At 42.4% G+C, this 72,089-nt stretch overlaps 1 protein-coding gene and 1 long non-coding RNA gene across 2 annotated transcripts; both read left to right on the top strand.

Annotated features, from left to right (window-relative positions):
- Positions 1 to 16,415: 16,415 nt before the first annotated feature.
- LOC142775100 (uncharacterized) lies at positions 16,416 to 48,690 on the top strand. The gene is made up of 5 exons (XM_075876425.1): positions 16,416 to 16,441; positions 17,703 to 17,919; positions 26,118 to 26,277; positions 47,553 to 47,761; positions 48,664 to 48,690. The coding sequence occupies exons 1-5, from the start codon at positions 16,416 to 16,418 to the stop codon at positions 48,688 to 48,690; spliced, it is 639 nt and encodes a 212-aa protein (XP_075732540.1).
- A 13,203-nt stretch (positions 48,691 to 61,893) lies between these two features.
- Positions 61,894 to 65,228, top strand: LOC142776975 (uncharacterized). The gene is made up of 3 exons (XR_012887887.1): positions 61,894 to 61,971; positions 64,756 to 64,792; positions 64,895 to 65,228. It is a non-coding gene; the product is annotated as an uncharacterized LOC142776975 (long non-coding RNA).
- The last annotated feature ends 6,861 nt before the right edge of the window (positions 65,229 to 72,089 follow it).

The raw sequence follows: 72,089 nt of genomic DNA, 5'->3' as shown, positions 1-72,089 counted from the left end.
AGGCGAGAAGCTCGCGAACGCGAAGAAGCTGAAAGGCGAGAAGTTCGTGAAGAAGCTGAAAGGCGAGAACGCCACGAGTAAGCCGAGAAACAGGAGCGCCTCGAGTTGAAACAAATAAAATTGGCAATCCTACAGTGTTCGCAGGCGCCTAGCATAGCTTCTCCGACGATTCAGGTGAGCGGTTTTAGAATTCGGGGCCAACTGCCACCGTTCGTAGTTGTCACGGACGGCCATTTTTGGCGACACCGCGTCACGGCAATTAACGGGCGCTGTACTCCCCCACTGACCATGAGAGCGGCGGGCGCATGAATGGGAGCCGAGAAGTGCAGAATGGGGGATCTTCTTAGAACGTCGCCGCCGACGGTTAATCCTTTTGTAACTGTGGCGGCGTCTGCAAGGTCGTAGAAGGCCGCGGTATACCCCGAACAAGGATTAGACTACGAGACGCACCGGCTGAGAGCCAAACGGTTGACCGTTCCCACGGAGAAAAGCGTGGGAAACGCCCTGGTGGCCAAGCCGTATGACAACAACCCAACAGGTTGTCACTCTCGCTAGTTGAGGGCCCTCTCCCAATTGAAAAGGGGTGGGGTCAAAATATTTAGGGGCGGAGTTTCCATCAATTAAACGCACATGATTGGATCCATGTAGATGTTTCTTGTCCCCAAGGAAGAGAGCGAGGAGACACGAGGGGGATTTAAGCGCAGGATTTTGCCCTGCTAGGCAGACTAGTCGCTGACCAACATGGTGTAGAAACAGATCAACAAGCATCTCTTCTAGAAGTTTTTAGTGTGGCTCTGTATCGGCTCGCCACCTAAACTTAGCCGTTCGTCTAGTTGTGACGCGATATTAACGTCTGCAACGTAGACATCGGGACTTCGCCTCGAGTTAGCTCAACCTGCTCGAAGTCATCTGCAAGCACTAGCCTCCCGGAGCCACCAGCGTTGCAACACCGCCGACATCGCAGTCGTGCCAGAACTCTCTTCGACTTCTCGCATCCGATCGTTGGGGACGCAACGCTGCCGGTCCTCACACGTATGCCTTCACCTGTTTATATCTTCGAAGTTTCTACTCCTTAGTTCTATTGTTGTTAGTTTGTGTAGCTTGTAATAGTTCTCTCTCGTAAGCTGGTTTATTGTTTTGGTTTTATATATTTTTTAGTTGTATCAAGTGTTGATGTATTTTGTTAGTTGTATTGAAGTGTTGTATTAGATCCCGTGTGCTGCAATATCACTAGTGTAAAGTTGTTTTGTTTTCTCACGTCTCTGATCTCTTCACTGTCTCTGCTTGCGTACGGAACGAACCAACCTGCTGTCATTCCCGTCGCCGACTTCGCGCTGGCGACGTTAGAGTGGCAGTTTGTAACAAAACTGGCGTCCGCGAGACAGGACGTTCCGTACAAGAGTAAGACAGTGAGGGGTGAACGAGAACCATGCGGACAGCGTGGTGATAGAGCCGCACAGTTGAAGCGGTTGCATCCTGCATTGATTGCGCTGTTTTTATAGTGGCATTATAGTGACAGTTGCAGTATGGAGTGTATGGATTTTGATAAGTGGATCGCGTACTGTAAACAGTTAGGCCTCGAGGGCGCCGAACTGAGACAATGGGTTAAGGAGCAGCAGGAACAGGCGCAGGCGTTAGCCAGAGAAAAGCGGGCACTGGCCCGGGAGGAAAAAGAAAGAAAAAGGGAGAGAGAACGCGAAAGAAGGGAGAGAGAACGCGCAGAAAAGGAGAGAGAGCGCAAAGAAAGGGCGAAAGAACGAGAAGCGGCAAGGCAAGCGGCAAGGGAAGCCGGAAAACGGGAAGTGCAGTTACTGCAATCAAAGATTCGCCTCAGTGAGGGTAGCAGGGTGAGCTGATCCAGCAGTGAGCACGGCGATGCCGGCGAGGAACTGTCATTTGAGCGAGACACAGGGTGTCAAGGGCTACTCACGGTTCTGCCTTGCGAGGCAAATGAAGCTGTTGCGCGACTCAGGCAGCAGAACGCGAACAACTACGAAGTAGTTAAGCCAGAGATGTTCCTGACATTCGAAACTTCTGTCTGGACAAAAAAAGAGCAGCTCAGACAAGAGTCTGAAAGAAAGCGCGAAACAGAAAGACAACAGTCTGAAAGTGAGGGGCGTCGGAAAGCGCTGGACGTTAAAGTGTGGCAGGAAGCGCTAGAACCAGAGATCGCGCCAGAAAAGGGCCCGCGTAATCTAGAATGCATCAAGGTAGAGTATGCTGAGAACGAGGCCTTGGCCGGTCTGGAGGTAGAGACGATGTCGAAAGACGCTCCTTGCGTGGATGAGGAGAGTGCCAGCAGCTCTAATGGGCCCAGTAAGTTGCTGAAAACCTCCTTCGTGCCTCAAGAGTACGTTTCGACATCGTCAAATGTAGGCATGATTAGCACAGTGGCGAATCAGAGCGAGGGCGCGACGCTTCAGGAATGCAGCGATGCCGTCGGAGAGGGCCCAGTTAATGGCTTCATCAGTGTTGACAAAGCTAATTTGGCCCGACTGTCCGTCGTGACGCGGAGTTCAAAAAGCGTTATCGGGACGGAAGACCTAGCACCAGCTCCAACGAGCTTCCCAACTTTTGAGGTCCCGAAGCGACATGATGATGACATCGAGGGAAAGGAGGTACGCAAACATCGTCGAAAAAGAAAGAAGAGGAAGCGTACCACACTGCGTGAGCCTAGGGCTGGTCCCACTCCGTCCCGACAGAGACGAAAGGCTAGGCCGTGAATCCGTATCAAGAAACGTCAATGGTGGCGTTCATGGAGGCACAAGCGGCGAGCCAGGTGTGGAGGGAGAAAGGGAGGTGCGTCACCCGAACGAAACGCCCGGTTCATTTCAACGACTTCGGGAAAGCGGCCTTGCCCGAAGGTTCAAAGTCGAAAAGGCACAGCGGCTAAGTACTGCGTGGGGGGCGACCACAAAGACACTATTACCCAGGCTTCCCCCCTGTTTCTGGCGTCCCTTGCACATTACTGAGGGGAGCCGGCCGAAATGCAGAATGAGGCGTGACAGCAGGACACAGCCTGGCGTTCGTGCTTTTTGTAACCTCTGGCGTGCTCGAAAGCCGCCGGGAAAGCGACCCCATCGTGTGCGATTCAAGCGAATCTAATTGAGAAAAGGGGAGCCGATTACTTGAGCCGGATATAGTTCTTGAGGTCTATGAGCATGTTTTTTTTCCTTTCGTCGGTTGGTTTATTTTTATTATTTTATTTATTTGACAATACTGCTAACTCCTGGTGGAGTCGCCGCAGAGTGGGGTTACAATAAAAATGAAGACAATACAAAGCAAAGAACCAACACAATTAGTTAAAACAAAACAGGCGCACAATGTGTAATGTACAGGCGCACAATGTAAACAGGCGCACAATGTATAAAGAAAAAACCAGAAACAAAAACGGACACCCATTCAGGCCGAAATATGAGGCGAAAGGCAAGCAATGCATAAGAAAGGAACTCCACACAATCAACCGGCAAGCAATGAATCGAACAATTCCACACTGTTGGCCTCAACGGTGGGTGCATCCAGGGCGTTCCACTCATCGATCGTTCGCGGAAAAAAAGAATACTTAAAAATATTATTAGCCGATTGATATGGAGTGATTGAAAAACAATGTCGCATTCTGGTATCATAACCTGTTGAAAAATGCACATAATTGGATATACTGCCGTTGAGATGACCTTTAACTATTTTAAACATAAAACGTAATCGTGCGATTTTATTCCTCGCCGAAGTATGCTTCAGATTAGCCTTAGCCACTAAGCCTGAGACCGAGACCCTATCGTAGCGATTGAAAATAAATCTTACGGCTTTGTTTTGGACTCTTTCTAGCTTATTAATATTAGATTGTGTAAAGGGGTCCCAAACAATATTAGCGTATTCTAGAATAGGTAAGACAAGTGTTTTAAATGCTATAAGCTTAGTATCACAAGAAGAATGACGAAGGGAGCGTTTTAAGTAATGCAGTTTCGATATTCCTTTGTTAGTGATCTCTGTTATATGATCATTCCAGCGCAGGTCGCTACGAATGTGAAGACCAAGGTACTTGTAGTGCTCGACGCGAGATAGGATGGTACCGTCAATTGTGTAGTCAAATGAGTGTATATGTGTTTTATTTGCGATAGACATGACAACACTTTTCTTAAGATTTACTGACATTTGCCATGTATTGCACCATTGAAAAAGCTGATGAAGTTCCCTGTTCAGTTGCAGTTGATCATTAATAGAGTTAATAACGGAGTAAATTACACAGTCGTCCGCGTACAACCTAATTTTTACATTACAATTGTCAGCAATATCATTGATGTAGAGTAAGAATAATAATGGTCCTAACACCGATCCTTGGGGTACTCCCGAAGAAACCGGAAGCATGGTTGAAGTAGCTTGATTAAACGAGACACACTGTTTTCTAGAAGTTAAGTAAGACTCTATCCAGTTACAAATTGTACTATTCTTTAAGATGTGCGAAACTTTAAGTAGTAGTTTTGGGTGCGACAGTTTATCGAACGCCTTGGTGAAATCTAGAAAAATAGCGTCAATTTGAGTATGATTGTTGATCGCCGAAGCAAAGTCATGAATTACCTCAACTAGTTGCGTGACGGTGGAGAACCCATGCCTGAAACCATGCTGTGCAGGTGATAAAACTGAGTTGGCTTCCAAGAATTTCATAACATGCTTGTAAATTACGTGCTCCAATAGTTTACAGCATGTACAGGTGAGGGCTATTGGTCTGTAATTGGCTATCAGGTGTTTATCGCCTTGCTTATGTAGGGGTTTAACTATCGACGTCTTCCAGTCATCAGGTAAAAGACCAGTGGACAGAGATAAGTTATAAATTAATGTAAGATACTTGGCGCACCATAACGCGTACCGCTTTAAAAACGCATTGGGTATTTCATCTGGACCAGGACTTTTTTTTATATTCAGGTCTAACAATAAATTAAGTACCCCAGATTCTGATACATCTAAATTTTCTATAGGGGGCAGATCACTAAATTTTTTATAAAAAGGGGAGCTTCCATCATCTGTGACAAATACAGATTTGAAGTAATCATTAAATTCACTGGCAATTACAGTAGCATCAGAGGTAGAAGCATTATTTACAATGAAGGTATCACAGTTTGAGATCACCGGTTTAATGAACCTCCAAAAAGAGGCAGGGGACTCTTTTATCATTTTACTCAGCCTAACATTGTAAAAATTATGTTTCTCTTCTCGCATCTTAATTTTAAGTTCTTTAGATACGCTTAAGATTTGATTATGAATATTTGTGTTATGGTGGAGCTTTTTTTTAGCTTTCTTCAAGCGCTTAACCTTCCTTTTTAAATGAATAATGTCCCGTGTAATCCAAGGATTGGATACGTTAGTTTTTTTAGTTCTAAGGGGTACAAAAAGTTGTATGCAAGCATGGACCATGTTTCTAAATTTTACCCACAAAGCGTTAACATCACATGTGTGAACACTGCGAAAGAAATCGTCGTAAGATGATTCCAACATTTCCAAAATAGATACATCATCAGCTCTTGCAAAGTCCTGAAAACTTATAACCTTAACATGTTTCGTCGCCTTTAAAGAAGGAAACTGTACAAGCACCGCATGATGGTCGGAGATGCCATCAACTACATCACACTCAATAGTTCCCGGAATGTTGCTTCGAACAAAAACGAGATCCAGAATGGATTTAGACTCACCGTGAACACGTGTACAATCCTTAACTATTTGTCTTAGATCAAAGCGAAACGCAATGTCGATAAGTTCTTCACCACACACTATATCATTATTAGTAGCTGAAAATGTATTCCAGTCGATTCCCGGCAAATTAAAATCACCGCAAAGAATGAGCTTTGTGTTTTGCGATATAAGGGAAGCTATAAATGCTTTCAGCTCTTCCAGGACTTTTACATCTTCGCCGGGTGGTCTGTAAACTACTCCAATTACTAGGCATTCGTTTTCAAAAAACAATTTGCAGAACATAGCTTCAGCTCCAGGTGGCTCGGACAAGCGTACTACTTTTAAGCCTTTTCGAAACAGAAGTGCCACTCCCCCACCCCTGAAATTCCTATCTCTCCTATGAGCGCAGAACTGAGGGGGCGTGAATTCGCTATCGAAGACACCGTTGTGAAGCCATGTTTCGGTTAAGGCGATTACGTCAGGATCGTGAATTGAAGTTAAGTGCTCTAAATCGAGGCCCTTGCGCACAATACTTCGACAGTTTGCGTTGAGCAGTTTCAACGAAAAGGGAGGGTGCTGGGGTCATTGTTTTGCGTTTCTAGAAACTGCAACCTTATCGTTAGATGCTTCATCCCAGGTATACAGAGTTCCATTGACAGACACCTTGTCGTAGGAAAGTTTAACCCGATCCCCGCGTTCTCTGTGTACACTGGTACAATCCCACAACCTTTTTCTTATGTTCCGTACTTTTTCTGAGTAATCTTCGGTCACATACATACCAGAATTTTTTAGTTTGCCACAGTTCTTTAGAATTGATTGTTTTTCTCTATAATCAAGTAATTTAATAACGATTGGTCTCGTTTTGTTTGGGCGTTTTGATCCAATCCGGTGACATCTTTCCATACCATTTATAGAAAGCTGAAGCTTTTCTTGAAAAAAATCCCTAGAAACACATTCACACAGAGATGACAATGTTTCATCTGCGGGTTCACGAAAACCGTGAATAATAATGTTATTGCGCCTGCTGCGATTTTCGAGATCGTCAACTTTATCAGCAATAGAGGCAATGCTTTTATCTATGCTCTGCATGTGGGATTTCATAGAAGCAAATTGCTCCTGAGCATTGGCAATCGGTATGACCGATGCCTCCAAGGAATCTAGCCTGTCTTTGAGCTGAACTAAGGTGTCCTGTAAAGAAGTCTGCGCCGTGCTATAATCGTTCATACGGCGAATTATTTCCTTTTGGCCTTCAAGAACGTGAAGTAGTAATTCATGATCACTTTCAGAGTCTACTTTTGAGCTGCGCAGTTGGCGTGATACCTTATCATCATTAGGCCCTGGGTTTTGCTCAACGTCACCGCACAGTAATAGCACATCAAAAAAGAAAGAACTTAATGAACATAGTAGACTACAAAATGCACATTTTCGCTTCTGTGGGCAAGGCAGCAGGACAAGAAAAGGATCATTGCTTCGAAAACATTTAGCACCGCTAAGGTAACTGACCTGCACAAGGAAAAAGACGTGCTTGTTCAGCATAGTTGCAGGCACGCTGCCGCCTCGCCCACTGAAGATGCGCAGGGGTGGCGGCGAGTATATAAGTCCTGGGCCGGATGACGTCACGTGAAAGGAGGAGAAGGCATGGCTCGCAAGTGCACACGAGGCGCCTGGTTGTTCGATGAAACTGCAGTAGTTCATGAATGTTGAATTTCCGTGTACTTCGCCAGATAGGGCACGAGAAACGTCGGCTGAGCAGAAATCCTGATCGGATGCCGGCATAGGGCTGGACGAAATGGCGACCAGCATCTGCACAAGGAAAAAGACGTGCTTGTTCAGCATAGTTGCAGGCACGCTGCCGCCTCGCCCACTGAAGATGCGCAGGGGTGGCGGCGAGTATATAAGTCCTGGGCCGGATGACGTCACGTGAAAGGAGGAGAAGGCATGGCTCGCAAGTGCACACGAGGCGCCTGGTTGTTCGATGAAACTGCAGTAGTTCATGAATGTTGAATTTCCGTGTACTTCGCCAGATAGGGCACGAGAAACGTCGGCTGAGCAGAAATCCTGATCGGATGCCGGCATAGGGCTGGACGAAATGGCGACCAGCATCTGCACAAGGAAAAAGACGTGCTTGTTCAGCATAGTTGCAGGCACGCTGCCGCCTCGCCCACTGAAGATGCGCAGGGGTGGCGGCGAGTATATAAGTCCTGGGCCGGATGACGTCACGTGAAAGGAGGAGAAGGCATGGCTCGCAAGTGCACACGAGGCGCCTGGTTGTTCGATGAAACTGCAGTAGTTCATGAATGTTGAATTTCCGTGTACTTCGCCAGATAGGGCACGAGAAACGTCGGCTGAGCAGAAATCCTGATCGGATGCCGGCATAGGGCTGGACGAAATGGCGACCAGCATCTGCACAAGGAAAAAGACGTGCTTGTTCAGCATAGTTGCAGGCACGCTGCCGCCTCGCCCACTGAAGATGCGCAGGGGTGGCGGCGAGTATATAAGTCCTGGGCCGGATGACGTCACGTGAAAGGAGGAGAAGGCATGGCTCGCAAGTGCACACGAGGCGCCTGGTTGTTCGATGAAACTGCAGTAGTTCATGAATGTTGAATTTCCGTGTACTTCGCCAGATAGGGCACGAGAAACGTCGGCTGAGCAGAAATCCTGATCGGATGCCGGCATAGGGCTGGACGAAATGGCGACCAGCATCTGCACAAGGAAAAAGACGTGCTTGTTCAGCATAGTTGCAGGCACGCTGCCGCCTCGCCCACTGAAGATGCGCAGGGGTGGCGGCGAGTATATAAGTCCTGGGCCGGATGACGTCACGTGAAAGGAGGAGAAGGCATGGCTCGCAAGTGCACACGAGGCGCCTGGTTGTTCGATGAAACTGCAGTAGTTCATGAATGTTGAATTTCCGTGTACTTCGCCAGATAGGGCACGAGAAACGTCGGCTGAGCAGAAATCCTGATCGGATGCCGGCATAGGGCTGGACGAAATGGCGACCAGCATCTGCACAAGGAAAAAGACGTGCTTGTTCAGCATAGTTGCAGGCACGCTGCCGCCTCGCCCACTGGTTTCTGTGTGTATGTGCGTATTTCATTGTATAAGAAGTGTGTTTTGAGTTATTTTCTTTTTGCTTGGTGCATTGGTTGTTTTTACTTGTTGTAATGTACATTGAAGGATTGCACTACAGTAGAGGAGCGCACCTGTTCCGTTTTGTTTCGTAGTATACATTCGTGCAGTGTATTCTGTATTGCTGGCTGCCCTACACGGCTATTTCCTCTTCTTGTTTGTATGGCGCATTGATATTGTTGCGTGTAACTGAAGCTGGTACTCTAACAATTGTTTGTTTTCCCTTTTGCTGTTACTTTGATGCACTCTGCCTATTTATGTTGTGTATGAGAGGGACAGTCCTCATGTCTCCCATGTTGGTGGTGTTTTGTTCCTTGTTGTCGAAAAATTCCCCTCCGTGTGAACAAATGTTATGAATAACATTCTGAAAGTGGGGGGCAATATCACGGACGGCCATTTTTGGCGACACCGCGTCACGGCAATTAACGGGCGCCGTACTCCCCCACTGACCTTGAGAGCGGCGGGCGCATGAAAGGGAGCCGAGAAGTGCAGAATGGGGGCTCTTCTTAGAACGTCGCCGCCGACGTTTGATCCTTTTGTAACTGCGGCGGCGTCTGCAAGGTCGTAGAAGGCCGCGGTATACCCCGAACAAGGATTAGACTACGAGACGCACGGGCTGAGAGCCAAACGGTTGACCATTCCCACGGAGAAAAGCGTGGGAAACGCTCTGGTGGCCAAGCCGTATGACAACCCGACAGGTTGTCACTCTCGCTAGTTGAGGGCCCTCTCCCAATTAAAAAGGGGTGGGGTCAAAATATTTTTGGGGCGGAGTTTCCATCAATTAAACGCACATGATTGGACCCATGTAGATGTCTCTTGTCCCCAAGGAAGAGAGCGAGGAGACACGAGGGGGATTTAAGCGCAGGATTTTGCCCTGCTAGGCAGACTAGTCGCTGACCAACATGGTGTAGAAACAGATCAACAAGCATCTCTTCTAGAAGTTTTTAGTGTGGCTCTGTATCGGCTGGCCACCTACACTTAGCCGTTCGTCTAGTTGTGACGCGATATTAACGTCTGAAACGTAGACATCGGGACTTCGCCTCGAGTTAGCTCAACCTGCTTGAAGTCACCTGCAAGCACTAGCCTCCCGGAGCCACCAGCGTTGCAACACCGCTGACATCGCAGTCGTGCCAGAACTCTCTTCGACTTCTCGCATCCGATCGTCGGGGACGCAACGCTGCCGGTACTCACACGTATGCCTTCACCTGTTTATATCTTCGAACTTTCTACTCCGTAGTTCTATTGTTGTTAGTTTGTGTAGCTTGTAATAGTTCTCTCTCGTAAGCTGGTTTATTGTTTTGGTTTTATATATTTTTTAGTTGTATCAAGTGTTGATGTATTTTGTTAGTTGTATTGAAGTGTTGTATTAGATCCCGTGTGCTGCAATATCACTAGAGTAAAGTTGTTTTGTTTTCTCACGTCTCTGATCTCTTCACTGTCTCTGCTTGCGTACGGAACGAACCAACCTGCTGTCATTCCCGTCGCCGACTTCGCGCTGGCGACGCTAGAGTGGCAGCTTGTAACAGCAGTAGGCGAGGACACGGCGAAGTATCTCGTCAAGTTTGAACACGTCTGTGAGCGAAACGCTTTGAAGCGGTCTCTTTGGGCGCAGATCCTGTTAGCTCTTCTTCCCGGCGAAGTGTCTGACGTGATAACTTGCTTGTCGAGGGAAGCGTTTGAGAGCTATGACGAGGTTAAGGAAGTGCTCTTGAGACGTTATAAGTTGTCACCCGAGGCTTTCAGGCAAAGGTTCAGGTATGCTAAAAAGGGGAATGAGTCACACGTTGACTTCGCGTTTCGTCTTAAAGCCGATTTAATAGAATGGCTCAAGGGCGAAGGTGTTTATGACGACCGCGATAAAGTGGTGGAATGCGTTGCATTGGAGCAATTCTACTGCTGCATCGAGGAGGATGTCAAACTTTGGCAGCAGGACAAACTTGGTGAAGTACAGCTAAACAAGGCAGCAGAGTTAGCTGAGGAGTATTATACTCGCCGAAAGTTACATAGCAGGGCAGTGCGCGTTAAAAAGTATGAAAGAAAAGAGGGCTTTTCAAAGAATCCTTATCAACGGAAACCCGCTCCACACCGTAATTTCAAGAAGGACCCGTCTCTTACGAAGGACAGTGTAGGGGAAGGGCAAACAGAAGCGGAGAAATCGAGTGAGGTTTCTAAACAACGCACTGATACCACACGGGCGTTTGAATCACTGAAGCCGCTAATCTGCTACAACTGCAAAAAGGAAGGGCACATCGCGATAAACTGTAAGCAAAAGTTTGCTTTTGCAACAATCCGAGAATCGGAAAAGAACATCCGGTTGTTGGAGCCGTATATCCAAGAAATTAGTGTGAATGGGCAAACGTGTCGAGCACTTCGTGACTTAGTGGCAACCATGGATGTTGTCCATTCTTCATTGGTGTCTCCGGATGACTTTACAGGAGAATGCGCGTGGATCAGGCAAGTCGCCGAGAAGCAGAGTACTTGCTTACCAATCGCCACGGTTGTCATTGAAGGCCCGTTCGGTAAGCTTCGCACCGAAGCGGCTGTGTCTGCCGCGCTTCCCGATCGTTTTCCTTATCTTTTCTCCAACAACTCAGAGCAGCTTCTCAAAGAGCAGGGTAAATCGTTCTTCCCCAACTTAGCATACATGGCCCTCACTTGATTGCAAGCGCAGAAGCTTTCGCAGGAGCTTGATCTTGTTCAATGCGGTGAACTCTCAAGTGACCTTGTCGGTGGGTCGACTGAACCTCAGAGAGGAAATTTTCCGCGTGAGTCATGTGAGCAGTCATGCGAGCGGTCCGTCGCCGAAGCGACCGGCGCAGTTTCCGTAGCAGGGGGAGACGACATGGCACCATTGAATCAGAGCGAGAGGGCTGCAACGCTCTCGCCTGTAGCGGAAAGTCGGAGTGAGCTGTCGAGGGTTGATCGAGAAATGCTCATTCGAGAGCAGCGTGAGGACCTCTCAATTAAAGCGCCAGTAGAAAGCCACATGAAAGCTGCACAAGTGTTGTCGAAAGAGTACTACGACAAATCGGCGAAGAAGCGTGCTTTTGAAGTAGGAAGTCAAGTAATGCTGCTGCGGCCGTCTAAAAGGAACAAGCTTGAGGTTCATTGGGAAGGGCCCCCAAAGTAATATCGAAGCTTTCTGATATCATTTATAAAGTGAAATTAGGAAGGCGGCCGAACAAAATTTACCACAGTGATTGTTTGAAACCATACGTTCAACGTCAAACGGTCGTAAATCTGCTGTTGAATGCTTCAGAGGAAGAGTTAGCAGGAATTTTGAGTTCAAGTGATATAATCGAAAGGGGATCGGAGGTGGCCTTGGAGCAGTTGAACCTAGAGCCTAGCTTAAGTGAAGTCCAGAAGGAGGACCTGAGAAAGATTGTTTCCGAGTTTGGAGATGTGTTTTCGGACCGCCCCGGAAACACGAGGGTGATCGTACACGATATCGAGCTAAGCGGTGAGGAGTCAATCCGTAGCAAGCCGTATCGTTGTTCCCCTGTTCAACGTCGCAAGTGTGAGCCGCTCTTGGTACCGCATAGGTATCGTCGCCTAAAAGTGCACGGTTACTGAGATGGAGCATGATACCCCAATTGCACAACTTTGACGTTCGCTAAAAAAAAGGGAAACTAAATGCTAATGCAGGTGCATTGAGCCGTGCGTTCTAACTAGTACCTTCTCCACCTTTCGGTTTCTCGCTGGCGATTCGGGGCAAAACTTTGACCTCATCACGACCTTTGCTGAGTGCTCTCGTCCAGAATGAGCTCAAGGAGCCAACTTTATGTTGTATTCTAATTCGTTACGTTGTTGTACGTGTAAAAAAAAGGTTTGAGCTGCATTTTAAGAGTCTTGTGTCCCACATATGCCTCTTGATGTAGAGGGAACGAAATTCCGATAGACACGTAGATAGGTATATGTTGTACTATACTTTGTCTGGTGTTCTGTCGGGTGACCGAGGGCACTTGCTTGTGTCGTGTGTTGTCTGTTGTCGAAACGTTCTTGACAAGCTGCAGAACCATCGACAAATGCTGAAACCAAGGATCGTCAGAGACGAGTGAAGGTGGCCGGCAAGTTGTGGCGACAAGCCAGTGGAGCTGGGATCCGTCCTCAAGAATGGGATGTGTTTCCCGAACGGAGTCTGGAGCTTTATTCTCCCCAAGGCCCTGGAGGCGAACCTGGAGGGACCTGGCGAACGAGCACACCTGACATCCGAGCCACGTGGAAGCAGCTCGTCTTTCCGGCGCATTGTCTGGCGGCGGGGGTGCTGTTATGCCAGCGAGTCCCCAGCGAACGTCCATGCCGCGGAAAAAGGAAATCTGTGTCAAGGCCAGCACGCGGGCCTGCGTGACGCGAACAGCTCAACGGTTGACGCCGGCGCCTTTCTGGCGCGCACGTGCAGTGAGTCATCTCAACCCGCGAGCCCGTCGAGTAAACAACCGGCGTCTTCCTGTCTGGCGGCTGACGCAATGCCTAGTGACGTCACTCGTCCTTGGGTGCAGCCACCTGCAGCGCAGCCTCTTCAGATTCGATGAGAAAGAATGACGTGGCTCAGCGGCGACCCCATTGGATGAGTCTGACCTCATGACCAGCGGCGCTTCTGGTTTGGACATTTGGGTTGGACCCGGTGCATATAAAAGAAGCCCTGCGGCGCGTCGAGCGCAGACCCATTTGAGAGTAGGGCTATGTGTTAGAGAGAAGAGCTCGGCTCTTCGCGTCTCTGTCGGCCCTAGTGCCGAATTTGTAACGCCTCTGTATATATGCTGTACATAAACCTTGTTTAACTCACCGTCGTCTCGTCCGCTCGTCTATCAGCTCTGCGCAGAAGCAGTCGCGAGCTGAGAAACCTACGCTAGCAAACGGCTGGTGACCTTCCCGGCGGAGTTCGAAGCAGTGGCGCCTTCGGGACCGTGTTGGCGTCGCCGTCTTTCGAAACAGTGGTTGCAGCGGTGAAATTTCGAGGCGCCCTTCGTAACGTCGTCGGAGGCGCGTGTCGCAACAGCACGCTGTTCGTGAACTCAAAGTACCCGCGATGAGAACGGTGATAATGCAAGGAAAGACACGTGAGATAGATGTCAATTTTCGTTGTGGGTCAGAAAGAAGCCCCAAATAGACCATTTATTTTTGAAATGCTTGTGTATATACCGCACGATAACTTGGGTGGGTGCTAGTAAATTAAGGTATCCCAACTAATAGCAGTCACAGCGCAAGAATCGCTTAACCTAAAGCACGAGAAGCGGCCTTACCCATCCAGTAACAAACATAGTGCATAGTACACACAGTAAACCAAATAAAACAGGTATATAATTATGAACGTACAGAAAGTTTTATTCACCTCTAACGTTGTAAACAGCGTCGTCTTTCACTTGCGAAACGTACTTCGCTCTGACGAGGACGGCGTCGTCTGTTACAACTTGCTTCCCTGCCCTTTTAACAAATTGCTGCCACGAAAAAAAAAATCCTCAATTGCGGCACCCTGTTGGATGCGGACAGAGCGTATACATCATAGCCGCGCACGACTCTCAAAAACACGTGCAGAACGCGTGCAGCGTACGAGCAAAGCAACGCGTTTTCAAGCAGGTTGGATGGGACAGCGGAGCCAACGCTTCTAGACCAGGTCTAGAAACGTTGAGCGGAGGGGCCAGCACTCGAGTAACCAGTTTTGACGTTTTTACGCTCCGCTTAGCAGCTAAGCGGAGCGGGAACGCGAGTGCGCATGCGCCCTCCGCTAAGGCCTTAAGCGGGTTACCGGAGCGGGGAATACGGTCCGCTTACGAGCAGCCTAAGCGGAGCGTGTTGCGTCGCTGCCGTTTTTGCAAGCGGAAGGGGGATAACGCGCGCGCCCTCTCTCGTGCGTGCAGCAACTTTGCTCATTTCAAGATGGCTTCCTCCAGAGATGGCACGCTTTCCGCGAGTGCTGCAGCTTCGCCGTCAACTGCCCAGCGCAAGCCTCGAAAACGCAGTTTCAACGGTGAAAAATAAAAACGCCGCCACCACGCACGCGTCAAAAGCGCAAACAACACACAGTGAATGCTTGCAATGGATCTGGAACGGAACCTTGCTGGCTTTTGAGCGGCTACTATCAAATCAGAGCTTGCTTCTTTGTCAAAAAAATAGACGATTAATATATTGAAAGTAGATTTCTAAATACTTCTTGAAAAGATAATTTATACGTTATTGTTTTGCTTTGTATACGTGAAAAAAAATGTTTTTTTTTTTTTGTTTACCGGCGATGAAAACGACCAGAGGGCGCTGCAACTGCGAAAGGTCCGCTTCGCTGCCGGCAACGAACAACTAAAAGAGGAAAATCAGCCGCCGCTCCGCTGCGGCTTCGCGGGTGCTCCCGGAGCGGAGCGGACCACGAAAACGTCAAACTAAAAACCTCTAATAACTAAAAACGAAAAATCAGCCGCCGCTCCACTGCGGCTTCGTAGGTGCTCCCGGAGCGGGGCGGACCACAAAAACGTCAAACTAAAAACCTCTCTTGATTGACAGCGCCACGCTCCGCAGCGCCTCCCTCGGCAGCGCCACCCACGCCGAGGGAGGCGCTGCAATGCATTCTATTACATGTATGCATCTCACTGCTTAGTATGCAAACTTTGAATGTCCTGAGAAAGAGGACGTTTGTGAATCCGCATCCCTCCGCCCCCTTCTTGGTTCCGCCCCTGACCACGCCTCTAGCATAGTTTAGTAAGCTCACACTCAAACCTTTATGCCATTTAGCAGGATGCCTCGCCACTGACCTCGAGCAAGAGCGAATGATCTTTAGAATTCCCTCTAATCCACCCCCTCCAAACCATGTTATGGGAGACAGAATGAACATCTTTTTTCTCGCCTCTAATAAAGAAACACTTATACATCAACGAAAGGGTCCATGGTTCGGTACGGTACAAAACAGTATATATGGTGATTCTTGAAGGTAAAGAAAAAGACACAATTTCTGTCTACCCGTTGGCGACACGGGTAAGTGCCTTTGAAGGGGGGGGGGGGGGGGGACAAAAATAATAGAAGAAAATAGAAGAAGAAATTGAGAAAGCAACTGACAGCAAATAGAAGGAGACGAGAGAGTTGGGAGCCGGTCGAAGCAGTCCAAGGACACAACAGCGAGAGCTTCACGGTGTCAGGTGGTGGTGGTAGAGGTTAGAAGATGAGAAAAGGCACCTAATTACTGCAACCCGGTCGGGAGCACGGTGCAGTGCCTATCAGGAGACCATGGAGGGCGACGTATCAGTCGGCGGGATCTGCGCTGTCGACGGAGATATGGGGGGGGGGGGGGGCACCACCATTCAGCTTGAAATCCTCCGAGCATCTCCCAAAACAGCTGATACCTTTCGAGTTAACAGGCGCCAAAGAGAGACAGGGAAAGTGAAATCAATCAGAGCTTGACCAATGAGCGTCGGGCGCGATACTTGTTGAGCACGCGCGGGTCACAACCGACGTGCCGTCAGCGGCCGATCCCCCTTAGTGGGCGAGTGCCAGCAAAGGTGAAGGTTCATCATCATCATCATCGTCAGCGGCGGCGTAGAGTGACAGAGGTAACGCGTATGTGCGCCGCTTGTGTGGTGTTATTTAAACGTGGACCGAATCGTCCTTTAGTTAGCGTTTCCTCACCGGTGATCTTGTGAGCCATGCGCGCTGAGGAGTTCTGCGAGGTGTAAGTGTAACGATTGAATGTTGGTTGTTCTCTCGCTTGCAGCATTAGCTTTGTTGTTGTTCTCGAAAGTGTGGTTTCCACGCGTTGCTGCGACTGCTTCACGGGTGTCGCATGGTGCCATTGTGATCGCGGTTGGCTTACTTACGCCTGATGTGGTCGGGATATTCCAGCCTGATCGCGGCCCGCTCGCGATTGATTGCGATTTTTTGGAGTGCTAGTCGAGCATGCACGTGAATTTATAAAGTAGGCTTGTCGCAGTGTGGACCGAACCCACCACTGGCACAGTGAGCTTCTTGATCATCCCGCCATTTTCTTTGTACAATCGGTGCTTTCCCAATTCCTCGATCAGCTTGCGTGGGATGGGGGCATGGCATTCCCGAAGTTTATTTTTAAAATTTTTCGTCGCATTCCCTGTTTACTATTCTGGGCGTTACAACCCACAAAGGTTTTCCGTCATCACACAAAACCATTCGAGCAAGTCGCAACGTAATGTCATTCAACCGATTTTATATAACTGAATTTGATGTTGCGTAGTGCACTGTAAAAAATCACGAATTTTAATAAATTTAGTGCGCACAATGCAGTTGTGCATACAGCTGAAGCGATCGAGCCGATTGATGATGATCAGGTGCGCGGATGTCAATTAAGGGGAATACGTGTCACTTGGAGCAGTGATATTTTTAGGGTAAGTAGTATAGGATCGGCCACATCTAGTAGACCATTGCCTCAGTATTCCGAAAATCACGAATCAGTTGCAGCATAATATAACTCCTTTTCTTCCTCTTTCGTTTGTCGACGTTATCGTAACGTAAGGTACGCTTCTTTCGTCAAGAATAGTAAATTTTGAAGTCGTATACGCGTTTCTACTAAATGTGGTACCATTTCCTCCTGTTCGTCGAATTCGCTTTCTTGGCGGTTATGACTGGCCCTGGAAGCTTCTGTGGCCTCTCCGATCGACTAAAAGTACCACCATCACAAACTTTAATGCTATGTATGGCGGAATTGTGCTTCCTCATATCTGTAGCCCTGGTACAGTTCAAAAGATGTGCAGAATTCTCGTTTACGCATACGTTCTGTCGACCGGCCGCGGTGATAATTAGAAGCAAATGGAGATTAGGCGGTGTGACGAGTTTCACTGTGGTCAGCTGGTCCCACCAATCAACAAGCAGGAGTTATAGCTATCGTTACTCGCTCGTGGAAATCGGAGGTGATACTTCTGCGCAGCGGCTGATTCAGTTGGTCACCTTTCTTGCTTCTGCAGGGATGAGGATGGTGTCGAAAAACAGCTTGACCCGCCTCCAGCTGTTGCGCCGAAGTCGAAGAAATCTATCACTCGCTTTCTTCTGAGACGCCTCTGCGACCGTCGTTATGGCGAGGACTTAGAATGGACTGACGAGGAGAGGGGAATCTTCCGTATTCGCTGGAGTGCGCATCCATGGATTTCTCAGCGGAAACCTGAGCCTGTGGAACTATTTAAGGTGAGCGTAGAGCGAGCGAGAATTCCCTTGATTGTATAGCATACGCTTGCGTCACGTCGGATGTTCTCAAGTACTTCTTGTTTGAGTGTAGACGTGCTGAGTCCTTCGGCGGTAAAAATCACTTAGGCCAAATCTGCAGTAAATGGGCCACTAAAGCGAGTATAAGAAGTCGTTAGGTCCTGTTGGCAATTGTTGAAATAACTGCCATAGTAAAGTAAAACTCGGCGATTTCTAGATGATGCTTGCACCCTCGTGGTTGGCGTAATAATAGCTCCCCCCCCCCCCCCAGCACGCCGTCTCCGAGACCTTCACGGTCGGGGGCGTCACGTCCAACGAACGGTACCGGGGAACTTGTTTTTTTTTTTAGAGGATAAACGGCCATTTTTGCGAGCTTTTCGTGATGTTCTCACTGGTACATATGTTTCAAACATAAAATTTCTCATAAGGCCTTTGATCCACCTCGGTGGGACAGTGGCTATATATGGTGCTGGGCTGCTGACCCAAAGGTCGCGGGTGTGATCCCGGCCGCGGTGGTCGCATTTCGATGGAGGCGAAATGGTAGAGGACTGTATACTGTGCGATGTCAGTGCACATCAAGAATACCAGATGGTAAAAACTCCCCGAGCCCACTACTATGCCATCTCTTATAATAATCGTTCTGGGGCCTAAAAACCCAGGTATTATGCATGGGGCCCTTCTTTACAGCTACACTACTTCATCCTCAACGAATAGAAAAAAAACGCCAGGAATCATGCATGTGAACTATTCTATTGGTAATACAAATTAATAAAAGGCAGAAAACTGAGCTTGCAAAAAAAAGATATTTTTAGGCTGGACGAAAGAAGGGACTTCAATAACACGCCATCATTGTCTGTTGCCAGACTTAAATTACTTGCATTGCAATAATTATCGACCAGAAGAAGGAAAGAAGGAAGGAAGCAAACAAAGGGAGAAGGCAGAGAGGTTAATCATTAAGACATCCGGTCGGCTGCCCTACAGTGGCAGATCAGTGGAGGGGACAAGAAAAATGAGAAACAGGAAGGAGGGAAGAGAAGGAAAAGAAAAAAAGGGAGAGACAGACATTAAATGCACTGCAGCGTGTAGAACTCCACCGCAAGTCAGCGGACTTTCAATGGAGGCGAAAAGGTAGAGGCCCGTGTACTGTGTGATGTCGATGCATATCAAAGAATACCAGATGGTCAAAATTTCCAGAGCCCGCTACTATGGCATCTCTCATTATAATCCTTTGGGACGTAAAACCCCAGGTAGTGTGCATGGGGCCCTTTTTAACAGCTGCACTACCTCATCCTCTGAGAATACTTGAAAACTCCAGGAATTATGCATGTGAACTATTCTGATCAAAGTATAAATTAATAAAAGGCAGAAAAATGAGCTTTACTGAAAAAAAAAAAAGATATTTTTAGACTGGAGCAGTGAAGGGATTTCAATAACACACCATCATTGTCTGTTGCCAGGCTCAAATTAGTCACATTGTAATAATTAGAGAGCAGGAGGAGGAAGGAAAGAAAGGAGCAGACAAAGAGAGAAAGCAGAGAGGTTAACCAGAAAAATATCCGGTTGGCTGCCCTACAGTGGGAGATTAGGGAAGGGGACAAAAAATGAGAAAGAGAGAGGAGGGAAGAAAAGAAGAAGAAAAAAGGGAGCGACAGACAGTAAATTTACTGCAGCGTGTAGAACTCCACCACAAGTCAGAGGCATTCACACACACCTGTTGTCCTTAAAAAACACAAAAGGACTTTCAATTCCTTGTGGGCTGTCAAGAGATGTGGACGGTGCTGAAATAGCACATGCTCAGAAACTGGCCAATCATCAAGTTGCTGCATTGCGTTTGTCTCTCTGAGGCAAATCGAGGACAGTGGGGGAGCAGGTGGTCGATATTTTCATCAGTGCCACAAACATATCGCATGCCGCACTGTCAGTCATTCCGAGTAACGAGATATATGCTTTCGGGAAAGTGACTCCCAGCCAAAGACAATAGAGAAGCGAAGCTTAACATTGATGTATGCCGGGTGGCAGGGGCTTAGCCAGGGGGTGGCACACTGGGCATGTGCTCCCCCCCCTCCCCCGAATTTTTTTTTTTCCATGGAATAGAGAGCCAAATATGACCCTTTCAAGGAGGTGCCTCTTCTGAAATCAAGGTGGAAGCCCCCTTTCTAAAAACAATTCTGGCTATGTGCTTGCCAGGTGGAGGCCAGAGCTGTAGAGAAGGGTCAAGTTCATGTAGTCTGATACGTCGTATGCAAAAGTATGAAAAAGACTGGATTATAGGCAAATGCCTATTTTAATACTTGCGTTTCTTTCATGCCACTTTGATATATGAGCACGAATTAAAGGTTAAGAAGAGCTTTTACAGAATTCCTATAAGTGTCTATACATGCCTATAATGAAAATCAGTGCCTATATGAACACTATTTAATCTGAACTTTTGCATTCGTGTACAGTAGGATTCTGGTATTCTAGTTGCCAGGCAAAATGGAGGTTTCAGAACCCTATGGGGTGTAACCTATACTCCATCTCAGAACTTTCTTTCAGCACTGTGAAGGCTACAAAGCCCTTTAGCCAATAGGAAGGCCGATTAGTCTCAACACATGTATTCATCCGTGTCGCGTCGTCTGCTCGGCATCTCACCGCGTCTGCTCGCACGTGTATACATAGGGCACAGGAAGTGCCTCTGCGCTAAAACAGGATGATGGAAAACGAATACGAAACCATGGAGTGTCATCAGGGGAAAGTAGAGTGTAGGTAAAAAAAACGTTAATGTGGTTCATGTTTTGTTTTTCATTTACGTTTTAAGGGCACTTCACCAGGTCACATTAAAATTTTAGTTAGACACTGGAAGTTGTTGTATGCCCAGTGAAAAGCTTGGTACCACAAGAAGTTGTAAATCTGTTCATTTTGACCTGCAAAAGCATGATGCAAAGGAGGTAAGCTTGAAACGTCTGCCACTGTCCACGTGTAGACTTCGCAAACTAAATTATGCACCTGTCCTCTTCGGTATCGGAGCAACTCGGAGCCAGAACGCGTGACGCAAATGCATCAACACCCAATGCACACGCAAGGTTACTTTCGAATGTCATGCCATAGCCAGGCTGTGCATGCAAGCAGTGTTGTGTCATTTCAGCGTTCTCTCTATTGTACTGCCTGTTTCTGAGGAATGGATTCCTCTATGTGCGCACATTTGAAAAGGCTAGCATGAATCACTTATCTTTACTATGATATGCAACATTGCACCACTGAAACTACTCTACGAAATGATGCATCAAAACACCGGTATTAAGGGATAACGCCGAGGACAGCAGTGCAAACAAAATGGGCGCAGCATAGTTTTACCCTTAGCCTGACATCAAGTAAAATAAATAAATGATGTTTACAGATTTTGTTTGTATGTTCTAATATTTCTATCAACTTTCATACTTCTATTCAAGCAACAGATTGCAGAAATTACACACGTTGTCTTGAATTATTCTCGCGGTGTCACGTTGCATGCCAGACTACTCATTGTAGTACATCACCTCCACCATGTTGGGGCCCGCGCCCGTGAGATGAAGGCTAAGCAGCATTCAATTTGATATTTCACCTCTTTTCGAAGCACGTAACGTAGTGCATATCTTGGCAGATGAGATCATGAGCACCCAGTGCAGGCATTTATCTTGCCTGCTGAAAATGCTTAAACCTGATGAAGGGCCCATTAAGGTGTTCACAGACGGAGGAGAAATGGACCCTCTTTGATTAGACCCAGTTAATACAAGTATTAAAAGCCCTTCGACCTATTTGTTGTCTGGCTATTTGCTCTAGTGCTGCGGCACTCGGCTATGCCAAAAATAGACCCAGGAGTATGTTTATTCGATGGCACAGTGGACACTTAATTGCTGAACAATAAAACAAGAGACCATATTCTGCAAACTCTATGGAAAGAAATCACATGGCTATGTTAAATCATTGGTGCTTTTGCAACATCACAAACTAAACATTTCTTTTTCTTTTCCTGTCATAGACACAGGGCACGCACGTATTTCTTTGAAAATTCGAATTTTTGTAAAAATTTTTTGTGTCTACGTTTATAATTTTGGGGGCCTAAAACTGTATTTTGCCTGCCAATATTTAGTGCCTAAAACCTGATTTTTTAGAGCATATAAATCCGGCCTTTAGTAATAATCGCCACGTTTTGTGTGCTGTCAGCTCGTAAAATGTACTGTGCTTTGTGACACATCTGACAAGCAGTGAGACACATGCCAATGCATAAATCAAGCATATTGCTAACTTAAATGTAAAAAAATAATAAAATAAATCAATCATTCACATCTAAGACTGCTCTGGTGTTCCATGGATACTGCATATTGAAAGTTCACAATTCTGTGATACAATTAATGTAGTGTACGTGCCAGTCATTTTGTAATTTAAGAAATAACTGATGAGGAAATGTTAATCTTTTGAGAGGGGCAGTCACAAGTACAATATTCCTTCTGTTATAGCACTTATTCCATTCAAGTAGAGAGTATGCAGCCAGACTTGGTGCCTTTCAGCAGAAGACAATGGCACCAGCTCATATTTAACGTTTGCACACTTCGCGAGCATAATGTCACATCTCTTTGCGAGTGCAGTCATGCTACCTTAGTGAGCCATCGGTTAGCAAAAAATTTTGCACAGTATAGTTCGACAAGGCTGTGTCATCAACCTGGCTTGGCTAGGCTTTTACCCTCTTACCATTCTCGTTCTTGTCCCTTGCTATACTATGCTGTGCTATACTTGCCATACTATGCTGTACTAGGATGTATTTGCTATACATAGCTCTGCTTGCTCTATTCTTTTTTATATAATTATGTTAGTTTCTTTCTATCATTTTCTCCCTCTGTCTTTCTCTTCTTTTGTTCTTTTTCTTTCTCTCTATTTTCTCTTTATATTTTTTCTATGTGTCTCTCTCCCTCTCTATGTAGGCAGTCGTTCTCTTGCTTGTTATCTTTTTCTTTTTCTTTATTTCTCTTTTTCTCATATTTAATGCTATCTCTTTCTTTCTTACTCTATATCTTTTCTTCCTTCCCCTTTCCTGCTTCACGGTCACTTTCTTTTCCTACCACCTTACGAACTATACTACACATGCCTGCGTTATGCTTTGCCAAGGCCTCTATAGCTGAGTGGTTACAATGCCCTCCTTCAGATCGTGGGAATGCGAGCTCAGAGTTTCACCTAGCCAAGAAAATTTTTTTTGGCAAAAATTTATTTTTTGCAACCAATCGTTCTTTTTCTTTCCCTCTTTTCATATGTATTCCATCACCTGTCAGAGTTATTACATCTCGGGGCAGATGAATCGGCACACAGGTTCTCAGAGCAAAGTAGAAATGAACGAATATAGCTTGTGTCTGTTCATGATGATAATTTTCTGTCTATCACACATGGAAAACCCCAAGCATAACAGCCCTGCTGTAAAAAGACAGCATGCTTCAGCTTGTCTATAAATGGCTTGTAAGCAGATGAAAGGCGTCTGTGATATAGTTCAGGTAATGTAAACCAGTGCTTTACAGAAAGGACCCTATCCATGGTCATGACAGTTCAGAAAGTAGTGCTGTACTGCTAGGCAACACAAGCTTGCTGTGCTTTTATGCAAATGTTACTGAATACTTTGCCAGAAATTAGTTTAACCTGGAAATCTCTATGATACTTGAATGTGCTAATGGTGCAGCCATGGGGTGGTTTGAAGGTAAGCCCCCCTCCCCCCATTTTTACATTTGTATTTTATATATGTGCACATATACAAACACATGACACCCCATATTCAAGAATTTTTCATTCAATTAAGTTTTCATCTTCCCCTGAACTTCTGCCTTTTTTGATAAACACTCTCAAAAGGGTACCTTCCACCTGATAAAAACTTCTGGCTGTGCCTCTGTATGTTGCCATAGTATGTGTCATTGGTCTGCTTAAATGTAGCTGGAATCGCAGCTCCTCAAAAAGACTTATAATATATTGTGTGCATATTTAGAGGCCAGTTAGTACTTATTATTCAAAAATAAATGTTCTTTGCAAAAACACTGTTGCCATGTATTCAGATAGGCTGTATGTTTGAGGTGTCAGTATAACGATGCCACTCACATTTTACATGTTTCAAGCAGCGATCTTTCTTTTACAATGTGCTTGAGTTTCATCTACAGTTGAAACTCAATTTATTGAAGGGTTGACTAGGCTCAAATTTTTTTTGCTAGATAGGGAAGTTTGTAAAATTGACAGACAAATAACATTATTTATGTCCTGAGAGGCTAAGCAGCCGGCCTACGAGGTAGGCTTGCCCAGCCGTCGGCTAGTCCCATGTCAGAACAGCGAGGCTGTACCTTTCCACTCATTCACATGTTCTCTGAACAGAGAGCCTGGAGTCTTGTCTTGGGTCTTTGATGGCTGTCATTATGTCCTGCAACGCAGGGCACTGCCAGGGCATGTGTCCTGAGGAGCAAAATTTAGCATTAATCTGGGCATAGTGGTCCAATATCGAGGTGGAGCATGCTCAGAAAGCCCCTAGAGAGGTGGGACCTCATTTGGAGCATCCAGAGTATGCAGTCTGGAGCAAGCTCCCCCAAAGTTATTCGAGACACCATCTCGTTGCGGTATATAAAACCTCACGCTAGGTCCTGGGCTATCTCATTGGGATTCAGGTGACCTAGAAGTATGTCTCGTTTCATGTGTGCTGGAGACTATGTGATGAATAATATCTGATGGATGTTTGCAGTGAAAAATCCTGTCTGCCACTTTGGCTATCAATTCTGATGCGAATGCTCTAGCGGCCGCCCGGGAGTCAGTGTATACGATATTGCATTTTGTGTCTAGTAATGCCAGAGCAATAGCAGCCTGTTCTGCAACTTCGACCGAGGAGGTCTTTACTGAAGCTACTGAGAGGAGTTTTCCTTTGTCATGGATGACTGCTACGGGATACTTGTTGCCGCTGGCGTGTTGTGCCGCGTGAACGAAGGTCTCTGTTCCTGATATGTTCTTTAGAAAAGCCTTTTTGTGCCAAGATTGATTAGTTGGTTAGTTAGATAGTAAAGTTTGGTTTAGTGGTGCCATTGTGACAGGAATGATTTTTACAAGTAAGCTCGATATGGCTCATATCCTGGGATTTATTTGTCTCTGCGAACAGAAAACATACCATGAATTGAAGCAAAAGGTGGCTATCTCCATCAAAGTTATACAGGAAATATTCTATGATTTTGCCCAGTTCTTTTAAATGCAATGGATAAAAATGAAAGGGGCATATTCCTTATGAATGTGCAAGTTTTTGCTTAGTGTTGTTTAAGTTATCTTAGCTGTAATTAGCTATAATATTCAAGGTTTTATTCCAAAACAATGAACAGAAAAATGTGTCTTCCGGTGTCTGTATTCTGAATCTCATGAAACACATGCAGAGAGGACCCATTTAATGATCAGTCTAATTTGTGTTCTGATAGCACTATGGGAAAGCCACATGTAGAGAGGACGTTTGAGGAGCTGCAGTTGATTACCTTGCTGTCAGTCATTTGCACTGCATTGTTCAATTGTTCAATTGCTATGTAACATTGGTTGATCGAATCAGGTGACACTGCAGTTTTGCTGACACCACAATTCACAGCATGAATCGAAGTACTTTTTATTTTTGTCTACTGGGCAATCACCTCAAAAAATTGCAATGAGCATGATAAATAAAATTGTTATGTTTTGTGTTAGTCAATTTTCCCATTGGCTAATAATGTTAAAAAGCTTCATTTTTGGATCTTTCAAGTTATTGTTTGTAGCATAAACAAAGGCAATTGCAAAAGAAACCCTCACAGCGATACAGCTTGCATCCACAAAACTTGTCTTCTCTCCAAAAAGTTTTGGCCTTCATGACATTTTCTATTATTGAGCACATTCCTGTGACACACCATAAAGCATGAATGTTTCGCTATCTTGCCTTAGCGTATCACTACTGTGTTTGCTGTCTGGCAGAAGTTGATGTGCAAGTTGGAAGATGTTTACACTTTATAATTGATTGACCTTTCAACAGTATGCAGAAGCCATATTGATTATTCTTTAGTGTACTTGTTTGACCATGCTTGTCTTGAAACCAGTGGCTTTTTTATTTTTTCCTGCAGCCTGACATCACAGTTTTTAAACATAACAATAATAAATCGTAAAGACAATACAGTTTATCATTTGTGTGTACTGCTTGATTTCAGGATTGGTCTATAAAATTAAAAAGGTGGACTGAAGAGGACCGCCTGAACCTTACTAAAGCAAAGACCCGAGTTCGTCTTGATTTATTGTCTGCCGAGCATGTGGAAAAATTGAAAAGGGATGACAAAAGCTACAGGTGGTTTAAAATAGACAACCGTCCATGTGAGTTTTGACATTTATTTAATTTTATAAAGAGGTGGCAATGTTTAAAAGAAAGGACAGTGCATACTATGATACATGTGATTGCTTTGTAAGCCTGGAGGTGTGAAGTCAAGAGAGATGAAGCGGATCAAGCAGCTATAGAGTCTCTAAACTTCAATGTGAAATTCAAGTGAAATTGTATTAGTGTCAACCCTGAAAAAAATATAAATATGCAACTGAGAATGTAACTGGTCCCAACAGATTCCAGTTTAAATGGTTTATAGAATATTTCCCAGTTGGGTCCCCACTGCAACTGGTTGCAGTTGTTTCCCCATTGTTCTCTTCTCAGCTCGTCATTGTAGCTGTACCTGCACCAGCCTATCAGAACTATATTGGTGTATTCGTTCTGTATTAGCCAGTTGAAACTATGAACTATTGGAATTAGCCTCGCATAAGTGCTTCATCAGTGTCACGAGCGAAAGGCCCAATACATCTAGCAGCACTCCTGCATTGATAATATCAGTGATTGAATGAGGCATATCTTCAGATATATTATCATATAGTATTATCATCAAAACTACAGATGCTCCTTTTGGTGCTTCATGATGGTGGCAACCTTGCAGGCGACTACTAAAGCTGTGGCATTGGCACTCGAGGAAGTGCACGAAAAATCCTGAAAAATAAACAAAGCCATGAAATCAGGAAAACTAACATTTTTCAATAATGTTTATTTTTTATTGCAATGTGTGCAATGTTGAGGGCACAGTGAGAAATTATTGAGACCTTTCATTCACTGCATTTTCACAATGTTGCAGGAGATGAACTATAGCAAAAGACTGAGTGAAGTATTAAAACACTCACCAACAGCGGCTTATTGCATTTATGAAAACGGTACATAGTCAAAGTTTTACAATAGTGAAGGAAGAAAAAGAAGAGAGGTCAAATTGAAAACAAATGAGTAGTGGCTTGTACCGTTTACATGCTTGTGTCCTGCACTTGAGCTGTGCCCAACTATAAACTGCAATCTCGCCCAAGCTTACGCCTGGTGGAAGTTCTACCAATAGAAACTTACAATATATAAAGGGCTCTTTTTTAGAATGTTGGTATGCATACCATGCCATGCCACTAATTCTCAACTTGAAAATGATATGAAGTAAATTAAGCCTGGGTATATTTATGATGAGGCAATTAGAAAGATATAACCCTGTAGAAGGCAACCTCGATTCGATATCATTGTAAACCATAATCACAGCTAGGAGTTGGGCAGGGACGTAGCCAGATATTTTTTTCAGGGGAGGGGGTTCACACCTACCAAACGGGGGGAGGGGTAGTGGTAGAGGCATCAGATTTCTTCTGTGACGTGACTATCCATGGTAGTTTGAGCAGATTGTGTACATGTATATCAAAGTCATGAGACCCCCCCTCCCCCTCCTCGTGTGTATAGGTATGCTTGTGAAGAGAGTAAGTAAAAGTAAAGTAAGAACAGTAAAATACCGTAAATGACAGGTACATTAGTCGTTTGGAGCAACGGCCTCCCGTCGCACCATTGATTGGACTAGTCTTCGAAAACGCATTATTGCAACGAACCACCCGATAGGAGAAGACATCATTAATCGTTAATATCTGTTAAGCGTAAATGACATAGTCCTGATCGGGGCAAAGTGCGTTTCATAAGTCAAGGACGGCTCAACGTACAACATAGAATGAGAGTGACTGCATGGCTATGGGAAAGATTTTTCATGTTCAGCTTCATATGTCAAGCAGCCCTGACGCTGTGATAGCTTTTGGTCAACGTTTCTTAGTTTACTGTGTGCATCCACACATGCTTGCGATATGCAATAAGCGATTTCTTTTTTGTAAATTAGGCTGCCCGGTGGCTTTTGGTCAACGTTTCTTAGTTTACTTTGTGCATCCACACATGCTTGCGATATGCAATAAGTGATTTTTTTTTTGTAAATTAGGCTGCCCGGTGGCAACACAATTTCTCACGCATTATTTTTCGGGCAGACTTTCTTGCAACCTTGGCTGACCTTACAGTTGCAATATGACTTTTGATATCAGTGAAGTACTCTAATCTCAAAGGCTTTATCGTGCATTCTGCGAAGGCAAGGCAATCATTGTTAAAAAATGTTCAGTTGGTCTCAATCGGAAATTCACTCGGGACCAGACTATACCTACTCACTTATAAATTGCTTGTTTGCTTGGTATATACGCTAGAAAACTTAAATACATGCAAAAAGGCGTAATGTTGTAGTTTTTTTTTTTTTCGTAACTTTCGCTGCTCTGCTCCCTGAAACGATAGCGTTGCGGCAAGGTGTCGTTCGTTGTTTGCAAGCATGTAGCCGTCATTTCCCATTATGTGAACATATTCAAACCCATACAGAATATTTCACCGCACCGCGCAGCCTCAAGATGTTATACGCCATGTATACACTGCTCTTGCACTCATGTTTGCAGCTTACGCCAGTGTGAACAGGAGCAGCTTCAAACCACACAAAATATCGAGTGATAGATTCACTAGTGTTGAAAGTATAAACTCTGGTCTTGTTCAGAGCATAGTACAACATAATCGATTCCATAGAATGCGTGAACTCTGACGAGAGCTGCCAGCGCATGCCACACGAGCTTACTTATGCTGTACTGTGCACCATGCATGCCTGGCGGTTGTTTGTTTCGGTTTTCTCATGCGAATCACGGGAATTTCGCTGCTGGAATCAACTGCTTTGCGTTAATTCATATTTGCGACGTGGCATCACAATGCAAAAGAAACTACCAGCTTTCCATAGGGGTGCAATCATAAACGTGAGACGTTTTGCCCGCAGAGTAAAATACTGAGTGAGCGTGATTTTACCAGCAGCTGAAGAAAAGAGGAGGAAATATATATCCACGAATTTTTCCGCCAGGGGAGAAACAAGCGCTAGTGTTTAAGAGGGAACTTTACCAGCCGACATGTATCGTTGCTAAATTCTCATTTCTCGCATTCAGTTCCACTGCCCAAACTTTTCGGAGGGCGCTGCCTTCTAGCAATGCGAAGTCACCCCATTGAAACATGCTGTCCACACGTATTGCTGGGTAGTTTGTGTTTTGTGTCAAACAGGGCCCTTCTTTGAGACTTGATGGTCGCGCCAAAACGCTGTGAGATAACCTTTGATGATCATTTCTTGAACTCTCAGTGCATACTTGACAATTTGCTTTCAAAAAAGCTACAGCAGCCGAATAAATGGTTCCCAGCTGTAGTTTTGCAATGCCTGAATATGTCTCATGTGCCGAAAGAGCTCCTGAAAACCGATCAGAGCATATATAATGCATGCACGGAAACCACAATTCCTGTCAATGACATTGGTATTTGCGTGTTTAACAGGCCAAGACGCCTGGAGTTACAGCACGATGAGACTAGACTATGTTTGCTAATGATGACATGAAACCAGGTACTAACTGCAGCTTTCCCTCACCTAGTAAGCACAAACTGAAGTTCGAGCCTCATTGGCAAGAATTTTTTTCTTGGCTGCTGGTGTATTCCAAATATCATTAGAGAAAAAGGCATGTGTGCTTTTTGGAAAAGAAAGTTCAAGTAAGGAGGCGCACCAAGTTCTTCGTGCAAGCTTGGTTCCTTCTCCTTTCTCACTTTAGAAGAATGCGCTCGAAAGTTTCAGCAGCCTCAACGATTGTGACTACCACAAGACGTACCGTTGCTCTATAGGTAACAAATTTTCTAGAAGTACTCAAAGGTGATTCAATCACTAAAAAGATGGAGTCATCAGTGGAAGCACACAATAAATTAAATAGGAAAAAACTTATCTCCACCATAGACACTGATCTTCTGTGAGCTACAAGGTGATTATGTGACACTATTATGAGAACCACAATATAAGAATGAGAACCGCTATAGTGGGGTACTCCTGAAATTTTACTACTTTGGGTCTTTAATGTGCATCTAAATGGAAGTGTACGGACCTTAAGCAGTTTTGCCAACATCGAAAATACGACAAGGATTTGATTCCACGACCTGTGGGTCAACAAAGGAGCACCATAACTACTGGACCATTGTGGCGGGTAGTAAAAAAAGACGGTTTAGGTAAAATCACTATGTGCAACTTTTCATCCAGCTGTAAGGGTACAAGTTAAACCGATTGAGATATATTGCTTAAAATCACCGTGGCAGAGTGATTCTGTTGTCTCCTGTTGCCTACTCCTTGCTTTCTGGTAGAAAACCTTTCACTTACAGACATGGTTCACGGATACGAAAGGTGTTAACGACAATGCAACAACCCATGTTTGGATGTAACGATTCTCGTAAATTTGAGGTAACATATGTGGCATATAATATGACTTGTAATGGGCAGGATAATCTTCTTGTCAATTGAAAAAGATAATCAACAGTATTCTGCTGTGTTAAACATTCGTGCATAGATTATATTTCATTTCTTCAAAATATATGATTACTAGTATGTATGTTGTTTTCAATTTTACATAATTACATGTTTACGGCCTGGCATGTTTCTTCCTTCTGTGCATTTCTTGTTGTGTGTTATGTCGCTAGTTGCGAAAATTTTTCAATGTGCCCTTATAGTCGTGTTAATGGAAAGGGATGAACAGATGAAGCGAATCAATATAAATATTTTTAATTTGTCGTATATTTTTGCAGCTTTATGCTCCTTATATTCTTACTCTGTTTGCCTCATCGCTGAACAATAAAACTTGTGCTCACTACAACTGCCCGTGTACTAAATTTCTCATTAGGCTGCTTTAAATTTATGACAATCATCTCTTTATTTATCAGCTTAAAATATATGATGAGTATTTCAGTTGGCCTTTCTAAGTTTGTGATTGGCCTGCGAATTTGCCTGTGTTGCACCTTCTCCCTGGACAACAATTCGGAGTGCTCTAGCAGTTAGAGCATAATAAACATATGTATAAATATATTGTACACTCGCATACATGTTCACTCGATAAACCAAATATTCTGTCGAGCACGCGTGTGTGCGAGTGCCTGCGTTTACATGTGTGTGTGTGTGTGTGTATGTGTAGATGTTAGCAGCACGTGCAAAGGTTCAACAGAAATGTTAGTCTCCGACTTGAGTATAACTTAGAACATGTTCGAGGAGTCACAATGTAATATCTTTGAATGTGGCCTATCAGATTTTTGAACTGTCTCTGGCTTTTGCCATTAAAACAAACCTCTGTCTAGTAAAAATTATCTTAGTAATTGACTTCGGCGAAATATGTTTCGGCGGGTACAAGTATGACCACTGCTGCAGCATTAATCCCGTCGCCAAGTCAACCTTAAAGGGGGGGAGACACCAAATTTGTGGAATTCGTGTTCTTTGCTGTAAGCATTTCCTTTAGCTCCAGGAAGCATGATACACACACCAAGATTCGTGTATTTTCACTAGATAGTTTAATATTACTCTACTTATGTGGACCATTTTCGGTTTCGGTTTCACGGAGCAGAGTTGGGCAGTGACATATCAATCTATAGGTGGCTTGGCCACGTCACCACACAAAGCTGCAACGCACATCGTGCTGAGTTTCGTCTGCTCTCACATGCACGTGCCACACAAGTGCTAGAAAAACAAATGCGCTGACAGTTGCCATAGCCAGCTGCAGTAGCATCCAGGCAGTGGCAAGGCAAAAGGCAGCCAGAAAGAAACAAGGCGTTTATATTTACATCGTATGTACAGAATGTGGACGAAAAAGCCGCCTTTTATTGGCGCCGATACGCTGAAAGAGCATGGGGCAGCCCCGCTATTGGACGCGTGCGGTGTCTCTGATGGACAAGGACGCGTCAAGTGTCTCTTCGAAAGCACCCAGTGTCCTTCACGGACGCACAGTTTATTTCTCTGCAAAGGACGCCAACACACTTGTCACTACAAATCTGGTGTGACATCACGACAACTGGCGTTGCTTCTCATGTTCTTAAATGTCAGTGTTGCTGCGCAAGCGATGGGTCGAAATCATGAGAGTGGGAATTAAGCTACACTTTTAAAAGTAAATTAAAATATATTCTACGCATTTGTTTTGTCCGCCCCTTCGTGTGAAAAGTGCTTGCATACAGAGGAAACCTACAACAGGCTTGGGATAGCCTCAGAATTTGGTGGCACCACACCTTTATAACGCTCCTGGCTGAGATTCCTGCCCAAAATCTCAGAGTTTCAAAGCCTTGACAAACACCATGGCATTTCTTCTGCTATGCTCGGGAGGTGTTGAAACAAACCCTGGTCCTAACACCCACTCTGAATTTCCGTTGGACATTGATTATTTACCAGCTGATCCCGCTGCGCCGACGAACCTTATCCTCAAGTTCATGAAATATATATACTTGCATACGCGTTTTCTTCAAATGTCTAAATTCCAAACTGAAATCACTGCTGATGTTAAGGCTATAAGATCTGAATAACAATCACTTAAATTAAGGATATCTGGTATTACGAAAAGTCTGGACACACTAAAGGAAAAGTCGCTAAATGTGGAAGTGGTCACATTTAAAGTTTCTAGCCTGGCAAAAACTGTCGAAAAAGTTTGCGCTCAGAACAGCCTTTTTGAAGCCGTCTAAACGAGCTGGAACATCAATTGCAGCGCAACAACTTAATTTTCATAGTCTCCCTGATAGCAGTGAAACAGTGGCATGAAACTGAAGCGCATGTAGTCTGAGTAATCAAAAACATTACCGACACATTGCCATCAGACGCAATACAACGTGCACATTGCCTTGGCTCTTTCACGTCTAATAAATCTCATCCTGTTATTGTAAAGCTTAGTAACTTCAAAATCAAAGAAAAACTACTGTCTCTGTGCGGTTAACTGAATAAAAAAAACCTTAGTATAAGCGAGGATTTCTCTGCTGCTATTCGTACCGCTCGAAGAAAATTGATAGCCTATGCTAAGAGCCAAGCCTCTTCCAAACCTTTTAAGCTACGTTATGACAAGCTAGTACTGAACAAAAATGATGTGTGCACAATGCCATTACTGATCAAATTCATTAAGAAACTTGGAAACGCAGCGATAATCTTGGGTGTTCATTCCCTCTTCCATCACGTCCATCTATGTAGCGGTGTAAGAGAGCTAGTGGCTGACCTGTTTTTTCGCAAGTTCCAGTTTTTTACTCAAACGTAAGGAGTGCCTCTAACAAACACGATTTCTTATTGGCCATGATTGATACATGCTCAGCGAAAATGATTGCTCTCACTGAAATATGGTTATCTGCACATGTCATCGATGCTGAAGTGTTTAATGATGCCGTGCAGTTTCGCGTTTACCGTTTTTGACGTACTTCACGTAGAGAAGGTGGCATCTTTTCAGCTATTTCAAATGATATTCCATCTTCTGTTATTTGTACAGACGACGATCTAAAGCTCGTGTGGGCTTCTTTCATTCTGATTTCATACTGGTTATGACTGTGTGCCTAGCGAACAGTCAACAAACTCTGTCCTGTGCCTTATCATGCACTGCTTTCCATTTCTTTTTATGGGGCAGGTCCTGTTTGTCTACTGGGACAACTCGTCAGGGGCACTAAAGACCACCTTCATTTTGATGCATTGTCCTATTTTCTTTAGGTGATGTGACACAGAGTGCATATACGGAATGACTGCCATCTTTTCCCGCTTTTCCACTGTGGTGACCTCTGTTACCATTAATGTTACTCTGTTACCCTTCTCTTTCTAGGCGCTTTGATTGTGCCAGGATACTAGCTTCCAATACGTGGTAACAGGACCTCTCTAAGGCATTTTAGAAACATGACTGGAAGTCAGTGCTTGTCCCATCCTTTTTCTGTCCACCGTGTATTTTTCTTGTGCTGTTAAACCTTAAGCATGCCAAACTAACTAGCTTAGTCAGCCACTTTGTTAACTTACAGATTAAGCTGGCATATCAATGTCAGTTACAAGTCCTATACAAGTGCAAAACCGCCATTTTTTCCTCACCTCATCTTAGTGCACCAAAAACACAACAGCTACCCCAATGCTTTGGTGGCGAATGTCATGTTGCGAAGGAAGAATTGGCCATGCCCACCTCTGAAATTACACTTTCTTGACACGCTTGGGACAGCCAGGAAGAAACCTGCCGGTGCCCAATCTCCAAGGACATGCTCATGATGCTCGAATCACTCAACGGCCTTGCACTTTGCGTATATGGCGTAGTAATTTTAGTACATGGCACCATTTGTAAAGAGAAGAGGGACTGATTTCTGGCTGACTTTAAAAATTACTTAAAAATTCCAGGTGGCAGGCTGCACTATAATGTTTTGCTCGCATGTTCTCAAGAGCCTCGAATAACTGGCAGCATTTTCTTACCGTATGCTGAAAGAGTTTTGCTGTGCCCGTTTAAAGATAATAAAAGGCAAATCTGTTTGTATTTCTCGTGACACGTTGCAATTAAGGGGGCGATTAAATTGTCTGAAAGCGAAAAGAAGTACATGCTGCAAGCGATCTGGGTGCTTCATTTATTAAATTTTTGGAGCTAAACTCCAATGTTTCTGTAAACAAGGCGACACTGATTAGAAACTTCCAAAATTTATTTCAACATCTCCTGAAAAGTTCTAGAGCCCTATTTCTCTTAGTAAATAAATTAACGATGCTCTCATGATAAATGGTGTTTTGGGTTTTAATAATGCAGTCATAGCAGATTCATTCAACTTACTCTTTAGGACTTTGTTTACACATGACAATGTTTCAGTGTCATAGCTTCATGCTTCGTACTCTCTAAGTGGGACATTGCTAATTATGAGAATGGATTGCTTATGCTTTTTAACCTTGATATCAAGAAATAACTTGGTCCTGATGGTTCACCAAATGAGTTCTTAAAGCAATATCACCGTGGGTCTCTAAATATCTGCATGTGGGACTGTTTTGTAAATCGCTAACTGAAGGCAAGATACTGATCGACTAGAAAATGGCACAAGTGGAACTTAAATAGAGAATTGTAATAAGCAGCACAGCTTGACTATTGTCTTATCTCTTCCATTTCATCAAGCAAAATTCTCGAGCAAATATTACACAAGCACATCACTGAGTTCCTTTCAAAAATAAGATTTCATGCAATCAGTATTGTTTCACAAAAGGATTTTCTGTATGCATTCGTTGAGTATAACTACTGCACAAAATTTTGCTAAGGCAATAAATTCATGTAGATGGGCTGGTACGATTTTCAGGGACATTGCAAAATCATTTGACAAGGTTTCCCACTGAAAGCCGCTCCTCACTTATGATGTCACTCTGTGTATTGGTAGAATTGTTACTTAGCTTTGTGTATATCATTTAAACTGACAACATTATGTTTCATTCAGGAACCATTGCTCTAGAAAGCTTCCCATTGACTCTCACATTCCTTATGATTCAGATCATTTTTGTGTCTTCTCTTTATCAGCGACATTGTTCATGACATTCCTGCGCAAACTCAAGAATATGTCGATGATTGCATAATGTATTCAGAAATAAATAGCATCAGCGACCAGCTATGTCTAAATGATGGCTTTAGAAGAATTGTAAAATGGTGTAGTGATTGGCAGATGGCTATCAACTTTGACAAAACAATTTTTAGAAAAATTTTGTGCAAATGTACCAATCTGCTCTTCCAGTATTCAACACGCAATGTCTTACTCTCTGACGTTAAGCCTATAAAATATTTTGGTCTTAATATTTCTGACGATCTTAGATGGAACACATCAATATTATGTGTAATTTTGCCAATGAAAGGCTTTTCTTCCACTGACGGGCTTTGTGTCTGACAATTCCTGAGGTTCGTTTTGTTGTATTTGATGTGATTGTGCAGCTTCTATTTAATTACACTTCTGTAATCTCGTGTACTTCTATTTGTATCCTTCTAAATAAAACATTGATATATAGAAGATAGTCAAAAATGAATTGGTCGATATATATATGCAAAAAAGTAATTAATTGGGATTTTACAGGACCCCAAAAAACGCGTGATTTAACCAAATGCTGACTTACCGAAAGTGTCAAGAAAACAATAGACACTGTCTATTATACCAATACACCTCCATTTTTTTCATGAATATGTAAATACTTTTCTTATTTTGCATAAGAGCACTGTAGAAAGCACAATTTTCCTCATCTTGCAATTTTATTTTTCAATAATGCTACCACAGTATGAAACTTCTGTGTTTAATTAGCCTGAAACATGCTCTACACTGCTATACATTATCAAGTATCTCCAGCAATATCACACATGCATACCGATATTAGAGGTTAAAGTAATTGGCAACTGATATCTAGTAAATCGCGATGTAACACACAAGTTTTGTGCCAGCATACTGACCGCGGCTGAAAACTCGTTTTCAACATGTTCCACCATGTTCGAGTTTTTGTAACATTGGGCATGCATTGCGTCAAGTTAAATTGAAGCTGCTCAGTGCCGTATAACCACTTGTGGGCAAAATCATTGTGTCTAACTGAAGAAGATAGTAATGCAGATAGCACCGCCTCATTTCTGTTGGCTGCAAGTGCCGTTTTGCTGTTTTGTCATGTGTCTATTTTATCATCTGAATGCCTTCCTCAAGCATTCACAGGACAGAGCAGAAAGAGAAATAATAGGAGCTTTACATATTCTCAAATTTGGTGACAAATGTACTAGTGTGATTTCTATCATGTTTTGTGACCAGGTTGTCTCCTTGTTACGATGTTATCTGTAGGCTTTATTATTTGACATGGCAAGCTTGCACTTCGAGCTGTGGTTCTCATGGTGGTGCGGTTTTTGTTTATACGATGCATGCCCGTTTCTGTACACTGATGCAGCTCTTTATTGTTTAAGCATTGTTAATAACTTGCTGTAGTTCTCAAGTAAAGTGTCCCCCCCCCACTCCCTGCCCCGTTTACTGACGCGGTGCATTGATAATCAAGACTTGTTTTCGTTTTCTGTGCTGCTTCTCAAAAACGTTCTTTTTTCTTTGATCACGTGGCTTCTTGGTTAAGCACTCCGTTGAAGTTCTGTTCAGTACCCTTAGTAGTGTTCTAGTCAGATTGTATTCACTGGTGGGTTTATTTGTTTTCTACAAATTAGGCAGTTCTCTTTGATGGCTTGTTTAGCCTCGGTGGGACTTACTTCCTTTTGTGTTATCGATATTTCGGTTTTAGTGAATTGGTGCATGTGTCACTCTAAGCATGCTTAATGCAAGAGTCAAGTGGTATGATAATATTGCACATTTCTATTGCTTTGGGTGCTAGACAGCTGAGTCGGCAGAAGTGTGTGGCCATGATGGAGTGTTTGTGGTGAGGTCTTCTCACTTTTGTTACTGAGTGGATGCACCACTGATGTTATCCCGCTTACTGGCTGCTGTTATCAATTTTCATGTTTCAGGAGCTTGCTCGCCAAGCTTTTTATGCTCTGGTCATGTCCGTTGACGTGTACGCTAGAGGTGCAGCTGAGAAATATACCCACTATACACCCACCGTAACTTTTATGAAGTAGAGAAGCACCCACTATATAATTCATCATTCTGCTGATAAGCGAGGTACCCACTACATATCTGTAAAGCATTATGTGTACTTTGTGCTGCGAATAAGGCTCGTCGACAGGCAGACCCCGAAGTCAGAGCTTGCCACATACTTCACCGACCACAAAATTCTAATCTTTTAAGGAAAATGCATCCCATAGCTTTGTAATCAGTAATGTTATCGTTTTATGTAATTGCATCAATATGTAATTCAGTACATCTTGAGTATATACATATAAGTGTATATGCATACAATAACCCCTTTAACAATGCGTCATGCCTTTTTATGATGGTAGATGACATGTATGGAGGATTCACGGGTTCTCCCGATCAGTTCTGAGAAAGCTCCTTCATCATCATTCACTTCATGGAGATGGTGGGATTTTTTTCCTACTAAATCTCAGTTGAAAGTTGAGTGTGTGTACTGTGAGCTCCTTGTTTATGTTCTTGTTTCTGATCGCTCCCTTGTTTAACAATGAGAAACAAGCTTATAGTAATAACCAAAACACCTACTCATCAGGATAAGCAAGTCCCACTTGCTTTAAATATTCACACACCAAATGACTACTTCTGTGTTACCCACCAGGGCAGTCTATAGTGGTTATCATGCTCAACTGCTGACTTACAGGTAACAGGACTAAATTCTGGTTGCCACGGCCTCATTTTCAATAGAGAAAAAAATGCTGGAGGCCCATTTATTTAGGTTTAGATGCCTGTTAAGGAACACTAGATGGTGCTAAAGGACACTAGATGATGTTCTTTAACACTGTGGAATTATCGGTAATGAACGGGCTGATCAAGGTGCCCGTTCAGTCCATTCGGAAGACAACGACCAGCCAATACCGCTCTCTAGGATGGACACTGCTAGACAGCTCTGCATGCTTGCTCACCTATGCTCCATGTCACATTAAAATGAGCCTCTTTTTACGCATGCAAGATTACGATCTCTTGATCCTATGTTAAGCTTACAACTTCCAACAAAAATTCGACGAGGTGACGCTACTGATTTGTGCAGACTACGGTTGGGCGTTTATCTGTGCGTACGTGTACGTTCCGCATAGGGATGGCCGCCACCGCCACCTTTGAACACTGCGGAGATGAATAGACAATTCGGCACATCCTGTATGACTGCCTGAAAAATAACCTAGAAAGACAATACCTTTCTAATACACTAAACAAGTTAGATGATTAGCCGCTGTCAGAAGAAAGTATACTGCGCCATCGTCATGACTCATCATCACAGAAGAAAGCCGTGCAAGCGGCGAACTACTGGCCTGTCAGAACGCCTCTGAGAGTGGATTGATTTTGTTCGTGCATGTGTGCCCATGTTTTGCTCTTATTTATTTTTGAACTCTATTTCTCTTTCAACCCTCTCTTCCCCAACTCCAGTGTGGGGTAGCATACCTGATGCTAGCATCTGGTTAACCTCCCTGCCTTCCTTTTTTCTCAGTTCTCTCTCTCTCTCTCTTTAGATGGTACGAATTCCTGTAGCCCTCCACTATGGCATTTGTCATATTCATATCATGGTTTTGGGGCATTAGGCCCCACAACTATGTATTTTTATTACCTCCTCTGTGCTACTTCTGAACATAAGCTCCTTAGAGGGATTCCGATTTTAAACTAGTTAGCCACTCCTTGCCTTGGTGGCAGGTAGCAAATGATTCTGATTCCAATTTGGCATTTGAGTAGTAGCTCCAATTGAAAAAATTACCACTTAACTTGCTCACTGTAGGAACACTAGTGTGCACACTCATGTTGTCATCACTGTGTATGTGTGCAAATACATTAAAATCATAGTTATGTGCCCGTAAACCCAAACAATTGATGAACTGCTGCCAATGATTACTCATTGTGCTATCACCACCAAGAGCCTATCAGTTTTTGTGATTCTTGAGGCAGAAATTGTGCAGGAATAGTGGCATTGTTTTTTCCCTAGCAAAAATCACCTATTGAAAAACAATTATCCTATTAAATTATTGAATATATTGGTCTATTTGTATTCTATGGGTCTATAGATGGCATTGTGGTCTATTAGACCTCTATTTGTCTATTGGTGTACTTGTCTATTGGCACTTTATTAGCCTATTGCATATTGGTTGTGTATATGTCTATTGGCATTCTACATTTCTATTAGTACTGTATTTGTGTATTGGAACTCTATCACCCTATTTCTCAGTAGAGAACTCTTGGCTTTGGAATGAAAATATTAGGCATTTGAAGACTGCAACATAGCAGCGCCTCAGTGAAACAAAAAAAATCCATTCGAAGTGAGGCCTGTATTGTGTTTATAAATTAAACAGGATCATTTCATAAAATTGGCAATTTTCCCCAAAACAAGCTTTCCAAGCATTCTGTTCTTCCTTGGGAAATGTATGCCACTGAACCACTTATCCAGATAGTGCCTGAAAATGAAAAGTGATAGAAAATACCGGGAAGTAGGAAGGAAGTTTTTTGGAAGAGCTACAGAAGAAAATGAAGCATTACAGTAATAAAAAAAAGCAGGACTAGTATGAGGAAAATTCCAGTGAGCTGGCAGTAGGTAACAGCTTAACGCAGAAGGGACAAATATTTGTCCCAGCTGTGCAGCAAATTTGATTATGCTTGTATCCAGAAACAAAACCTCAGTCACTTGAGTGGACTTCGGACACTTGTGGGCAAGGCGAAATCGCACTAGCTCTAAACAAATCCCAGTGTCTGAGCTTTGGGAGTCACACAAGAAGCTTCACTATATAAGCGCCGCTCTACTGACTGCAGCCATGTATGCAACAGATTGGGGCTCAGTGAGCATGAATGCTAATTAATGATGGGACAGCCACACATGATTTTCGTTGGCAATAAGCTTCTTTCCTCTCCCCAAAGTACACTATTATGACTCAACGAAGACATTAAATATTTTAGTCTTTTTGAGTTATCATGAAAACAATGCGCTAGTCAATAACGTGTCACCAATAACCTGTCGCCAGTGTCTGTATATGCACCCATACAATGTTCAAATGTCTTGTACTGTAGAGTGGAAAAACTACTGGAACAAATAAAGCGGCCAAACAGTTTTAATGGTGATGCACTTTGATTGCTGGAAAATGCACGAATTATCAGCACAAGAAAAGCAACTTTTACTAACTAACAAATATATAAAACAGTTCACTTACCTAACAGTGACAGGGTATACGCTCTGAAGAAATCACCTTGGTGGGCATCTTGTTGGCACCGGTACCACTTGATGTTTAAGTCCGAGACGCTGCTTTTAGCATAACTCCTTTGACATATATGACTATGTTAGCATCGTCGTTGTGATTCCATTTGTGCAAATTTAACTTTAAAACACTTTTAAACCTCATCACGATCAGCACACAAAAAAGCACAAAAAACACAAGTGCCCAGCACAAAGATTGTCTAAGTGTGCACTGATCGTGATGAGCGTGTTCCAACTAGCCTAATTTGCTACTTTACTTCTAAACCTATACAAACACAAAGCATGATCCCGCCGCATCACACTCGATGTGTGGCCGCATCACGATGACCCTCCCCTCGCGGGGCTAGTATAGTCATCCACCGGATAATTAAATAAAGTCTTCTCTTTCTCTCTGACCACGCCAGCTGAGCTTGTGGCTGTAGCCGCTTGCAAGCACGCTTGCTGTCTTTAGCACTTGTGTCGTGGTCATGACACAAAATTAAGCGTTTGTCTTGTAATGAAGAAGTAGTGGGTCATGCTAAGCTCGGCAGTCACATCGTCACCGCTGAGCACGAGGCGCTTGAGCTGGACGTCCTCGCTGTTTTTGCTGGCTAGACCTACGCACCTGTCCTGTCTAATGTAACAGTTCTACTTTTCAGACTGTCTCAGTTCTTTTATCATTTTTTTCTCACTTTTTATGGCAATATTTTTATCTCGTCAGATATACTCAGCTGCAGACACTATAAAAGCTTATAAAAAGTGTAGCAAACTGAAATAGCAGTGGTACAAATAAAAATAAAATGTAAAACATAGAGCACCTTCATGCGACATTATAGTCTTTTTTTTAATTGTTTATTCCAGCCTGTGTCACACTGCAGCATCTCTCGAACCTTTTTCGTTTTAATTTGTGCTAATGGTGCTCAATAAGGCACATTTTACAGCCTATGGGTACCAATACGCACCAATAGCTGCCCATACACATTTATTAGTCCAATAGGAGACAAATAACTATATCCTACTGAACCCTAATCATGATAACACGTGTCTATTGGTTCTATAGTTGAGAAATAGCTACAATCTATAGGCACCCTATTGGTCTTATCGATGACAAATAAGTGTAGTCAATTGCTTTTATTGGTGCTAATAGAATTCAAATAAGACCAATAAAGTTCCTATACAGCTCATATAGAACCAAAAATATTTCTCTATAGAATCAATAGATTTCTCTATCATCATTTTTGCTAGCATATATGGCGGCATCGCTTGTGTACACTAACCTCAATGTGTGAACAGTTGAAATCACACCCTTTGGGCAATAAACCAGCTAGGACCAAGGTGTTACTTTTTGAGAGTTTATGAATCAAACAGAAGTTGGTTCATACAAGCACATCAATTGGAAACTATGTGCATTAGGAAACCAAAATTACTGCCCCACGCCGATGCACGCATGGATGTGCGAGCGATGCTCAATACACCTGCGAAAGCCATGCCAGATTTTTCCCTGTGTTAGATTGGGAATTAACCAGAATTCCCCAGTCAGTTTCAGTCACCGAGCAGTTTTTTTAGATCACTGTGGTGCCACCTTTAGGCCCACTGGTACTCCAATTCAAGACGTGCTCTGGTGGCACTTTTGATCTTGCGGCCTACACCTGTTTGATGGTATGAAAATGGAATGCTAGCAAAATCCAAAGGGGTTTTTTTTTCTTTTTTTCTAGCGTATCTTTAAAATCAAAAGTTGCAAAGTCAATCCAGTAGTTCTCTACTGTGGTGGATCAGTAGTTACAGTGCTCAGCGGCTGAACTTCAGGTCGTGAGTTCCAGCCACTGCAGTCGCATATTCATTGGAGGTGAAATGGTAGAGGTCTATGCACCGTGGGATGTCAGTGCACATTAAAGAACACCAAATAATTGAAATTTCTAGAGCCTTCTACTATGGCCTCATAATTATGTAGTGGTTTTAGCACGTAAAGCCCGAAATATTACAACTCAAGTAGTCCCACAGCTGACAAGATGCATTACATGCATGTAATGGGCATACATGTATTATGCAGTCAATGTTCTTAGCTCATCACAATGAAAAGAAACAAGGCTCACTTGAGTTGTTTTTTTTTTTTTTCAACAATAATCATTGATCGTCAGCTCCCAACTCAATGTCTGTGCCAGTGCAGGCCGCAATGATGCAAGAAAGTGCCGCATGATAAAATTTTTGAACTTGCCAGTGTTCTACTTACAGTCGGTAAACATCTCTAAGATCATTGGAGACAATGTTTTAATGAAAGCTCTGCATAATTTCTCATGCCTATGTAGGGATGGTGTGACCTAATTGCCTTTTTTTTTGGTATTTCAGATCGGAGCAGTTCGACTAAGGGGATTTGGTCTTTTTTTTTTAATGACACGCTTATAGAATTTTTTAGTCGCTTGCTGCTTGTATAAGGTTATTTGGGTTTTCCTGCAAACATATTTACTTTAGTGCTTGTCCTGTTCACTAACATAGTGAATTCCTCAATGATATTATATTATGCAGTTGAGTGTTTAAATCAGACATACATATGATGGGGAAAGAAACAAGAAACATTATTCATGCACCGGCAAATCTGCAACAAACAAAGTGGGGAAGGCTGTTAAAAAATCAATATGTGCTCTAGCTAGCTCCATTTGTTTTATCATTCAAAATAATGAAAGTAATTTTTTTATATCTTTTTTACATTTCACAGACTTTTGTTTAATTTTAAAATATTTTCAAGAATGAGAAAATTTATTACATTCTCACTCCTTTGGGCTTCTTTGCAACATTCGCACCACTTGGAGGTTTTCGTGGGTAGGGTTATTTGCTTCTTAGCTTGGAGGCATCTGGCAACTTGCCCCAACTGCACTCTTTCATACTTATTGTGACTGTCTTATGATTGAACAAATATGGGATGAAACTGGAGAACAATAATTTGTGTGCGTGTGTGTGTGTGTGCATACATAGATTTGTCTGTTTGTGGACACACACTCAGGGTTTGTATGAAAGATGTTAGGAATAGTTTTGGAAAAACATGTGGCTACAATGCCTCAGTCTTCAAAGCAAGTCTCTTGAGCAGCGACACACTTTTGTAACTGGCTTTCTCGACTTAGGGGCTTCTAGTTGGCGAATTCCATGAGGCTCTTAAGGACACACATTCAAGCTTCTTTGACAGCACTTAGGGTCTCCTTGTGGTGTCTTTAAAGGGGCCCTGCAACACTTTTTGAGGATGGTCAGAAAACGCTGCCGATCGGTAGTAGAGGCTTCCGACAACATGCGAGTCAAATATTATAGTGCAACACGCGGCCTGGAATTCAAAATAAGATATCAAAGTCAGTTAAAAATTGCTTTCTCTTCTCTCGACAAATGACGGATTATTTTTTAAAAAATCACACGTAGCAAGCCCATCTATCAGCCATTCAGTGATTTGAACATGGTGTGCTCGCTCGTTACAGAGATCGCCGCGGCAGGCCGCTACTTGTCCACACGTGTGTGTGTGATCACACTAAAAAAGTCACGCATTCGAAAAAAAAAAGTGCTCAAGGTAACAAGGCACGCGTGACAATTTTTTGTGGCCCTGGCATTTCTCTTTCTGCTTAGCTTCCAGTGCTTTCGTCAGGATAGAAGAAGAGAGAATGCAATTGCAGCATGCGACAAACCTTTAAAACTCCACTCCCATTGGAAGGATTTTTAAAACTTTTGCGGCGTTGAATTCGTGAAGCAGTAAGCTCTTCCAGTGAATTCATTCCATGGTTATTTGAAAAAGTGTTTCAGGGCCCCTTTAAGGAAGGATTTCACTTTGGTGGGATACAAAATAGGCGCCAAATCAGGGGTGTAAAGGGGTTGAGGAATCGCCGCAATGTTGTTTATCATTAGGTATCATTGGGCTGACCCAAAGTTTGATGTTGTACTGCTGTTAAATTGTTCACTGCATTTTGCCTTCGAACCAAGTTACTCAATAGTGGCCCACTAAAAGCATGATCTGGCTTATGAGTGATCACACATGTACATCTGGCACTTGGCACATCTTGAAGATATGCCCACCATTGTGCATACACATTGTGGGCATATTGCGACACATACTGTTATGTCGGCAAAAGATTATTTCTGATACTTTTTATACAGATCCTGTGCAGCCGGCTTTTACTTAAAAAAGCCGGCTGGTGTCACTCTTTATTGCACTCTATGGGGCCGTGTTGACGTGTGTACCTTAAGGTGCAGATCATATCTCGGTAAAACAAGATTCTCTTCAGAATCTGGTGAAGCCTTGCACACTTTATTGTTTGTTTCTTAACTCTTTCGTTACCATGTTTATTCAAATTGGTCACCAGTGATCAGTGCTTTGAATAGTCTATTTTGGCTTGTTCAATTTGTTTCTCATGCTCCTAGCACTTCTTGGTAGCTAGTCTATTCACTGAACTTGATTGAATTTGGACGTTTTGGTAACATAGTGATTTTTCATCGTCCTTTGTCCAAACGAATTTGCATGTGTTGTTGGGAAAATGTGCTTGGCTGATAATTAAGCTTGTGAGGATTCCATGTCACTCGTGATTGTGCTTCAGTTACATTAAAGCTCTGCAATAAAAAGAACCCCTGCAAGTCAAATACCAAATCACGGTGTCAGCTTCACAAATTTTCAGTGTTGAGCGGTAATAATTGCTAGAAATTAATGCCAACTTTTCACTAGAAAGCTGTTGTTTGGATATGGTGAAAATTAATTCTACCTAAAGGTAATTATGAAGGTCCATCGCATGTATAATATGTGGAGGTGGCCTTTTCAGCCAGTTTCCAGCAGCTTTGATTATGCTTCTATAGTTATATCAGACACAAAGCTGCATCCATTGTTGTCACGTGTGCCGCAAGAAATGCACGCTATCAGAAACTATCTTGCTGGTGCTCTTGAACTGATTGACGATGAGCTTTGTCTCCACAGATGACAGTACCTCAGCTTGAAGTTCTGACGGCGATGATGTTTTGCATACGTTTGGGACGTCTGTAGCCATTCAGTGGTTGGTTTTGTTTTTGCTCAAGTGGTCTCCTCGGCTATGCCTGTATAGCTGCTGACCTTTGTGTTTAATTCTAGAGCTACTTTAGTCATGTGCCAAGTCCGTATGCCACTCAGGTACTCTGTGCTGGCGCCACCTGCAAAGGTTGTCTTCACGACAAGAAGACCGCCTAGAGCACATTTGATCCCGCACAATGGAGCGGCACGAGACGTTTTAAGACTGTGCGTGATTTTGTTCCCCCCTTTTTTTATATATAATCAGCGAAAATGCAAATAGATATGCTCGGGTGCATAGTTTAGAACGCCAACGTATGTGGAGACAGGTGGCTCATGGAAATAACTGACACAAAACAAACTGGTAAAGTTCAATGGACAACTGATTTATATAGGCATTGTCAAAATTGCAGGGATCCATCTATGTTAGAGCACCTGCAGGCTCTTCTCTTAAAGAAAAAATGTGGAAAAAGTGCACAAGTGCACCTTTGTCTCACAAAAAAAGAAGAAAAAACAGGACATGGTTTACCGCATGGCTGGAGCAATGAAGCACTACCTCGGTTCACATTTTTTTGTGCATATGTTACTGGCAACACCATGTCGAAGATTTTAGTTTCTGTACTGTTACATTGGCAGCAGATAGTTGGCGTCCCCAGACAGAAGACAAGCATTTATTGTCTGCCTGAAACTTATCATGAAAGGGGGGAAAGGAGGCAGAGAAGGAACAAAGAGAGAGAAACGAAGAATGCATGTTCTGTCTTGCGTCTACTTCGGCAACCACTGGCATTGCAACACATACCATTTCTGGGTCGTTTATCTCCAAAATGTATACTCTGAATTGTTTTGATTCTGACTATTTTTGAGTTCTTTATTGCTCTGTTTGTCAGCTTGCAACAAAATATTACACACTTTCAAGTTTTTCTACGTTCTGCGATATTTTTGTTGCATTACAACTCATGCTTTTTTGGAAAGAGCCTTTTGTTATGCATAATTCGGTGTGTGGCATTGTGTGCTAATGTACTTTTCAAACTTACTTTCAAACCTGATTTCCAAGGCTTACGAAAAATGACTAATTTGTCACAATAATAAAAGAATAGGTAATGGTAGGATTCGGTGCTCCGGTTGTGTCTATTGAAAAAGTTTATGGTAGAATTCTGTGCACAAGTTGTGTCTACTATACTAAGAGCATATAATGAGATGCAGAGTACTGTATCATAAAATGTCATTATGGAAGGTCAGTTTTACAGAATCTCATTAGGTGTACAAGGGGTTATAGAAAAGGAAAATTGCTGTCCATTTATTTGTTGAGCTGAGCTACAAGAAAACCTCTATGTATATGTCTGAAAGAAAAGCTTCTTATTTCTGGTCCAGAATTTGAAGCCGGGACTTGTGCTATCCTCCCAGAAAATTATTTCTATAACGAAGGGGGGGGGGGGGGGATGGACTTGATGTGCCGCTTCTTGGCTATACCACTGCCTTTTAGGGGTGTCACTGTACTAGGTCAGCTGAATAGTTTTTCGTCCAACATTTTTTTATTTGAGTAATCTGTAGAAATTTTCTTGTAGCTTTGCATTACAAACAAGTATATAATGATTTTTACCTGTCATAAGTTATGATGCACTGACGAAAATTGCCCTGGGCTTGCAAAGTGTGATAAATATTATTGTTTCTTGCAGTGCTGGATGAGATGAAACACAAAGTTAATTGGAAGCAGCAAAAGAAAAATGGGAATCCAAGTAGAGTTAAGTACTGTGCTGTGCACAAAACTGACTACGCACCTTGCTGCTGCCAGTGCAGTACATGGTCTGAACCATTGGCAGCTGTATTTGAAGACCAGAAAGATGGTACATACGCATGTGAAGAGTTCGAGCTGTTCTCCACACAGGTAATTCTATAACGTTACTGGTACTAAATGCCATTTGAAAGCATGCCGTGTGCTTTTTCATTATTTTTTATAGTCAATGCAGGTTTATGAAAAAAAATGTGAGCATACTGTGAGTGGTAGATTTTTTTAGAGTAGCTGCAGCATTAAAAGCAAACCACTTTCCATCACGGTCACCAAGGTGTGCCACTAATCTCAAGGAAGTGGGTTTGGCTCATGGCAACAGCAGCCACCTTTCAATAGAAGAAAAAAAATGTAACAATACCCGTGTAGCCTAGAATGAAATGGGTACTGCGACATTTTTCCAAGTAGTCACCTAATGGCTCCGTTGAAAGAACTGATTGCCCCATGAATCAACATTTGCAAAAGATTCTAAAATAAGTCAAGTACAAGTGGAGGTATAGGTATCAATCACGCGCTTTCTCTCTATGTATACCAGCCAGTGGACTGAAAGCTACACAGGGAAGGAGATGACAAAAAATCAAGAAGATGAGTGCCTTCGTCAGTGCACGTTATTGTCTTGAGCACTTTTTTTTTTTTCCTTAAACACGCGTTTTACTTTCAGTGATTATGGGCACATGGTGGCATTTCATGGTGTCCATGGCAACTATACAGCTTGCGATGCTCAAATCAGTCAGGGGTCATGAAATTTGAGTTTATTGCATGGCCATCTAAGTTTATGGCATCATTTGTCAAGATAAGAGAGAACGATTTCTAGTTGACATTGAGAATTAATTGTAAATTCCACAAAATATGCAGTGCTAAAATGTTTGCCTCGCATGTGCTCAGGAGCCTTGACTACAGTTAAGCAGTGTTTACTCACCATGCGAATTGTTGCAGGGCCCCTATAGGTGCACATTAATGAACTGCAAGTGGTTAATTTAATCTGTAGTCTTTCTCTACAGCAATCAGTGGTGATCCAACTGTGCTAATTGCATCATTTTGCTACAATTCCTTATCCCTGCTCCTTGCTGCACATATTCGAGTACAGCTTGTGCCAACTGCGCCAATGTTCACTAGTCCAAGTTTTTACCAGCATCGAACTGTTTATGGTTCAGAACTATTTTTGGTTGCAACAAACACTGGAGCTTTTTTTATAGTGCCGCTGCCAATCTACCTAAGTATCTGCGCTGCTGCATGTGTCTTCATTGTCTAAAGTTTAGCATGCCATCAATATCCTCTCATATTTATTATGGAACTGTTGATAACGCATATAAAATTGACTTTTTTTTGTTCGCGAGTCACTCCGGGTATCCTAATGTAGTCGATGTGGCCAATGGGCAGCAGGTATCGATACTGCATGCTAGAAACGACCTATACACGCAAATTAAGATTTGGTCGTGAAACGTTTTGTTTGATATTTCACAAAAAAGCATATGCCTCCAAATAGCACTGCACAATGTTCTTCATTATGCCTATTGTAAAGTTAAGCCTAAATATCCATGTAGAGCGCGTCTGGCACAATGTGGTGCAACTGCTGTTCGCGAATGTCCAAGGGTTCGTCGCGCATCTTGATTGCCAAACCAACGGATCACGGGGGCTAGCTAGTGCACACAGAAATTGAGCCGCGAAGTTGGCCACAAATAAAGAACAAGTGTTCTCACACCTCCTTAATGCCATCAGAACAATCGGTGTTGTCGTCAGTAGACCCTCCCCCCCATAAAAAAAGTCAGGTTCACCGCAAGGGTGAAGCAATGAGTGCATTAGAAACAAATTGGCTGGCGGCTCACTTTTTGGGATCTGATCTCACGCAAATCTACAAACGCTGGTTTAAGAGAGTATGGCCAATCTAGGAAGACTGTTCACACATTTTCTGACGGCTGCTAATATAGCGAGGTACCACATGCGCCAGCAACAATCTGGCTCGTAAAATCATAGATTGCAGTTGCTGCTGGAAGGACCCCCCCCCCCCCCCCCCCCCCTCGTGTCTTTTGGGGCTAGTGAAAGACCAGCAGCGCATTTCCTCTCTGTTCAGCATTTGACGACTGGTCTAAAAAACTCTCATGCACCTTGGAGTGAAGGAAATGCAGCGACATAGCAGCGACGGTAGAAACCCTGTCGATACTGCCAGTATAATTTCTATCACAATAATAGGCAAAATAAGCCTCCCCGACTAATCTTATCAAGTGATTCCCTCACACTTGTTGAGAACTATGCTTGCGAGCAGTCTCAATGATGCCGCTGTTTTTTCGAAAATCGCACAATGACTCCCTCTTCTCTCAATTAAAAGAAAAAATGGTAGTACTCCTCTTACCTAACCAGTCGGTCACCATCTGTTGTCTTGCCTGTTTGCAGAATGCCATAATTGTTCCCCAACTGTGTCAGTAGCATGAAGCTCATACCCACCCATCGCACCTTGACAGCATATTTAGGTGCTAAATTCGTGAACACGTGGTGTCTCAAAAGCCAAGATTTCGACAAATGGACTCTTCTCCTTCATGGCTGCCTTGAATAAATTCACCCCTGCCCCCCCCTATGTAAACATTGATGACTGACTTGGCTGAGTGACCCCAGTGTCGGGAACCACCACCTACACAAATTAGACCCATCGAGAAAGCTTCAAGTTCTATCTGACCTCTCCCATCAGGATGCATGTTTACTGTGCCGCCTGTGGTTAGGAGTAGCTTTTACGAAGGTGTACTCCTTTCGCATAGGAATGGTGGATAGCTCTTGATGTGAATCCTGCGACACTGACGAGACAATAGAGCATCTACTGTGTTCATGTGAAGGTTTTGCGAGTGAACCCAACTTGCTACACGAAACGTTAGAGACACTAGACAGTAGACCGTTTTCCAAAGAGAAGATCCTTGGTTCATGGCTCTATGTGTCGCAGGCCAGCAAAGCGACGCGGGCATTGCTAAGTTTGCTTAAGACGACCGGACTACGCAACCGCTTATAAGCGTGCAATGGACAAGGTCACAGCTACACACACGTTGCCCTTCACTTCTCTCTCTCTTCTCCTTTAATCCCCTCATTCCTTCCCCCAGTGCAGGGCAGCAAACCGGATGTGCATCTGGTTGACCTGCCTGCCTTTCATTTCTTCCCTTCCTTCTCCTTCCCTCCTTGATCACTGACCCCACCCCCTTTGTGCCAGCTGTTTAAATCTATGCCAGTTTCATATTTTAAAATACATTTTTTTTCTGAACCTCGAAAATGGTAAGTGCTGAACCCAAAGTCCTCTAAATTAAAGGAAAATGTCACTTTCTGCTTACACCTCTAGCAATTATTGAGTAGGGCGGAGCATCATAGAGTGAGTTGCGGCGATTATTTAATTTGCTATGTAAAAAAATTTAAGACAGTATAGTTCTCACTTGCAGTGATAGAATTTTTTTCTTCATTCTCTAATTGTTAGAATGCTGGTTTCCTAATAGGTTCTCTTCGTATGAGCTTATGACATTTATTATACCACAAATATTGTGCGCCATGCCTACTTGGTCACTAGCACATCTAACTGGCCTTGTCACTAATGTTTGACTTTTGCACGTCAGGCACATCTTGGGCAGTGCAGTGAAACAAAAATGTGACACTTTGGTGCTAAAAACTTGATGAATGGCTGCTCTCTGGATGTTTTTTTGTCTCCTTGTTTGCATTGCAGCAGCATTTCTAGTGTGCACACTAATAAGAATATTAACTGAAAATTTATACATTGTTTGCACCAAAATAATTATGAATTTCTTTTTTTTCTGCTCGAAAACAGGCTTTTTTCTGCTCCGAAAATTGTTTCAAATGGTAAACTGGCTTGATCATCACTGGGCATGCCTCATCATCATATCGTGGTTGTGGAAAGCAAATCCCCACAACTTAATTGAAAAGCTAACGGAAATAAAATGTAGCTTTCACCTGTAGTATGTATACGTTGGATGCAAAGGAGACAGAGACTGCTTTGAAATACATGTACCACTAGACAGCTGATGCTTATTTTTCTTGTGACTTCTCTTTGAGACCCCTTACCATTCTTTCCCGCTCTCAGTAAAACATCAGGGAAAAATCAGTTCCAGGCAATGCTAGCTGAACGCTCACTTCCGCAGTGAGACTTGAGAAGTAGATGATCATCTCTCAATGCCCTGGGCAACCAGAGTTATGAAAATCAGTCAACAACTTTCATTCGTCTTTTTCTCTCTTGTAAATCTAACTTCCATGTTACTCAGTCCGATAATCCACATTTGCGGTCTTAGAATTGTGTAAAACAAAAGTATGATATAGTGTAGCCACAGTAGTTCTGTCATCATTACAGTTTGCAGCTGCTAATCCAAAAAATAGGGTTTTAATCTTGGCTGCTGCAGCTGCAATTCAATTGTGGTGAAATGCGAGGGGCTCTTATACTATGCCATGTCAGAGCACATTGCTGAATCTCAGGTGGTCTAAATTCTTCGGTTCACTATGGTATGCTTTATAGTTGTTTCGTCATTTTGGCAGGGAAAAATTTGCAATTTTTTTGTTATTAAAATTAGGATAAAAATTATCACAAAGGTTATACCGAATGTCAAAAAACGCTCTCCCCCCATTTATCGAAAAAAAAAACTGCAACCCATTTTATTTTGTGAAGTTCGTTGTAGAGATAGTAATATTGATGAACGTTTAATCAATGAACCTATTTTAATTCACATCCTTTATTTAATCATCACTTTGATTGATTAAATCTTTTCAATTAAGTGTCAGGAACACATGCTACGCAAAAATTCTGAATTTGTGCCAAAATTATAAGCAATACTGTAGACTATGATGTGATCTCAAGTCCATGGTGGGCAAGTTGGAGTGGCTGTATAGTGTACACTGATGACCACTGGAGTAGCAAGGCTGCAGTTGTCTAAGTCAAGCGCTTACCCTCTCATTTCACACTGCAGATGCATTATTTCACACAGCCAGCCTTGTCATGTAAACTCTCCACGAATGCATTTTCTGCATACTTTTGTTTGGACTGACCCAAAGCATATTGGTAAAAAATATTTATTTTGGGCTAGGTTTCAACTGGTATGCACTTGTTCGCTTTTGCTGCCGTAACTTTTCATGCAGAGTGGCAGTGCTAAAAATCTATGGCACACTCTGATGCAGAGATTGTGTATGTGCTGGGATGTCTATTTCAAGCTTCAGTTATGCCCGACAGTTCTTTCTGATGGTTAGTTTGCTATAATTGCACTGGTTTATTACAGATCATGGGTTGGAAAGTCATAGATGCTTTTGCAGTTCAAGGGATACCATGCCTAATCTATTGAATGTCTCATTGACCTGTCATGAGTAAGAGGGCACGAAACACGTGTCGTGCTCTGGAATGTGGCTCGCATGCGCCAGACCCCCGATGGCGCGCATATGAGCCACGTGACCCGAGCCGTACTAGGAAATCCCGAAGGATGAGCTGTCACTGTGTTACGGCATCAAACTGTGAAGACTAGGAAGGTCAGCGTCGCTACAGCAATAAAAGTAGAGCCGCCCGGTTCTGAAGGATATTAGTGACGAGAGGCCCGTGAGGTGGTCATCGACCTCGGAGGCCCCGAGTGAGGCTGTCCGGACTTGCCGCAACCTTGCGCAGCAGTTTCTTTGGGACTACAGCTCTTCCATCCCGCGCCAGAACGAATGCGGCCCACACCAGATCATCGGAGTGCGACGTCAATGAGGCCATGAACGAGTTGGGTTTCACCAATTGGGCTGAAGATGACGAATAAGACCGGGACATTGGCATTAAAGACAAGTGGATCCTCAAGCAAACGCGCGCTGATGACAATGACGGCGAGACAGTACCACTTCCTCGTAGTTCTGAGGGTGGCATCTGAACATTAGGAATGTTCAACTATTATGGGAGCACAGAATGGTAGCCACCAAGCAGTCATCTTAGGTAAAAAGATTAAGCTTGGTACTGAACTTGACATGGATAATGGTTAGTTATGGTATCGCTGTATAGCCGATTATTGTGTGCATGTTTCTTTTTCGAGTCAAGTTTCAAGTTAGATTACTGTTTGCCATTTTGTGTAGTATTAAATTTAGTTTGCCGTATTACCTCGGACTCGCGTCTCTTTCTCAATCCAACCCTTCGCAAGCACTCCTGTGGTAAATTGTGACATGACCACAGAATGCTGGAGAGACTCTTCAGGTTTCAGGCATGTTATTTTTTTTTTACAACGTAAGCATGTGTGCAGGGTCCCGCAATAAACTGCACATAGGTCATTTTGTTGAGCCCATTGGTTGGGGTAGTTGCAGAGCTATACACACAGAAACAACAGATAAGCACTTCACGAAGTTGGTATAAAATCCAGTTACACATGCAGTAAAATAATTTTATGAAAAGTGACCAATGCGCTTCATTTCCTGCCTGTAGTATAAGTTGTTTGTGCCATTTTATCCTACATAATCAGCTGAAAAGAGAGCAATTTAATGTCCTTCAGCAGATTGCTGCTTTCAATGGTGCAGATGAGGTATCACGAATTTCATGCTTTGCGAAAGGCTCTGGGCCAGGATTCAAGTGAAAGGACAGTTAGTATATATAGTCTATATAGTCTACAGTAAGATATGTAATGGTTTAAGAGCTTTGTAATCATTTCATGAAGTATAAGTGCTTCCATATGGTGCTTGCAAAAGAGTGAAACTGGAAAAAAGTATCTGCAGCACCTTTCGCTCTTCTCATTGCTGTGCAGAGCTGTAACATAGCAATAAAGTTCTCGATCACAGAACATTGCATTGCCCGAGCGATTATTCACGCATGCAAATTTGTTGTTCGCTCAAGGCATCACTTGGTTTGCTGGCATATTTGATCATCTCTTGGTATGGACCAGGACAGAGCAGAGATACTTAAATAAGTATTTTGGAATACAGATATAGAAATACATGGGTTGGAAGCCTAAAATACAGATACTGGAATACATTTGCCTTGGACATAACAAGATATTTCAAACATGCCTTTGCAAAAGGGCTATTTTATGGCAGCATTTTATGTTCCACAACATTCCAGGAATACTGCTTATTCGTCAATCGTTGCTGCAAGTTTCCAGCATTGTTTTAGTTATGATGCCAAATAGTATGAGTGTATAAATAGTTAAATTTAAGCCCAAAATGAATATGAATACAAATCAAATAGGTTTTGGATAGCAAGGAAACTGTTTTAAAAAGACACATAGAATTATACAATTTTCTTATTTCAAAGAAATATTCACAAACTTTACCAATCTAACATTGCTATTACAGTTAACAGAAAAAAAGGTACCACAATTTTGTAAACTGAGGTAATATCATATACAGTAATGACTAGAGCCTTCAAGGTATATTTTAACTTTAGTATGAATACAGCAGTTACTTTAGTATTTGAAGTGGTACTTTGCCTTCATCTTTTAAATAATACTAAGGCCTAAATGTTAAATAATGTTTCATGAGTGAACATCATGAATCTCATTACAATGATACTGTATTGAGAATACTTAAAGCAAAAATTTTTTTATCATGTTGTGAGTGAAGCACCGATAGACCCTTATAAGCCTATGCATCACGTCAATCCACATTTTAAAAAGAGAAAAAATAATACATAACTCTTCCGAAGGGTTGTTCCCCGAAAAGTTATTCCGTTGGGAGTTTTCTCATCAGTGCTAATTATTAAAACACTACTTAAAAATATTCAATTCAAATATGTGGTACCCAATTCAAGTACTGAATAGAATTTTAATCCTATTAGATTAGGTATATAAAATTTTCAAATATTTGCACACCCCTACGAAATAGTGTTTATTATTTGTCTAGCTGTTTGCACCCATTTTATTTAGTATTGAATGGTAGAAAAAACTTAATTTATCATATTGTGACACGCTTGTGTGTTTCACTCTTGTTCTGCCCACTAAAAGAGCCTTTTTAAAGCGTTTATCAACAGCATTGATTAATATACAAAAGCAATTTTCATAAATAGTTATTAATGAATAAATAGCAAAACTGGGGATTGATTCATCGTTAATTGATTTTTAAAAAATTAAAGGCACCCTTTTCGTAAGAGGGATTTAAACTCACTACCTTTGAATTGCATGTTCCTTGCTGCACCAATTGAGTGATCATAAAAGGGTGCTTTCTCATTTATTTTGTTGGGTATTTATGGATGTTTATTCCCTGGGAGTGTTAGCCAGTGTCACTCATAGACAAGGTGGCAAGTGTGGAATGCTCTTTTTTTGTCAGAGGGTGTCGTGTGGCTCATTATCTTGCCATGAGTTGGCAGCTGACCCATCAACTCTCACATGCTACCTTAACCATGAAGTCTGCGATGAAGCTTAGCTATGAAAGTACAAAAGAAGGGGAATCGTTCAAGAGGCTCATATCTTTCTTGAACATAACCATTGAAATCAAGAGACAACTAAGCCAAGGAAAGCAAGGAGTATCCTTTGTAATAACTCAGCAGAGCATTGGACGCATAATTCGAAGGTTGCAGGTTCAAATTACTTCAATGGAAATGGAATCTTTTTGTTCATTTTTGTTCCTTTCAGTTTAGCTCATAATTATTAGATGAGTAAATAACAAAGTATGTCCTCTATCTTTTGCTTGGCCCAATTGTTTCTCTTTTTTAAGGTGTGTAATGTTTCACATTTCTTAATCATTTGTGCTGCATCCAAAAAAATGCCAGTTTCCATTTCGTCTGTTTTCACTCTGCAACATAAAAGGGGGGTGAAGCCACTGTCCTGCTTCCTTTGATAGACAGTCAAAAGGGTTGTTTGCGTGTACTTAGAGTTCAACAAAGAAGCAGATTGGCCACACCAAGTGCAAAGAATGAGTGCTCGACTTGTGTATTTGAGGTGACTTTCCATTTTTCTGACCAGATTCTGCGGCAACATGCCTTTTTTCGAAATTCCTCATGTGAAGATCTGGTCTGATGCAACATAGCAGTGGCATTTCTTGCATGCTCGGTGCACACACATTCACATCGCCTGGATTGGGACCTCCAATATTACTGATTAACATCTCATGTTATGCATGTTTCTGGGATTTATGAAAAGTGTAAATGGCATAAATTGTCACACTCTACTTTTTCGATGTAGTAAATCTAGTTTCAAGTTAGTAATTATAAAAAGATAAAAAACGAGTTTTTGTTTGTTACTCATTTTATTGTAACTTTAGGTGCAACAAAGTATTTGTATCTTAATATAGTTTGTGTGCGAAATCAACGGTTAGCTGACTGTCTAAGCATTTGTATAAAAAAGTCTATACTGTTAAAAAAAAAGCTGTAATATTTTGTGCACTGTCACTGTGATCATGCTGTTTCTTGAGAGTGCTGTATACACAAATGGATGTGGGTGGTCTAAAGACCACCTGCAGGCCACCCATACCTATTTGTGTAGACAGTGTAGTACCTTCAAGGATCTGCTTCATTTTCAATTCCTGTGGCTCTTTTCTGAGGGGGGGGGGGGGACTCATGCAGAAGTATTTGTGTACTTCCATGTTTAATGGCAGTAAAATACATTAAATTGTTCTTCAGCTTGAAATGTTACTCTCTGTTGTCATTCCTCATTGTGAATATGTCTTCAGACCATATGAGGTGAAAGATGCCTGCCTCAAAAGGTGCTTGGCAAAAGAATGGTTTTCTTGTATGAAGTTATGAACTTATATCCAGAGATTCTGAGTGAATACTACAGGGGAAAAAGTGCTACATGTATAGTTTTAATTGAAAGTGCATCACTTGTATGTCCTGTTTTCAATTGCTTTAATGCTTGCCATGTTTTTTCTAGGTGGCTCCTGTGGCTTCTTGCTGGTACAAAGTAAGTCCCACATGTTAAAGAAGTATCTGTATGGGCTATTGTTTGCACACATTGAAGTTATAACATTTTGAAAGGGACACTAAAGGCAACTATTACGTAGATATAGTGATCCAGATACCTCGTAGTGTTACTTTTGTGCCAAGGAAGGGCATATTTTGAAATAAAATTACGTTTTAGTGATCCGCATCATGTAACGGCACTTCAAATTACCTGCCTCAAAAAGCGGAACGTCTCACGTCACTGTTGGCGTGCACAACATTGCCAGGCTTTACTGTGCAGCCACCGACACTAGTAGCAGCAGAACGATAGCAGCGGGAGCCACAGCAGCAACAACAGCCATTGATCAATTTTCTGCCATTGGCTCCGAGATGGCACACGTGTTTTGGTTCAACTGGGCCCCACTAGATGGCAAAACCTGTCCAGTTTAACCACAGGAAAATTGAATTTTTGAACCACTCGTGCCATTCCTCATAGTAACATCCCATGCCAATCCTCATAGTAACGTCTCGTGCCATTCCTCATAGTAACGTCCGATGGTTCTTTTTTTCATGAATCAAACAGAAACGAACATGCAGCATTTTATTGCATCTCTTGATGCACAGAAGGTTTTTTATTTAGTGCAGCTAGATCGATTACTAGTGATTACTTGTAGACGGTTCATCTGACGTCATCGGAATCATTTTGAGAATGTCCTACTGTGTGGTGCATGTATTCTTGTGCATTTACCTTGATTTTTCAGAAAGTAGGGCACTGCTGTTGACAATATTGTCATCTTAGATGTCATACATAGAGCTTTCACTCTGACGTAAATTGTTGTTTCACTTTAGTGTCCCTATAAAATAACATAAATGACAGCTCTTTGTTGTTTTTACTTTCTTGCTTTGTGCCATTCATTCAGAATGTTGACTTTTTCTTTAAGGTTGTGGTGACAGTTGTGTTCATCAGAAAACATGCAGTCCAATTTAGTCATTGTCTTCCACAGTTTAATATCAAAGTAAAATTTTCTGAATTCAGGAACAGCGCAACCTACAAGTAGTTACTTCGTAACTACGGAAGCGAAAAAAACATGGACAGAAAAGAGCGCTGACTTTCAACAAAGATTTAATATCGGAATGAAGTACATATATAGGCAAAAATTGAGAAAAAATGGGCATGCGTAGAAGGGTGCAGGGACAAACTGCGATACACTGTCAGCAAAACTCTTGTCTCCCATTGAAAGGGCTAAGAAAACAATGCATATGTAACTTAAAAAAGATCGAGATACGCAATCTCCTTATTCAACAATGCAACCGATGGGCAACTTACACATTTTCCGTCAAACTTGTTTATTTGATAAGCTTCAATAATCTCACGCGTGGCCTGCGAGTTGTGCTTGCTTAATACCTCGCAACGCTCAAAAACTGGCACGCAGCCGCAGTCTCTGCAGTGGATTCCGAGGTGTCCTTGAACTGCGTTGTGAACATTGTTATTGTGCTCTCTTAACCGGTCATTAAGGCACCTTCTGGTTTGCCCTATGTATACCATTCCGCACGAAAGCGGAATGACATACACGACACCAATGACACAAGGTACAAAGCACGTTCTGTGTTTCACAGTGCATCTTCCTTTAATAGCAGCTGGAATATTCACCAGCTTACAAAGCTTTGTAAGCTTTTCTGGGGCGGAAAAAATAACAGTAACACCAGCGCGTTTACCGATTTTTTTCAGCCGATGCGACACGTTATGCAGATACGGAACTGCAACATATTTCATGGGAAGAGACGCGCTTTGAGGCTGAGATCGCCCTCCTTGATATTTAGTTTGCTTCAAAAGTTTTTCCGCAACAGCAGAAATCAGGGCGCTCGAGTAACCGGCGCTTAAGAGGCGCTCTACCTGTGCTTTAAAACTGCATCGCATTGAGTGCGGGCATGACCTCTTGAGAGCGTTTACCAGGCAACCTTTAATGATACCCCTTTTCATCAATTTTGAATGAGCTGAGTGGAAAGGTAAAAGGGGTTTACCACTTCTCGGTGAAAACAGCCAGCACAAATGAGTACTTCTAAGACAGTTCATTTTGGTATAAAATCACTCGAGTGCAAAATTGACACATTAAATGTATGCACATTCATGCAAAGTGTTTTGGGAGTGTCAATGTGTGGGTGCGTGCAAGCATGCAGCCAGGTTCGCACTTGATTATTTCATACTAGAACACTGCACTTCAGTATGAACAAGAGAGTGATTGCTAGTGCACCTCCAATGTCAACACTGAACTACACTAATGAAAAAAAAATCACCTATTTAACCATTTCCCTACTAAAGACAAGCTATGCTTGTCCACACAGTTTGTACAGCTCCCACTGAAGATAAGCTGGGCTCGTTCCTGCTGAAACAAGTGCTTTGTGGTGCCACAATCAAGCTACCCTGATCCCTTTCACTGAGTTATCTTTGACTTTGACTGACGGCTAAAGAAGAATGGGAAAACTTGCTTGAAGCATGCATTTCGGTTGAGAAGTGACTTGACTCTAGTAGCCGAAATGAAAAACGGCATCCTGCTGTGTCTTTGTTCGTGCGCTGGCAATAACTACGGGGGACAAAAAAAGCTTGTCCTTGGAAGTTTTGTTTAAGTCTAAGAGGAAAGAACTATTTCAGTGCTTCTCTGAATGCAGCCACAACTACACCGAGCAATATGCTTTCTCTGAACCACCATATTCAGATGACGACAACATCTCAACATATTGGCAATAGCTGCTGACAGAGGTAGACAAGACAACACTGGGCTACCCAAGGTTGTGTTTCATAACCTCACTTGTCACTTTGTTTAACTTCTTTAATTTTGAGGAGGCACAAATTTCTGCACCCATGATACAATGCATAGAAGCCAATGCTTTTCATATATGCAAAACAATAATTTTTTCATGCATCGTGCAAATACAGCTCCATTAGTGTTTTTCTTTTCAATTACTTGCACATACGTACGTAGAATCACTCATCTGAAAAAATTGGTGCTTTTGCATCATTTCTGACAACAAAACTTGGTAGGGTAAAAGATAATATGAGATGCCAAAAACTTGGAGTTCCTGACAATTACCTCGAGAGATATGCTGTTATGTGCTGGAGTCAGATTAGTTTATCATTCATAAAGAGCCCAGACATCTTGAAGATTTGCCTGGCTCGATACAATCTTGTATAGTGGCTGGACATAATACACTAGTATGGCCGGACATAATACACTACCTATTAGCACAAGGAGAAGGAGGAGGAATGAACTTTATTAATAAAAAAACAGCAAGTTTAGATGGCTGGGCCGAGGCCTTCCATGAGGGGATGCCAAGGGCTTGCTTTGACACAGCCTCACGGGTGTGTTGGGTTGCCCATGTTTGTTTATCGAGGGTGGATCTCTGTAGAATCTCACGCAGCCTGTACGAGAAGGTCGTGGTGTTAGTGTGTGTGCGTACTGTGCTGGGAATTCCCACAGCATATGCGGAAGCGTAGCTGGGTGAGTGCCACTGCACCGGCAGTTGAGAGTAGTGTAAACGTCTGGAAATATGAGGTGGAGGAGGGCAGGTGAGGGATACATGTTGGTTTGCAGTAGACAGAGTGGTGGCCTGCACCCAGCAGAACAGCATTTTTTTTTTAAGTTCTGTTGTGCGTTTATTATTGATGGCTATAAAAAGCATAGAACATAAGTGAGCCACAATATATACCAAAGCATTTAGCAAGAGCAGTGGGATTAATCTCCATCCACAGCTCTCTATAATGGAGCACTCAGACACAAGTTTATCTGAGCAATGTAAAACTGGGATGAGTAGAATACATTTTAAGAAACGTTTCAAAGTAAATTATTCATGAAGCTTATGGAAATTAATATGTGAGGGCAAATCTTGTTGTTCAGTTATGCAACAGTGCATTGGTCCCGTAGAGCTGGGTTTCCAGTGGTTGGGAGACCCTGCCCTAATAGAGCAATGACATGAACAGGACATCTTAACTACTGTCATGTTCCCATTTTTAAAATGAAAGTTTGTTATTGCACGTATGCAGTAGCTTTTGTCTACAGGCTGTCACACTTCATGTGTCAGATCAGACATTGGTTGAGACAGCAAAATTAGGCAGGGGTTTCAAAAAGTCACAGAAAAGAAGTAGTGTTGTGTTTGAGCAATGTCGTCCCTTATGTGTGGTGTTGCGTGCAATGGAACACTTAGCTCACGTGTTAACAATAGTGTCAGCTGCAAATTGGGTACATTTTTTAACCATATGTAAAAATTGTCTATTCTATGAATTACATGACCAGCTGTAGTCCATTTCTCGTGCCTTATGTCAGCTACCCCTGTTTGTTCTCTGACCCATATATCTGCTAACATTTTTCATTCTGCTGCATGCTGTGTGATCTAACTTTCTCTCAATTTGCTTTGTTATTGTACATGTTTCAGCATCCTACGTGGTCACAAACAGCATGCAATCATTCTACTTCTTTGACTTCATGGACAGCAGCAAACTGCCCGTCGTTATTTGGGAAGGCCTGCTGTATGTACTCCAGCCCATCTGTATTCTTTAGTGGGCTCCCTTTTTATGGGTGGACCATGCTGTTACTAACTGACCTTAATTGCTTAGGTACACTTACCCTTGTACAAATTGTGAAGGCTGTTTGCTAACCGTACACTCATTATTTTGCCATGCAATCGAGCATTGCATATTCATATTTATCTCTACTTTACAATTTTCTTATTTTAGCACTTTGTCGTATTATGCAGCTCATCACAATCATTACTAAAGAGTGCTATGTCATCTGTAAACTGGAGGTTTCTGAGATATTCTGTGCTAATCTTTCTTCCCAATTCAGTCATTTGTATACCTTATCTCTAAGCATGCTGCGAATAACACTGGAGAGATCTTATTTCTTTGTCTAACCTCTTCTTTTATTGCAAATCTATTTCTTTTCTTGTGAAGAAGCAAGGTAGGTGTAGAGCTTTTGCAGATGTTGGCTAAGCTATTGTTATGTTAAAAGCATTCCTTGGAAGCGTGCTGCTTCCAAGACTGCTGATATAAATATGTCATGTGGGGAATACATTTTTGTATTTTGTAAAAGCTACATATAAAGGCATTTTTTATACTTAGCAGATTTCTGAATTAGCTACATGCTATGAAAAGTTGGTGAAACCAGTATGTGGTAAAACCAGTACTTTATTAAGGCAGTGATGTACCATACCCGCATTATTTTTTGTGTTCTTCTGAACTCGCAGACAAATTTAGTAAGCAAGCATTTTGCCATCCGTTTTTTGTTGTTGAATACCTTGCTCTTTGAGGAAAGATCTTACATTTTTCAATGAAAAAAAATACAATAGAAACTCAATTTAATAAAGTGCTGACTGTGCTTGAATTAGTTGAGTAGGAAAATTCATAATATAAAGGTATTTTTCTTCCCTTGTAAATCTAAAGTTGTGACATAGTGATACCAATTAACCATCATGGGATTTTATTTGCCAGTAACACATGCCTGCACATGAGAAAGAGTCCACAAATTCAGCCCGAATATGGAGCCTCTCATGTTGGGACAATACTGGTTAGGCAGACTGTCACGCGAAGGTATGACAAGCTGCCGATATCCAAAAAGAGGGAGAAGAAATTCAGTTAATGTGCGAGCAAGCAAAGCAAAAGAGTTCTAAGGAGGCAATTAGTGTCATCTCTGGTATGAGCTATTAAATAAGGAAGCAAATGACTGTGTTGCTATAGTTGGATTTAAATGTACAACAAAACACCACCAGTACTAGTGCCATTTTGTACATAAAAATGTTACCAATGGTTTAGTTTATTGTTTTGAGAATAGTGTTGGGCGCATCCTTGTCAAAATAAAACTGGTCATGACTAGGGCAACTGGATGTTTAAATGTGGTCACATTGCATCACACACTCAAAAAAAAGCCATTTTGTGTTACAATTGAAAAGAAATTGCTGCATTAATTGCTACTTGTTTGTTTCCAGAAAAGCTTGGTTAAAAAAGTTTAGTGCCATGACAGCTTTATTAGCTAGATTTGATGACATCCTTGATGAAGCCTATGGGTACCTGCAAGGAAATTAAGGTTTCTCCATTAGATCAGGAAGTTCATAAAGTCTGGATTCGTCATATCGTGTTTTAATGTAGCATGGATGTAGAGTCAGGCTTAGCTCTTCACTTTAAATATCGACAAGTGGTGTAATGGGGGGCAAAGACAACGACGAGGGAACATGTAGAAGCACACACTGCCAAATGGGTTAGTGAAGACGCTCAGTAATCGGAAATCTGTTAAACGAAACTGCTGCCTAAATGAAACGACTGCATCAAATATATGATTGGTTTCATCTCTGTATACGGCATCCCTGTTCATCTCTCAGTAAATGAAACTGCTGTTGAAGGGAACCGCTGTTATATGGAACATATTTTTCCTGTCCCTTCAAGTTCCGTTTATTAAGAGTCTGTATTTTTGAAAAAAAAAAATACTCAATATACGTGTGCAGTAGGCCAGAATCGAAAGCGATCCTGTAAAAGAAGCTAATTCATTGCTGCACAATACGATGAAAAGTACACTTGCACATCCTCTGCCAAACAATTTGATAAAGTAAGCCTCAGCCATTTCTTCAAACAACCGCATCACGACTTTGCTTGAGATCATGATGCAGTTGCAAGGAAATTGGCTAAGCCCTTTATCAAATTGTTTGGCAGTATAGTGTGTAAGCATACCTTCGATCATCTTGCACAGCAATTATTCTTTTTTTTCTTTTGCTGTATCGCGTTTGAGTTCGACCTTTTGTGTACATGTGCGCTCTTATGCATGCTGAGTGTTCTTTCCAAACTGAACTAGTTGGTAGTGTGCATTTGTACATATGTTCACTCATCTTCATTTTCTTTTTTACTGTTATGCCACTATCTGATAATAAACTATGCACCAAGTAGCACAGAAACAAGTTTAATTAGCTCATTGTTAGTTTGCTCATGTTTGCATTTTCTCTTTTTATAGTCATTATGTTATTCACATTTTTATTAGTGTGGCATATTAAAATGACCCTTCTAAAGATAAAGTACTCACCAGACTGCCAAAAGCCAGGATATTTATTACCTACATTATAATTCAATTTCTAGAGGTTTGTTGCTATATCAGTATGAAGAAAACTAGCAATAAGTAATAGGGCTGTACAGGTAAATAAATGTGGTTTTCATGTTTTTATGCGCATTGAAATAAGTACTTATTTGAAGGCAGAAATGTGCCAGCTTGAGGAGTTCGAAATCGCTGCTATTTGTGTTTATTTGTTTCCCATGTCTGTTTTTGGTTGGCAGATGGATGATTTTGAGCATGTGGAATTGACAGGAGAAGGTGGGTTAAATTTCTCTGCCTCAATGCAGGCTTCGTTTTGTGTGTGTGTGTGTCTGTGCATGTTTTCACCCTTATGCTTGAACATGCGTACTTCTTTTACAGATACCCCTATTCCTGCCTCTGACTTTTCCGGCGCCACCTGAAAAGCTCACATTTCCATATACTAATCTTGCATTTTAGTGTTCTAGTCAGGGAATGTTCCCGTTTTTTATGCTCTGCCAAAGAAGTGCCTCGTAAAAGGTTGCAAAAGTTTTGATGATTGATTGATTTGTGGGGTTTAACGTCCCAAAACCACCATATGATTATGAGAGACGCCGTAGTGGAGGGCTCCGGAAATTTTGACCACCTGGGGCTCTTTAACGTGCACCCAAATCTGAGCACACGGGCCTACGACATTTCCGCCTCCATCGGAAATACAGCCGCCACAGCCGCGATTTGAACCCGCGACCTGCGGGTCAGCAGCCGAGTACACCTTAGCCACTAGACCACCGCGGCGGGGCTGCAAAAGTTTTAGTCACTGTTTTAAGATATGACGTAATTATTGTGATAAACTAACTTTTTTACCTATGTGGCATACCCATATTCCTGCCTCTGACTTTTTCAGCTCTACCTGAAAAGCTCACATTCTCATATACTAATCTTGCATTTTAGTGTTCTAGTCAGATAATGTTCCTGTTTTTATGCTCTGCCAAAGAAGTGCCTCGTAAAAGGTTGCAAAAGTTTTAGTCACTATTTTAAGATATGATGTCATTATTGTGATAAGCCAAATTTTTTACCTATGTAGTATACCCCTATTCCTGCCTCTGACTTTTCCGGCTCCACCTGAAAAGCTCACATTCTCATATACTGATCTTGCATTTTAGTGTTCTAGTCAGATAATGTTCCTGTTTTTATGCTCTGCCAAAGAAGTGCCTCGTAAAAGGTTGCAAAAGTTTTAGTCACTGTTTTAAGATATAATGTAATTATTGTGATAAGCCAACTTTTTTACCTATGTGGTATACCCCTATTTCTGCCTCGGACTTTTCCAGCTCTACCTGAAAAGCTCACATTTTCATATACTAATCTTGCATTTTAGTGTTCTAGTCAGAGAATGTTCCCATTCTTTATGCTCTGCCAAAGAAGTGACTCGCAAAAGGTTGCAAAAGTTTTAGTCACTGTTTTAAGATATGATGTAAATATTGTGATAAGCCAAATTTTTTACCTATGTGGTATGTATACCCCTATTTCTGCCTCTGACTTTTCCAGCTCTACCTGAAAAGCTCACATTTTCATATACTAATCTTGCATTTTAGTGTTCTAGTCAGAGGACGTTCCCGTTTTTTATGCTCTGCCAAAGAAGCGCCTCGTAAAAGGTTGCAGAAGTTTTAGTCACTATTTTAAGATTTGATGTCATTATTGTGATAAGCCAACTTTTTTACTTATGTGGTATACCCCTATTTCTGCCTTTGACTTTTCCAGCTCTACCTGAAAAGCTCACATTCTCATATACTAATCATGCATTTTAGTGTTCTAGTCAGAGAACGTTCCCGTTTTTTATGCTCTGCCAAAGAAGCGCCTCGTAAAAGGTTGCAGAAGTTTTAGTCACTATTTTAAGATATGATGTCATTATTGTGATAAGCCAACTTTTTTACTTATGTGGTATACCCCTATTTCTGCCTTTGACTTTTCCAGCTCTACCTGAAAAGCTCACATTCTCATATACTAATCATGCATTTTAGTGTTCTAGTCAGAGAACGTTCCCGTTTTTTATGCTCTGCCAAAGAAGTGGCTCGTAAAAGGTTGCAAAAGTTTTAGTCACTCTTTTAAGATATGATGTCATTATTGTGATAAGCCAACTTTTTTACCTATGTAGTTCTTATAAAAAGCCAAAGAAGAAAATAAGGCAAGGTCTAGTCACTGTTCCGTGCTATATCTCTATCAAATATTAAAAGCCAAAGATTCAGCTTTTTACTAGGTGAAAATACTCAGTCACTGTTCTGTGCAATCGTTTAATTGTTTAATATGTGGGTTGTACAAAGTTTTATCAATAAAATTATCATTCTGCTGTTTTTAAACTCACTCTATCTGCTTGTCTTGCAGCAACAGTTTCTGCTGGGTGGCACATAGTTGATTTAATAAAAGAAAATCATGGGTTGCATATGAAACTCTCAACAGTTCTTGCATTCATATGCTGTTGTATGTTCTGTATATAATATTTATGCCTATTACATTTAGAGGTGAGCATGTTTAATTTTAACTGAAAGTAGTATAGATGGGTCTAATTTCTTTTATAAATTCAGTTACTAAAAAACGCCGATGAACACAGGGAAAGGAAAAATTAAGCAGAATGACAGGAAGGTTAGCCAGTTCACAACACAAGTTTGCCATAGAGATAAGGTGGTGATTGGCATATGCAGCTAGAACTAATAATATAAACTGTAACGTGGAGCCTGGGTGAACTCAAGGCGATTTCATTTGTGCTCAAATGTTCAATGCATCGTCGCGATTTTTGCGTATTCACATAAGGCACTGCAGTGGCTCAGTGGTCATGGTGCTTTGTTGTGAACCAGAAAATGCAAGTTAGACACCAGTCATGGTGGTCACATCTTGATATACAGTAGACTCTCATTAATTCAAACTCAAAGGGACCTCCGAGTATTGTTTGAATTATCAAGAAGTTTGAATTATCAGAAGTTCTCAAATATATGACTTTGGGCATGGTGACACATTGATTTTATCACGTTTAAAAATTTCTTAGGCGTTTTTAAACCCTAACTGCACTTAATGAACAGAAAGCAGAGGTGCAAGGTTCACAAGTTTATTGGCCATTTTTACTGCTGATCAGACCTTTTCAAAATATCGTGAATCGCCAACTGCTTCTTTGTTATAGGTATGTGCCTTCAGCACAAAGCTCCCTGTCCCAGTTGAGAAGCATCACGGTTTACCATGCGTGTGCTCCATTTAAAACATTTGTTTACTAGCAAAGGTTTTTTTCCTTTTAGCCCCGAGGCACCTATTTTTCATTTTTAGACTGTTAATATTATATAAGGAAGCAAATTTTCAAATAGGGAAAGCAGCAGATATTTTTTTGCACGAAACAGCAAAAAGTATCAAGTAACCAAATGACGGAGTTTGAATTAAGAGGCTTTTAAATACATTGAAAGAATAGGGGGCAAACAATAAAATTAATTTTGCTTGATTCAACCAAAATATGAATTACCAAAATTTTAATTATCGCGAGTCTACTCTCGATAAACTGCTAAAGGCCCATGTACTGTAAGATGTCAATGCAAGTGGAAAAATGCCGGGTGGTCAAAATTTTGTGCTACTATACGCTGTAATATCTCTTGTATAGCTTGTCACTTTTGGATGTTAAACAATATAAACCAACCTACATACTCATATTGCAATGTGCTATTGGGGCCTTAATTGCTACAGGCTGCTTGTGTTCGGATGCTACTAATGTGTTGAAAGAGTAGCATGTTCATATAGCTCATTTCAATCAGAATCAACAGCGAATGAGCTGATGCATAACTAAAGCAAGCTTGGCATAAAGCACTGTCATCTTAACGAAATCAACGAAGGTTCTTCACATCAGGTGGTGCAAAAGTTCAACATGCCATAGCTTTGGTCCTAATAGACCTAGAACATCCATATTTGTTTCACTGCACACAGTTCTGATACCACATTATTGTGATACACTGATTTACTATGTAAATCTCTTAATTTAGAAAGGATTTTGCTGCCCAAAAGGCACATGACATATTTTATATCTCATAAGGACCCCTGACACCATGGTTGAAAACTGGAGATGCTTGTGTTGTTTGACAGTCATGGATGTGGGGGCACTTCCAACAGATTATTAGTGATGGGTGCTGCCTATAAGATATATTAATTTAGTTTTAAGGTAAGGGTAATTGCTCATCTGAGTTATGAGCACCAATCAACATCTCTGGCTTAACGTAGGCAGAAGCCCCACGTGCGTGAAGTTTCGCGAGTATAGCGAGTATTGTCAACGTCAGAGACAATAGGACAACATCGGAGAACATTTGTGGGGTGCCCACAATACCCAGACTGGCACCCGGCAGGGACTATTGTTCGTCGCCCCTCTCGCTCGGTTGTCGGGCTGCTCTCAAGATGATTTTGGCTGCGTGCGCCAGGCATACTCTTCGTTTTTCTGAGAGGGACATGCTCAAAGCACCCACATCATTCCACTCTTCACCACCAGCAGGTCCCGCAATCCGAAACAGCGCATTTAGCATCATCAGCCTCTCCTCCACTGTGGGTTGCTAGGTTCTTATGATATTTGGGTGGGCATTTCGAACTGATGCAAAACTGTTCTCGAATAATGATGCTAGCACTAATTATAGGATGCCTTAAAGCATTTATGATTCAACTTTGAGAATACCAACCAGATGCAAAGCTACAAATTACTGTAAAAAAAGTTGCAAACAGAACTTTCGCTCTCAGCTAGGGGTCCTTTCAGACTACACTAGAAAAGCACATCAACTTGCCGAGTTTCATCGAAACTGATCAAGAAACAAAATATATTCTTGAAAGCACTGCTACCCTAATGCCTACTAAAGTGGTTAATCATCCCACTGACCACATGGAAATATCTAAGAGCCTCCAAGCATACTACATTTGTAGCATATACTGACAACATGCTTTACATGCATTAAAGTATGTAGCCACTTTCCAAGGTTTGGCCTTAGAAGCCACTTGGATCACTATGCGTGGCATAGTGTAGGGTCCAGGGCCTATAGCTTTCTGCAAGGCACAGCTGTGCCACTTTGAGTTCCATACAGACAAGGCAGCGTGGATCTGTCAGAAGAGACTGTATGCTTATGAACACCTGCACATATAACAATCAAGCTCAGCAAAAAACCTTCAGGAGATAGTGTGCCCAGCTTAGAGAAAAAAGATGCACTCTAGGTATCATGTGTATTCACTACATATATATGCCACTTTCTCTTAAGCCACAAGTTCTGAAAATATGTGGCTATAGAAAGCCCCGGAAAATATCATATACATTCGAGAAGAGACTAATCCTTCTACAATACAACCTTCATCACACGCTTACAAACACCTCACCATTGCGGAGAAACTGCTGGAACTCTGCATCAAAGAAAAACCCCGCTTTAGATTCTTATTTTTTTTACTTCCGAGTGGATTTTTAGAAAAAAACTTTCAGCCTATTTACTTCCGCGTCCTGATTTCGGGTGTGCAGTCATTTCTCAAGTACAATTTGTTCTGTTATAAAGCAAATCAGTCCTACACTTACCTCAAATGAACACTGTAAGCAGTAAAAGAAGAATGAGTGTTTTATCTTCACTTCTATGCGGCTTTCAGTGCAGATATTTTGAAATGAAACAGAAAGGCCAATAAACTGAATTCATAAACATATAAAAATTGACTTTTTTTATTTCCTGCAATAGAAAAGCTGCATACTCCCTAAAGGAGACTTGTCCCTTGTCGGGGCTCAATGGGTTTTAAGACCATGCACAAGATCACCGAGAGGAACGGCTATTTGGGCTAGTTGGTTTGAATTCATGGTAATAAGGGCAGTGGTAACAGCACTCGTGTTGTCCTCTTTGCTTTCCGTGCCTCGCCTTTTGTCTGTTTCTTCTAGCACCTTCGTGCTCGCGCTGCAGCCCTTATTACCATCACCGAGAGGAAAGCACGGAGTGAAAAAGAAGCAAAATAAAACTCTGAATAAGAACGTTGAAAATCTATCACATTTTCTTGATTCCAATTGAAAAGGCAATTATGCATACAACGGCAGCCATGCAGGGGGTGAGAGGGAGGGCAGCAATGGAAAACACAATGCCCCAAATTGTACAATGCCCGGAGTAAGGCGTTCGATTATGAGGAGGTGGAGGAGGTAAGTGTTTTATTAATATAACTTTTAGTAATGAGAATTGTGCCTTGTAGCGTGCAAAAACAAGTCGGTCTTGGCACTATCAATTACATTGGGCCAGATGGTTCAGGTGACAGGTGGTCTAATGACAGAAAGAAGTTTAATCTAGTAGACATGGTCGCTAAGTGCACAATTTCATGGCTGGGATTGGTTTAATCAGTGATGTTGTCTTCTGGTATCGCATTTTATTGCTCGCAAAAAAGTAGACTGTGCGTATGTTTGTATAGTTTTTGTACGTTGTAATCTGTGGATAGAGCGAGCAATATGGTCTCGAAAACTCAGGCTTTACCTGAGCTCACAGTTCAAAACAAACACTGCAACATTCCTAATTAGCCACCGAGTATAAAAGGCAATGTAAAAGAGAAAAAAAGGATAAAAATCAAAAGGAAGAAAGACCGACTTGCTGGCAGAGCCACAAATTGACTCTGTTAATTACCCCCCCCCCCCCCACTACGCGAGATGTGACATTCGATATCACTTCCCCAAGCATCCTGACCTTGGATGAAATAGGAAATGCTAAACGTGGAGATACATCCAGAATGATTCCTCAAAACATGGCATTTTCGTTTGCCTGCTTCGTGGACTTCTCCGCCTGTCAAGACCCAGAGGGACGGTACGGGGACAGCCAAGTTTCACCAGTTCTTTTTCAATTGTTCATCAAAAATAATTTTTTTTAGGTTTCCTTGTACAATGTCGTTCTTTATGAAAGGGAACACGCGAACGCGTGGCCTGCGCTCTGCGGCGGCTGCCTACAGCACCATCAACCGACAGCAAAAGGAAACACGCTCGCTTTCAGTCTCATCTGTTTCCGAAAAAAATAATAACGAGTTATGGCCGGTAGACAAGCACTGCTAGATTGCACTCTCTCCCTGTTCACGCCTGCAGTGCCTAGTCCACTGCCAACATATCAAACGTTGTTCGCGACCACGATGCAAGCAGCAGGAACATCGGTCACCACAGGAGCGATCAGGGAACGTAATCTAGCAGCGCTTGTCTACCGGCCATAACTCGTTACCTTGCTTGCCATAGATGACACGAAAAGCGAACTTGCTTCTTCACTTGTCGGTTGATGGTGAGGCAGCCGCCGCAGAGCACACGCTACGCGTTCGCGTGTTTCCTTTCATAAAGAACGACAGTGTACATTCAAGAGCGAAATAAACAAGTTTGAAATACATTAACGAGAAGACTCCTTCTCGGGAGTGAAAATGTTTAAGTATTTCATATGCAATATACCAAGGGCCCAAAACTTTAGAACCTCTGCCTTTTGTTGCTATTTTATTTTCGTGGTTGGGTTGGGAATACATTAGAAGATTTATAGCCGTGCCGGTTTTAAACTTAACGGCTTTAAACTTAAAACAGTTAAACCTCTACATTTGGAAGCCAGAAAATTGGCAATTT

This window comes from Rhipicephalus microplus, chromosome X, assembly GCF_043290135.1.
Source record: "Rhipicephalus microplus isolate Deutch F79 chromosome X, USDA_Rmic, whole genome shotgun sequence".
Taxonomy (NCBI): Eukaryota; Metazoa; Arthropoda; class Arachnida; order Ixodida; family Ixodidae; genus Rhipicephalus; species Rhipicephalus microplus.
The sequence above is the reverse complement of the archived record's forward strand: the minus strand, read 5'-3'. Positions and strand labels throughout refer to the sequence as shown.

Excerpts from the sequence above, each read along its gene's own strand:
- LOC142775100 (XM_075876425.1), top strand. The coding sequence starts at position 16,416 with ATGCGCGCTGAGGAGTTCTGCGAGGT. Across the intron at positions 17,920-26,117 it reads AGCCTGTGGAACTATTTAAG|GATTGGTCTATAAAATTAAA; the intron begins GTGAGCGTAGAG and ends GCTTGATTTCAG. Across the intron at positions 26,278-47,552 it reads TAAAATAGACAACCGTCCAT|TGCTGGATGAGATGAAACAC; the intron begins GTGAGTTTTGAC and ends TGTTTCTTGCAG.